Source organism: Henckelia pumila, chromosome 4 (assembly GCF_033568475.1).
Source record: "Henckelia pumila isolate YLH828 chromosome 4, ASM3356847v2, whole genome shotgun sequence".
In the NCBI taxonomy this organism is placed as follows: Eukaryota; Viridiplantae; Streptophyta; class Magnoliopsida; order Lamiales; family Gesneriaceae; genus Henckelia; species Henckelia pumila.
In genome coordinates, this window is record NC_133123.1 from 114,730,172 (window position 1) to 114,802,260 (window position 72,089).

At 36.9% G+C, this 72,089-nt stretch overlaps 2 protein-coding genes across 7 annotated transcripts; both read left to right on the forward strand.

Moving 5' to 3' along the window:
• Window positions 1-24,289: 24,289 nt before the first annotated feature.
• LOC140859831 (protein argonaute 16) lies at window positions 24,290-30,521 on the forward strand. 5 transcript variants are annotated; one of them, XM_073262403.1, is made up of 23 exons: window positions 24,290-24,421; window positions 24,839-25,029; window positions 25,113-25,318; window positions 25,400-25,612; window positions 25,692-25,828; window positions 25,914-26,011; window positions 26,096-26,193; window positions 26,269-26,440; window positions 26,526-26,642; window positions 26,720-26,827; window positions 26,908-26,970; window positions 27,100-27,213; window positions 27,292-27,457; window positions 27,556-27,668; window positions 27,751-27,888; window positions 27,969-28,099; window positions 28,200-28,265; window positions 28,893-28,956; window positions 29,222-29,333; window positions 29,418-29,491; window positions 29,915-30,009; window positions 30,099-30,130; window positions 30,234-30,521. In XM_073262403.1, the coding sequence occupies exons 2-23, from the start codon at window positions 24,859-24,861 to the stop codon at window positions 30,395-30,397; spliced, it is 2,652 nt and encodes an 883-aa protein (XP_073118504.1). In that variant the 5' UTR covers window positions 24,290-24,421; window positions 24,839-24,858; the 3' UTR covers window positions 30,398-30,521. The 5 variants fall into 5 exon arrangements, with proteins under 5 accessions (XP_073118504.1, XP_073118507.1, XP_073118506.1 ...); XM_073262406.1 differs by having other exon boundaries at window positions 24,302-24,421; window positions 24,847-25,029; XM_073262405.1 differs by having other exon boundaries at window positions 24,412-24,533.
• Window positions 30,522-46,769: 16,248 nt separating this feature from the next.
• LOC140863138 (zinc finger CCCH domain-containing protein 3-like) lies at window positions 46,770-53,240 on the forward strand. Of its 2 annotated transcripts, none has more exons than XM_073266323.1 (7): window positions 46,770-47,092; window positions 47,297-47,469; window positions 47,580-47,630; window positions 49,401-49,517; window positions 49,640-49,909; window positions 50,922-51,149; window positions 52,682-53,240. In XM_073266323.1, the coding sequence occupies exons 1-7, from the start codon at window positions 47,017-47,019 to the stop codon at window positions 53,045-53,047; spliced, it is 1,281 nt and encodes a 426-aa protein (XP_073122424.1). In that variant the 5' UTR covers window positions 46,770-47,016; the 3' UTR covers window positions 53,048-53,240. The 2 variants fall into 2 exon arrangements, with proteins under 2 accessions (XP_073122424.1, XP_073122423.1); XM_073266322.1 differs by having other exon boundaries at window positions 47,294-47,469; window positions 52,682-53,239.
• The last annotated feature ends 18,849 nt before the right edge of the window (window positions 53,241-72,089 follow it).

A 72,089-nucleotide genomic window follows, 5' to 3' on the forward strand; every position in this document is an offset into this window, starting at 1 on the left:
CTGAGAAACACTGATAGTAGAAAGAGATAAAGAACAAAGCTTTCGGCTCAAGGCATCTGCAACTGCATTCGACTTTCCCGGGTAATACTTGATTTCACAGTCAAAATCCTTCAACAGATCTAACCATCTTCTCTGTCTCATATTCAGCTCTACCTGTGAAAACAAATACTTAAGTCTCTTATGATCAGAAAAGATCTCGAAAGACTCATATACAAATAGTGACGCCAGATCTTCAAAGCAAAAACGATCGCAGCGAGTTCAAGATCATGAACCGGATAAAGAGTCTCGTGCGGCTTCAGCTGCCTCGATGCATACGCAATCACATACTTATGCTGCATAAGAACACATCCCAAGCCTCGGTTAGAAGCATCGCAATACACGGTAAAACCACCAGTACCTGAGGGAATAGAAAGAATCGGAGCACTGGTCAGTATCCTCTTCAGATCAACAAATCTAGCCTAACAATATGCAGTCCAGATAAAAGACGCATTTTTTTGAGTCAACTGGGTAATCGGCTTGGCAATAGATGAGAATCCCTCGATGAATCGGCGATAATAACCACCTAAACTCATAAAGCTTTGGATCTCAGGCACTGATGTCGGTCTAGGCCAATTCATAACCGCTTCAATATTGCTGGGATCGACAGAAATCCCATCTCCTGAAATAATGTGACCGAGAAAGACAACTCTATCCAACCAGAATTCACACTTAGATAGCTTGACAAACAACTGTTCAACCCGCAAAATCTGCAAGACGATCCTCAAATGCTCTGCATGGTCAGTACGGTTCTTTGAATAGATAATAATATCATCGATGAAGATAATAACAAACTCATCCAAATAACGTTGAAAGATACGGTTCATCAAACCCATAAAAACCACTGGAGGGTTAGTCAAACCGTACGACATGACTATAAACTCGAAATAACCATACCTCATTCTGAATGCAGTCTTAGGAACATCTTCCTCTCGTACTCTCAGCTGATGATAACCTGACCTCAGATCAATCTTCGAATAGACAGAAGAACCCTGCAGTTGATCAAAAATTTCATCTATTTGGGGTAAAGGATACTTGTTCTTTACCGTCGCTTGATTCAGTTGACGGTAATCAATACGGAGCCGCATAGAACCATCTTTCTTTCGAACAAAGAGAACAGGATCAGCCCAAGGCGACACACTAGGTCTGATGTATCCCTTGGCAATCAAATCATCAAGCTGTTCCTTCAATTTTCTCAATTCAATCGGTGCCATACGATACGGATCTTTGAAAATAGGTTGAGTACCTGACACTAAATCAATGCTGAATTCGATATCTCGAATAGGCGGCAATCCATGAATCTCTTCCGGAAACACATCAGCAAATTCTCTAACCACTGGTATATCAACCAATTCAGGGCTAGATTTCAGTATATCAAGTGCATAAACCAAAAATCTCTCTGCACCTCTCTGTAACAAACGAGTCATTGATAACACATAAATCAAAGGAATTCTAGATCGAGAACCCTTACCAAAGAATTTCCACCCATCTGTCATTTCAGGTCTGAATCTGACAACCTTCTGAAAACAATCGACGGTTGCCCTGTACTTGGTTAAAGAATCTATACCAACAATACAATCAAATTCTGACAGCCCAAGTACAATACAGTCGAATTATAACAAATTCTCCTCAAACTGAAGTTCATAATTCCTGACTAATCTGACGGAAATAATTCCTACACCCAAAGGTGAAGTAACAGCTACTATAGTAGGCAACAACTCAGTAGACAAAGCATGCATCAACACAAATTTTTCAGAGATAAAGGAATGAGAAGCACCTGTATCTATCAAAACATGAGCAGAATAACCGAAAATCGAACAGTTACCTGCTATAACATCGTCAGGTGCTGCCTAAGCCTGATATTCAGTCAAAGCAAAGACACGTGTCTGCTGTCTCGGAGGCTGGTTCGCAATCGGGTTACCTCCCTTTCTGTTCTGCTACTGAGGCTGGAAGGAGTGAACCGCAGAAGTTTGCCTCTCAAGCTGAGCTGTAGGTCTAGAAGAACTCCCACTCTGAACTTGATATTTACCTCGCTGAGGGCATACCTTAGCAAAGTGTCCTGGCTGCTGACAGATGTTGCAGTTCCCAAAGACTCCTACACACCGATCCGGGGAGTGTCTACCCCCACACTTGTTTCAGAAAAAAGATAAAGATCCAGAACTCTGTCTTGAACCAAACTGCTTGGAACCACTGGAACTAGAAGAACTGTTCCCCTGCTTCTTGAACTATTTCCCTTTGACTCTAAAGTGATCCTTTCTGTTACCCCCACTGCTTCCTCCTTCATACCTCTGTGGTTGCTTTTGATATTGTGGTGGCTGATTCTGATACTGAGACGGTTGGTTCTGAGTCTGTCTCTGCTGCTTAGGTACCATCTGATTTCCTCTCTGTCTCCACAAACCTGCTTCAGCTCCCTTTGCATGATTCATGGCATCCGCAAAGTTATCGGGCCTAGCTATGTTTACCAACGTGAAGATGTCGGGGTTCAAGCCGTTGATGAATTGATCGGCTTTTGCTTCTTCATTGTTGGCAATGTGTGGTGCAAACCTCAACAAACTGTCAAACTTGGCTACATACTCCTCGATGTTCAAGTTTCCTTGCCTCAGATTAGCAAACTCGGCTCTCTTATCCTTTCGGTACGAAATAGGAAAAAACCGCTTATAAAATTCAAATTTGAAAAGAGTCCAATTAACAATTGTACATCGATTCTCCATGGATCTCTTCGTCGTGATCCACCAGTTCTTAGCAACACCACAAAGCTGATGAATGACTAACCTAGTTCGGCGGTCGTCTGAATAATCAAGGGAATCGAACAAATGATCAATGTCGTCCAACCAGCTCTCACAGTCAACAGGATTCTCTGTACCCAGCAACAAAGGAGGGTTAAACGACTGAAACCTCTTCAGCAAGGTTTCCATAGGCGTCGCTTTGGCATCCATCTGATTAGTTTCAGTACTAGCTTGCTCATTTGGAGGAGTAACTGGCGGTGGGTTTCTGTTAATAACTCGACGAGGACCCATCTGATAATAAAAGGTTAGGACACGAGATATCTCAATTGCTACAATTCAGTGCCCTTGCAACCTCTCAGAATTTCGGATACCAGTCGATAACAAAAACAGTTATATCTCAAGTAGATCATGCTTTATAAATTAAATCACATAATCATGTAATTCAAATAATTCTCAATAATAAAGTATGTTCGCATGGAATTAAATAATCAACAAATAACTCAAACACATGCGAGGAGCCAATACACGCGAACTCGATCTACCCCGCTCACTCTAGTACAACCAATAACTTATCGCTCTGATACCACTTAATGTGAGACCTCAATTCAAAACAACTAATCTCGGATTAAATAATAAATAAGCAAACAAGATCCAAGATTAAAAACAATAAGAAAGAATTATATATATATTTTTAAAATGCCACGCGCTCGCGCTCGTTAAACATCTCGCGCGCGCGGGCTTCACCTCCAGCAACGGAGCTGAAGGCTCGCGCTCGCGCAAAATACAATCTCGCTCGCGCGCGGGCTACCATTCCAGAGCCCTTGGAATGCTTCTCGCACGCGGGGAGCCTGGGCAGAAATGCTCATGCATTTAAAAAGCTCCCGAGCTTGCTTTGACATGCATTCAAATCCATAAACAATACGAGGTGTGGAAATGCATGCAATATCAAATATCAATACCAAAAACGGCTTTCATAATACATGCAACGACAACATCCAATCCACAATATTCGAATAATAGAAACTACAAACATCAACAAGTTCGAGTTCTAACATGCTTCAAATTATAAACTAGATTGACATGCTGATTCGACTTCTAAATCGAGTCTCACTTCTATCTCTCACTTTTGATGCTAACCAGGTTTTCGCTGACTTGATCTTGCCCCACCTGTTGCCAAGTACACATACAAAACAAAGCAACAACCGGATAACTCAGATGAGAATGATATTCCCAGTAAAAGTAACATAACATGCAATAATAAGTAAAATAACACAACATGTTTTCAAGACAAAAACATATTCAATATCAATACGAATGAAATGCATGTCTTTAAAAATGGGATATCATCTCTGATAAACAAGGGATTGCTGCTATGCTTTTGGGATCCCGAGGATGAGACCACGTAACAACTCACCGACTCTCCCAATCGAGGTGGTGTCACGTATCTCATACCCTCATACCCCAAAACGTTTAAACAAAAAAGGCCGTTCTGCCCGACAAATCAAAGGTTTGGCTCAAGATGAATGCATAAGAAAACATAAAACATTAATCCATATAACAAAGCTCAACACAAAATACAGGTTCCACATTCTAGAACAGGTATTGATGCAAATATGTGATTTAAGGGAAACTCAATAACCAACTGTCTCGAGTATGCTATCCCACTAAACGATGACTTCTTGTACCTTTCGATACGATTAGCTTCGAATCTGGATAAACTACAATAAAAGGTTATATCAGAAACTAAACAACCTAACAACAATGGCTCAAGGTAATCTCTTTACCGTTCTTCGTCCAACTCTTAGACGATCGACAACTTCTAACTCTGGGCTCGACCACTCCAAACAAAGATGTTCAGAGACAATAGATGATCAAAAACGACGATCAAACTCAAAAGCCAAATTTCTACGATTCAAATGGTTCAAAATCTCAAAACTCAAACCGGCGGCATAACGGTGATAAACTGCTCAAACCGGAAATGCAGACAGCAGTACAGCAATGCAACTAACTCAAATCAATGCTAAAACAACAATAACAATCTGATTCCAACAAATCACAAAACTCACTTTTTCGAAATATGCTTCCAAAAATCATAATAAATTTGAACGACGCTCTAATTCAAAACCGACTGAGCATAAACGATAAGAACTCGTTCATTAACGACATAACCGAAACTCAATCGATTCTAACAACATTCGAAAATAGAAGTGCAACTGATCGGAGAAAAACTTACTATAGAACAAAGCTCTCGCTGCGGTGATCGCTAATCTGCCTTCAGAAATAAATTCCAACGGACGGATCGAGCTCGGACTGAAATCTGAAAGCTTGAAAAAGGAAATGGGCAACTTCAATTATTAAGAGGCGAGATGGGGAAGGTGATGAATGAGAAGACCAAGTCAATTCCCTTGTAAATATTAATAAAATTGATATTTGCGTTTTAGTTCATGAAAATTCCGAAAATTGCAAAATAGACCCTGATCAAAATCAAGTCGGCTCTTGAACTCTGCAAACCTTGATTATCTCAAATAAACTCAATTAAGATAAAATCGGGGTATTACACAAAATTTCTCAACACTCTATTGCTCACTCAACCCTTCGCTAAGTTGAAGCACATCTGATCTTCAAGAAATCGTTTCAAGGGTTACTCAAATCCAAGTTGCTGATTGAAGAGCACTGATCTCACACCAAGGTTTTGAGAATCTAAGCTTTCAAAAGCTTAGTCATACACATCATCATTTGAAGAAGTTTGATAAGAACTTTAGATATTATGAATGTAAATCTAGGAGTTCCATTTTAGACAGTGATAAATCCTATCTTGGAGTGGGTGTATTACAAGACGTTGCAATAACCAAAATCTTATAGTGTATCCTTCCTGTGAGGAAGAAAGGGTGACGTAGGAGATTGAGCTCCGAACACCCATAAACAATTCTGTGCACATCCATATTATTTCATTGCATCATATTTTCATTATTATCGCCTAGATTAGTGAGAGTCATTTCCGCACTATCATTTAGTAGCTCTTATTCATCTAAAAAGCTGAAAAAAATCGGTTAAGTAGACTAACATTTACTTAACCTCATCTCTTCAAAGCAAAAAATTTTTAGAGTGTGTATTCATCCCTCCACCCCTCTACACACACATTCGATCCCCAACAGTATTTTTAAAAAATTAGGAAAAAAACGCGTGTTATGTATCATCTCATGTTTTAGATGAGTCATTAAACTCCCCGATTGCCCAAGCCATAACCCTAATACTTTTCTCTCAATTGTCTCTTGACCCTTAAATTAAATAAATGTAAATACCATGTGGTTGAATCAGTATACAAAATATCATCCCAGTATTTAAATATGACTCCATTTCAAGGTGTTGATCGCTATCACATGTAAGAGTTTACTGGTCGAGGTCGTGCTTCAAGAAATCCTTAAGAAGATTTCAATCACATTCATTCTTCTTTATTAAATGTGATTGAAAGAAGTTTTGGATTTTTAAAGCGTCGTTTTGACTTCTTTAAAGAACAAATTAAAAAACAGAGAAAATTATTTTTTTGGTCCTTTATATTTGTAACTTTGCGATTTAGTCCACTATCTTTATTTTTTGAAAATTTTATTCTTTTATCCGATGTGGTGCTGATATGACACCAATGCAGTGCTGATGTGGAGCTGATGTGTATAGTGTCATGCCACGTAAGTATTTTCGAACAAAAATGACTGAAATTGCCAAAAATCAGAATATACAGGACTAAAACTGAAATATGAAAACATAGAGAACAGAAATTGCAAAGTGACAAACATACAAAACCAAAATAACAGTTTTTCCTAAAAAATATAGTTTAATGGACAAAATATACTTCGTTACTTCTTACTGTATTTTACATAATTTTATTAAAGAAGTCCAAATGGGGCCCTAATAATTTGTTAATCCTACTCAAAGGATTAGAACTTTGTATTCTATAGATGGTGAGCTTAGCAGGAGTCTAAGAAAATTAATATTTATAAAAAAAATAAAAATAAAATTTCTTTTATATTTTCGTCGCAAAAAAACCTATTACGTGACTCTCTTGCCCAAATTTGACATCATATCACCCTTTAAATTTCATTTATTTAAAAACCATTATTCAATTATATATTAATACAAAGAGATGAATATATATATATATATATATGAAAGAGTGGGTGCCCGGTGAGCCAACTTGTGGCTAAGGGCTTTGATGACTCTTTGTATAAACAATCTTTTGTTTAATATAATTTACACTTTTATTAATGGCAATGACTTTATCTTTCTTCATATTGTTATATTGTGATATACTATTGTTGTTTTGATAAAGACCTTGAATATACTATAGTGTATGTAAGATGTGGTAGAACATGGGGATGTCTATCATGAAAATCAAATTGTTATTGTTGTTTTAGCATTGATTTGAGTTATTTGCAATGCTGTACTGTTGTCTGCGTTTCCGGTTTGTTCAGTTTATAGCCATTATGCCGCCGGTTTGAGTTTTGGGATTTTTGAACCGTTTGAATTGTAGGACTTTGGCATTGAGTTTCTTCGTTGTTTTTTTTTATCAATTTTTGCCTCCGTATAGATTAGTTTGAAGTTTGTCGAGCCCAGAGTTAGCAGAAGTTGATCGTCGAAGAGTTGGACAAAGAGCGGTAAAGTGTTTACCTTCAGCGGTTGTTGTTGTTTAGGTTGTATAGTTTTTGATATAACCTTTTATTGTAGCTTATGCAGAGTTGGAGCTATTCGTATCAAAAGATACAAGCAGTCATCGTTTAGCGGGATAGTATACTCGAGACAGTTGGTTCTTGAGTTTCCCTTAAATCACATACTTGCATCAATTTTTGTTCTAGAATGTAGGACTTGTATTTTTTTGTTTGAGCTTTTGTTATATGGCTTAATGCTTTATGTTTTTCTTATGCATTCATCTTGAGCCAACCTTTGATTTCAGCGGGCAGAATGACCCTTTTTGTTTAGACGTTTTGGGGGCTATACAGCGAGTGGCCTGGGTGTAGAAGTTCACCTAGTTTCAGCTTACTCCCTATAGTTGCACCAAATTCTAGGGGAGTGGGATACGTGGCACCACCTCGATTGGGAGAGTCGGTGAGTTGTTGCGTGATCTCATCTTCGGGATCCCAAAAGCATAACAGTAATACCTTGTTTATCAGAGTTGATATCTCATTTTTAAAGACATACATTTCATTCGTTTTAACTTGAATTATATTGTCTTGGAAGCATGTTGTTGATATATTATTTTATTTGCTTGTTATGTTGCTTTTACTGGGAATTTTATTCTCACCGGAGTTATCCGGTTGTTGCTTTGTTTTGTATGTGTACTTGGCGACAGGTGGGGCAGGATCAAGTGAGAGGCAGCATGCTAGGGGTTGAGTTGATAGAAGTGAGGCATTGGTGTTTAGGAGTCGATTATGTATTCGAACTCGTTTGTATTTTGGGAGTTGTATAACTTGGAACGAAGCATGTTTAGAACTTCTATCGATCGAGACTTTATGTTGATCTTAGGTATATTATGAAAGCATTTTTTTGGTATTGATATTTGATATTGCATGTATTTCCACACCCCGTATTGTTTATGGATTTGAATGCATGTCGAAAGCGAGCTCGGGAGTTTTTTTAAATGCATGAGAATTTTTGCCCAGGCTTCCAGCGCTCGAGCGAAATTTTATCTCGCGCGAGCGCGAGAAGAATTCCTAGGGCTCTGGAATTGTAGCCCACGCGCGAGCGCTAGCCTTCAGCTCCGTTGCTGGAGGTGAAGCCCGCGCGCACGCGAGATGTTTATCTCGTGCGAGCGCGTGGCATTTAAAAAAAATATATATTGCTTTTAATCTTGGAACTTGTTTGCTTATCTATTGTTTAATTCGAGATTAGTTGTTTAGAATCGAGGTCTCACAGGGTGTGTTTGAAGTGATTTAATTGTTTTTATAGTTCCTAATCATGGTTTGTGATTTGATATAGGAAAATAAAAGAAATGGAGCAAAGGAATGGAAGAGAAGAGCCTCAAGAATGAATTACGGAGCAGCAATGGTAAAAAAATAATTTTTAATGCTAAAGAGAACTAAATCCGATCTTCACAGTTCAAAATGAAGTACAAGATTTTTTGAAGCTGCTGTCCAAATTTCAGCTCAATCCGACGGCTAGAACTCGAGATATAAATTTTCAAGAAAACTACGCGTTGGAAGGGAGGTATGCACGGACCCAGGAACGGACCTGACACGGGGTCCGTGCATGTCGCGAAATTTTAAATTTTTGGACAAAACTTCGCTCGCTCGATCGGTAAGTTTCAACCGATCGAGCGAGACGCGGATTTTGGGAATTATATTTTAATTAGAAAACTTTCTTGGGAAGGACTCTATACTTTAAATATCATCTAGAACCCGAATTTAATGAGTTTTGGGACGGCTGAAGAGTGAAGAATACATCTGATGGCTAGGTTTTATCTTCCTTGTTCTTAGATTTAATGTCTTCTTCAATTCTTGTAAGTTTTAATTCTTGGTAGAGGAAGACAAACTCTTTGAAGTTTATTTATCTCGTGAGATTTTGATTTTCATTGTTTGATTTTTATTTGAGTATCAATAGTTGTTTGGAATCGATTGATATGCTTGTATGTTTAATTATTGGATTGATCGCTCTTTGATTTTATCATACAATCTACTGCTAAATTAGAAATCAAACTCGTAATTGTTTGATCCATCTGATTTGTGAAGCAACTATGATTAATATTTTCCGCTTGTGAATTTGTTAATTCGTAGGAACAACAATTGACTAGATTAAATACAATCGCTTGTACTTATGTTGTCTAGATTCATCAGTCTCACTAGTTTGAATGCTACCATAGGTTTAAATCTTGATCGATTGTATCTTGTTTGATTTATTGGTAAGGGTTATTCTAGAACGCTTGTGTCTAATTAACTAAAATTAAGGTGAGATAAGAATTAAATTTCCAATAATTAATATTCAATGAGAATTAATTATTTTTAGGGAATCGATGATCGAGTGAATAACTTCAAGGGTGTAGTCGACCGATACCAAGGTTTGTTTTAATTGATTAATTCGTTATAATTTTAATTCTTGCATGCTAGTTGGTAAAATTTATTTTAAATTTCTTTAAATTTTTAGTAGTTAATTTTGAAATTCCCAAAATCCCATTTTATTTATTTTCAGTATTTTTAAGAACAAAATAAATTGCACCTTCCTCGTGAAAATGATCCCTACTCTCGCTACTACATATTTATTTGTTTGAGTTGAGTTGGGTTAATTTGGGTGCGATACGACTAAGCGTTACCATTGAGCAGTTCCTTGCTTCACAGCCCTCTGCCATGTCAGTTTCCTCTCATGTAGGTTTTTCACCATCTAGTCTTTCAAATGTATCTCCATCCTTGTGGGTTTTGGATTCTGATGCTTCCCATCATATGTCACCAAATTTGTCATATTTTTTCTATTTTTCTCCCAGATCATCTATGTCTATTGTGACTGTTGATGGTACTCCTATGCCATTATTAGATGTTGGTTCAATTGTTACGTCTTGTTTGTCTCTTATAGATTTTACTATATTCCTAGTCTTAATTTAAATCTTGTTTCTGTTAGTCAATTATGTGAGTCTGGATACTTAGTATTCTTTTCTTTATCCAATTGTTATGTTCAGGACCAGCGATCACAGAGGCTGATTGGGAGAGGCCGTAGGCAAGGACGACTCTATGTTTTGGATCAACTCAAAGTACCAGATGTTGCAGCTCGAGTGTGGATTTATCATATTTTCTTTGAGTCGTTCATCTTTTGGTTTTTATTTGTGGCATTCTCGTTTAGTCATGTTTCAGCGTCTCGTTTGCAGTTTTTATCCTCTACAGGAGTATTAAGACCTTTAAAAAGTTATGATATTTCTGATTGTAGTGGTTCTAAACTGGAAATATTTTATACTTTATCGTTCTATAAAAGTCTTTCCTTTTCTTCTGCTCCATTTGATCTTTATTCATTCTAATGTATGGGGACCTCTCTCATTTCTACAAAATGGGGGGTCAAGTTTATGTTTCATTTATGATGATTGCACTTGTTACTCTTGGGTTTATCTTATGAAACGTACGTCTAATTATCTTATTATTTTTAATAACTTTAGAGCTCTTGTGAAAACTCAACATTCTGGTGTCATAAAGTGATTTCGTTGTGATTTGAGGGGTGAATACACTTCGAATGATATTTCAAGTTTACTTGATTCTGATGGTACTATTCATCAAACCTCGTGTACAGATACACCTAAACAGAATGATGTGGTTGAAAGGAAACATAGACATCTTTTGAAACTACCTGTTCATTTTTATTGTCTGCTGGTGTTTCTGGTGCCTTTTGGGGGAATCAATCCTTACCGCTGCTCACGTGATTAATAAAATTCCAACCACACACAATTCAGGCTTGTTACCTTTTGAAAAATTATATGGGCATGCGCCTGACTATTCCTCTTTGTGTGTTTTTGGTTGTACTTGCTTCGTCCTTCGTCCACATGTTGAGCATAATAAATTATCCCCTTGGTCTGCTCTGTTTGTCTTTTTGGGTTATGGTGTTGGTCAAAAATGATATTGTTGCTTTGATCCCGTTAGTCAAAAATTATATCTCTCTTCATGTTGTTTTCTTGAGCATATTTTATTATTTTCTATTCCTGTTGGTTCGCATAATATGACAAAGTCAGATCTTTTTTTTATTGATCCCTTCAATGCCAACATTGAGGAAGCTTCACCCACAACCCCTACTGATAGATCAAACGAATCTGGTACTTTGGTTCCCGAGACACCTGCTACACCTGATCCTCCTTCTACCACTAAACAATCATTTCTTAAGATTGTGGATGATCCTTCTAGCCATCGTTAGTCTACTCGTGTTCCTACTAAGCTACCATATTTTGCTTACTCTTGTTATTCTCGTTCTTTTGCTTCATTTATTGCATCAGTTCATTGTCTTTCTGAGCCTGTATCCTATAGAGAAGTTTGTAACCTTCTTTGGCAGAATGCTATGGCTGAGGAACTAACTGCTTTGCATCAGACTCATACATGAGATTTGGTACCGCTTCCACTAGGAAAACACACCGTTGGTTTTTGTTGGGTCTATAAGATAAAAAATAAATATGATGGATCTATTGAACAATACAAAGCTCGTCTAGTTGTTAAAGGTTATTCTCAGGAGTATGACATGGATTACGAGCAAACATTTTCCCATGTTGCAAATATGACGATTGTTTGTACTCTGATTGTTCTTGCTTCTGTTTTTTTGATGGAGAATATCTCAGATGGATGTCAAGAATGCATTTCTAAATGGTGATCTAAATGAAAACGTTTATATGATACCTCCTCCTGGTGTTCCTCACCAACCTGGTGAAGTTTGCAGGCTTAGTAAAACACTTTATGGTCTCAAACAAGCACCCCGTTCTTGGTTTGAGAAATTCTCTACAATGATTAATTCGCTTGGTTTTCATCCTAGTAATCATGATTCAACACTGTTTGTCAAATGTAAGATTGCACGTAGTATTATATTATCGTTATATGTTGATGACATGATAATTACTGTTGATGATTATGATGGAATTGCCTCCTTGAAGTCTGAGTTGGCACGTTGTTTTGCTATGAAAGATTTGGATATACTACGCTAATTTCTGGGCATTGAGGTCGCTTATTCTTCAAAAAGTGACCTCTTATTCCAGTCAAAGTATATAGATGATCTGTTTGAGCGTGCACGTCTCACTGATAATAGAGTTGTTGATACTCTTATTGAGACTAATGCTTGGTATTCACCATCTGGTGGACCACTTTTGTTGGATTCTATTTGTACCGAACTATTGTTGGGAGCTTGGTTTATCTCACCATGACTCGTCCAGATATTGCACATGTTGTTCATGTGGTTAGTCAGTTTGTCACTACACCAACTACAGTTCATTGGGCTGTTGTTCTTCGTATTCTCAGGTATCTTCGAGGAACTCAATTTCAAAGTCTTTTATTTTCTTCTACTTCATCTTTGGAGTTGCGTGCATACTCTGATGCTGATTGGGCTAGTGATCCTATGGATCACACATCTACAACTGGCTTCTACGTTTTTCTTGGTGATTCCCTCATTTCTTGGAAGTGTAAGAAACAAAATGTTATTTCATGATCTTCCACAGAAGCTGAGTACCATGCCATGGCTGTTGGAAAATGGTGTTCAGATCAATCAGAATTGATACTCGGTGCAGCGGAAGTTTTAAAATTTTATATGGAACGATTCCATATCATGGGTATCAAAACTTTACGATTAAATTGTGCGTGTAAAAATTAAATAACAATTAAATTTTTACCTTGAATCTCGAAACGAGATAATGGACACCAACAGATAACTCTGCTCTTGTTGTATATCCCAGGAACTGATGGACGAACAATTCTTCAATCAGGTCCACGAACAGAAGTTTAATCCCTCTGATAGATTGCACTAGAAAATCTATCAGAAGTTTCTATGAAGAGAATTAACGAATTTGATCCGTTAAACCAGACTGCAAATTCGAAATTCACAGGCTGGATTTTCTGACAGAGAGAGGAGAGGGGCGGCGGCCACTAGAGAGAAAACCCTAGTGTTTTCGAAAATTATTCCTTCTGTTATTTAATTTCTGTACTGCAATAACTTATTTATAATGTGGGCTGCTAACAGCTTAGGGCCCATTAGTCATAAGTTCAAGCCTGACAAGCAAAGCCCGCATGTTCAGAAATTAATATAAAATTTATCGTGACTCAGATTGATAAACCAATTTCACCAATGTGCACAGAAACCATTTCTGCATCTTTTAAAGTCAAGATAAATTTTCTGAATCCGAATTCAGTGATTTCCAAAAATGTCCATCACTATGTCATTTTAGGAAATCTTACTCCCTCTATTATTAAATAAGAAGTCCCACTTCTTTATTCACTAAATTTAACTCTTTAAATTTAATTATCTCAACGGGGATTAAAAATCCATTACTTGTGTGACCCTCAATGGTTCAGGGATACAGCTAGCCGTGGGCTCACAACTCCTTGTGACTCGAAACAACAATTTTTGACTTGCCCATCGAATCATGGTAAGAGCGCCTAGCAACATCGCCCCATGATTCCCTAGGTATCACTGATAGTGCCTGTAAGAACCAATAGATTTTGGTTAGCGTACAGTACGGTCCCTTCATCCAAATATTCCGATCGAATCAACAACCATTGGTAAATCGAGAGTCGTTCGAGATTCGATAACTATGCAATACATCTTGAAGATCAAATAGTGACATCGCATGTGCTACTAAGAAACCATTTCTTAAAACACATCATGTACTCTGGCCAGAGATTCGTCACACTAATATCTCCTCAGATTGCATAGGATATCCACACTAGCAAGTATGTGGTGAATCCTTGACAACAAAGCATCGACTCCTATATGTGTCATAACTGTACCCAATCCCGACACCTGATGACCCCAATAGAGTCGGTAAACGAGTCAAAGTACAGTACTAGCATATAGAGTCTCAATGATGTTTCAAGTAGTAAGGACTAATGGTGTACAACCAAAACCGCAGACTTTATCCACTCGATAAGTGATAACCACTTGGAAAGTCCGGATAGGGTAGTTCGATCATTCATCGTATGAATATCCATTTGCATGCTTTGAACATCTCTATGTTTCATACCAATGAAACGTGGTACTCGGCATCGCAAATGCTAGTCTCAATCTCGAGCGATCCTTATCCTTATTAACGGACGGCTCAATCGACTAGGAACTGTTTAGAATATACAGTGACTATAAGATGTGTTTCATGATAGCCATCCCCATGTGCCACCACATCTTACATACACTATAGTATATTCAAGGTCTTCATCTAAACATCTTATAGTATGTCACAACATAATAATATGATAAAAGATAAAGTAAACACCATTATAAAAGTGTAAATTATATTAAACAAAAGATTGTTTATACATAGAGTCATAAAAGCCCTTAGCCACAAGTTGGCTCATCGGGCACCCACTCTTTCAATCTCTCACTTTCCTTAAAGCCAACTAGTCATACTACGCAGTCCCATTGCTTCGCGATGTTTGTCAAATAATGGTCCTGACAAGGGCTTAGTAAGTGGATCAGCGATATTGTCTGCAGAGGCCACTCTCTCGACAGTGATGTCTCCTCTTTCCACGATCTCCCGGATGATGTGGTATTTCCTCAGTACGTGTTTGGATCTTTGATGAGACCTTGGTTCCTTTGCCTGAGCAACGGCACCAGTGTTGTCACAGTACACCGGGACTGGACCAACAACTTCAGAAATAACGCCCAACTCTTGGACGAAATTCCTCATCCAAACGGCCTCTTTAGCAGCAGCTGATGCCGCAATGTATTCTGCCTCAGTGGTGGAATCCGCTGTGGTGTCCTGCTTGGAACTCTTCCAAGAGACAGCACCGCCATTGAGCATGAACACAAATCCAGAGGTTGACTTCGAGTCATCCACGTCACTTTGGAAGCTAGAGTCGGTATAGCCTTCCAATTTCAATTCTCTTCCTCCATATACCATGAACATATTCTTAGTCCTTCGTAAGTACTTAAGAATGTCCTTCACGGCTTTCCAATGCATTTGACCGGGATTGTCTTGATATCTGCTCGTGACACTCAGAGCAAATGCTACATCCGGTCTGGTAGATATCATCCCATAAATGATACTACCTATGGCTGACGCATATGGTACATGTGTCATTTTCTCTATCTCTTCATCAGTCTTGGGACACATGGACTTGGATAGAGAAACTTCATGACACATAGGTAGATGTCCTCTCTTGGACCCATCCATTGAAAACCTTTTCAATATGGTTTCGATGTAAGTTGATTGAGTGAGTCCTATCATTCTTTTAGATCTATCTCTATAGATCTGAATTCCTAGAATATAGGATGGCTCACCTAAATCCTTCATCGAGAATCTACCTGATAACCATATCTTTGTTGACTGCAACATCCCTACATCATTCCCAATGAGTAGGATGTCATCAACATAAAGTACTAAGAATGTCACAGCATCCTTAATTACTTTCTTGTACACGCATGGTTCCTCCGGGTTCTTGATGAAACCAAAATCCTTTATTGTTTCATCAAATTTCTGGTTCCAACTTCTTGATGCTTGTTTGAGACCATAGATTTATCTCTGAAGCTTGCATACCTTATGCTTGCTTCCCATGGATGTGTATCCCTCAGGCTGCGTCATATAGATTTCTTTCTTAATGTTTCCATTAAGAAATGCAGTCTTCACATCCATTTGCCATATCTCATAGTCATACCATGCTGCTATGGCAATTAGGATTCTTATGGACTTGAACATTGCGACTGGTGAAAAGGTTTCATCATAGTCAACTCCTTGTCTTTGAGTATAACCTTTTGCCACCAAGCGTGCCTTGTAGGTCAATACCTTTCCGTCAGGCCCAAGCTTTCTCTTGTAGATCCATTTGCACCCTATTGGAACAATTCCATCGGGAGGATCTACTAAAGACCAAACTTGGTTAGAATGCATCGAATCTATTTCCGATTGCATAGCTTCAAGCCATAAATTTGAATCCGCATCAGAAATTGCTTCCTTGAAGTTTCTTGGATCACATCCAATGTCGGGTTCACTTTGATCCCCTTCAAGAAGAAGACCATATCTTATAGGAGGCCTAGAAGTCCTTTCGGATCTCCTAGTAATAGGCGTGTCTTGTGATGATTCTTGCGGTGTAGGATCGCTATTTTGTATCTCGGGTTCTTCTCGAATTTCTTCGAGTTCCATCATCTTGCCTTTCTTATCCAATAAGAACTCCTTCTCCAAGAAGGTGGCATTCCTTGAAACAAACACTTTTGTTTCATTAGGATGATAGAAATAATATCTGATTGAATTCTTCGGATACCCCACAAAATAACATAAGGAGGATCGACTATCCAACTTATCTCCCACTGTCTGCTTCACGTAAGCAGGACATCCCCAAATCCTCACGTACGAATACATAGGAGCTTTGCCATTCCATAACTTGTATGGTGTTTTATTTACTGCTTTAGTGTGGACGTTGTTTAACAACAATACCGCCGTTTCAAGCGCGTAGTCCCAAAACGAAGGTGGGAGCTCAGTGAAGCTCATCATGGATCGAACCATGTCCAACAAAGTTCGATTGCGACGCTCCGAAACACCATTAAGCTGAGGTGTCATAGGAGGAGTCCACTGAGAGAGAATCCCATTCTCTTTTAGATAGTCCAAAAACTCGGTACTTAAGTATTCTCCACCTCGATCCGATCGAAGTGCCTTAATACTTTTACCTAGTTTGTTTTCTACTTCAGCCTTGAATTATTTGAACCTTTCAAATGCTTCAGACTTATATTTCATTAAATATAAATACCCATACCTAGAATGATCATCAGTAAAGGTAATGAAGTAGGTGTTGCCACATTTAGTACCAATCCTAAATGGACCGCAAACATCTGTATGGATCAAATTCAACAGATTTTGACTACGCTCAGGTTTCCCTTTGAAAGGAGATTTAGTCATTTTTCCCTTTAGGCAGGACTCACAAGTAGGTAAAGAGTTAATATCAGACATATCAAACATGCCCTCTCCCACTAGCTTGTTCATCCTCCTTGAGGAAATATGACCTAGCCTAGCATGCCAAAGGTATGTCGGGTTTTGACTATCGTCCTTTCTTTTATTTGTTGTTACCGGTTTATCAACATAATTAATTGGAACGTCTTTTAATTTTAAGTTATATAGATCGTTTTTAAATTGTCCACTTCAAATCAAACATTCATTCTTGTAAATATTGCAAATCTCATTCACAAAATTACAAGAAAACCCATCTCTATCAAGCATAGAAATAGAAATAATGTTTTAATGAAATCTTTGGCACAAATAAAAATATCTTTCTCATAATACAACTTAAAATTGGTTTGCAAAATTAAACAAATATTTCCCATAGCTATGGATTTAACTCTGGAACCATTCCCGAGCCTTGACTGGGTCTCACCCATCCTTAGCCTATTACTTCTTGTCATCATTTGCAACTCATTGCAAATGTGAGATCTACATCTGGTATCCAATACCCAAGAAGTAGTATTAAGAAAAACATTTATTTCAATGTAAAACATACCCTTTGCAGTTCTCAACTGCTCGAGGTATTCCTTGCAGTTACGTTTCCAATGACCGGGTTTCTTGCAGCAATGGCAAACTTGTTTAGACTTGTCGAATTTTGCATGTAACATTTGGCCTTGAGATCATCGTCCAACCATTTCTCTAGTTCGGCCAACCTTTCGGCAGTTACATCAGCCGAGGCTGTTTTCGGAGAAGCCTTTTCTAACACTTAGAAAATCTTTTCCGAACTCATGACAATCTTAACTTATGGAACCATCCTGTATAGATTGCGCCAGAAAATTTGCTTTGTTCGAGAATTGAAACATGTGGATTACGAATTTATTGTAATGAAATACTGAGATGAAACAGACAATAATCGATGATTTGTTTAATAATTCACTAAGACATAAAATATGGCGAATTTTATTTTATGAATCACACTTCCACTATTTTAACAATTTCACCACCCTCTAGTGAAAACGGGAAACTTTTTCCTTAGTGAGAACATGGAGTCCAATTGACAAATCATAGTCCCGAATAATATCAGCCAACCATAATTTTCAAAAGGTAGAGCCCAATTACTTCCAAAGTAACCCCCATGTATTTATCTCATGTCCAATAAGGGCCCAATAATATGACGCCGTTTATTGTGACATGTCAAGATGACCCATCAATATTAAGTTGTGATGGACGGTCGCCATGTGGATCCCCAATAATATGAGCCAATCCCATGGGAGTTCCACCCAACTTACAACATGTGTCGATCCAATGTACAGCTTTCCGACGAACGGGCCCCCCCAATAATATGAGCCGGACCGTATCCGCGGGTAGCATCTCATACATTGATCGTTGATGGAAGGTAGGAACATTTAAACAATATTTAAATTTCTTTTATTTATCTTGATATCAATTTTAAATCATATTTAAAATGAGGGATTTTAATTTTGAAAATTTGTCTCATCATTTAAAATTTGTATGCTTGCGAGATTCATACAATTTAGTCTTAAACATGCATACAACGATAATATCATATATTATATTTTAGGATGATCGATTCCATTACTAATCGACCCGTGGTTGCCAATCACGAGTCTAAGTCTAATCCTAGGTGATATGCAAGTATGCAATGCAATCCTATTACATTGTGCTTCCAATTTACATTTCTTCAGTCTTTATTGTCTGCTGGGCCCGCCTCCGTCTTCAAATCTTCATCTCCCACTAAGTATAATGTATTTACAATAAATAACTATGACAAGTAGGGGATACATTTTAAGGGGTGGGAACGGGCCATAAACCAGGCCCACTTTTATTACATATGATAATTCATATTGGGCCATAAACCAGGCCCATTAATAAATCCAACAACAATAAAAACAAATGTAAATTCCCTAACATACACCTACAAAATTGGTCATGGCAATCGATCATCCTTATCCAATAATATTTAATTCAAAATTAATTTATTGGATAACATGCAATGACAATTAAATTAAAAAGGATAAAATCATATTCCATATATAAAATCTTATTTTACATACAAAATCATATTTTATATTTTTATCAAATAAAATCATATTTTACATATAAAATCCAATTTTATACATAAAATCATATTTTACTCAATATTTCCATAAGATCATATCTTACAATCAATTGTACCAAAAATAATTAATTTCATAAAATCTGATTTAACGGATAAAATCTATAAATTTTCCAAAAATTCAAATTTATCCAAAAATCAATTTTAAAATTTTCGGACTCGAACAATTCGATCCGACGCCTCGTGGACCAATCAAAAACAATTTTCGATCGGACCAAAAATAGAATTTTAACATATTAAAATTTTAATTAAAAATAAAAAATTAATTTTCCCGGGCCGCCCGGGACGATCCCGGGCAGCCCGTCGCCGCCCCTTGGGCAGCGCCGATCGCTGCCCATGGGCAGCGATCCAATCGCTGCCCGTGTTTTGCCCGTCAAAAATTTAATTTTAAAAATTTGTTTTGTTTCAAAAAACCGAGGCTTAAAAATTTTGTACAATTGATTAATTTAATCGCTTGATCTGAGCAACCTGGCTCTGATACCACTGTTGGAAAACGGTGTTCAGATCAATCAGAATTGATACCCGGTGCAGCGGAAGTTTTAAAATTTTATATGGAACGATTCCATATCATGGGTATCAAAACTTTACGATTAAATTGTGCGTGTAAAAATTAAAAAACAATTAAATTTTTACCTTGAATCTCAAAACGAGATAATGGACACCAACAGATAACTCTGCTCTTGTTGTATATCCCAGGAACTGATGGACGAACAATTCTTCAATCAGGTCCACGAACAGAAGTTTAATCCCTCTGATAGATTGCACTAGAAAATCTATCAGAAGTTTCTACGAAGAGAATTAACGAATTTGATCCGTTAAACCAGACTGCAAATTCGAAATTCACAGGCTGGATTTTCTGACAGAGAGAGGAGAGGGGCGGCGGCCACTATAGAGAAAACCCTAGTGTTTTCGAAAATTATGCCTTCTGTTATTTAATTTCTGTACTGCAATAACTTATTTATAATGTGGGCTGCTAACAGCTTAGGGCCCATTAGTCATAAGTTCAAGCCTGACAAGCAAAGCCCGCATGTTCAGAAATTAATATAAAATTCATCGTGACTCAGATTGATAAACCAATTTCACCAATGTGCACAGAAACCATTTCTGCATCTTTTAAAGTCAAGATAAATTTTCTGAATCCGAATTCAGTGATTTCCAAAAATGTCCATCACTATGTCATTTTAGGAAATCTTACTCCCTCTATTCTTAAATAAGAAGTCCCACTTCTTTATTCACTAAATTTAACTCTTTAAATTTAATTATCTCAACGGAGATTAAAAATCCATTACTTGTGTGACCCTCAATGGTTCAGGGATACAGCTAGCCGTGGGCTCACAACTCCTTGTGACTCGGAACAACAATTTCCGACTTGCCCATCGAATCATGGTAAGAGCGCCTAGCAACATCGCCCCATGATTCCCTAGGTATCACTGATAGTGCCTGCAAGAACCAATAGATTTTGGTTAGCGTACAGTACGGTCCCTTCATCCAAATATCCCGATCGAATCAACAATCATTGGTAAATCGAGAGTCGTTCGAGATTCGATAACTATGAAATACATCTTGAAGATCAAATAGTGACATCGCATGTGCTACTAAGAAACCATTTCTTAAAACACATCATGTACTCTGGCCAGAGATTCGTCACACTAATATCTCCTCAGATTGCATAGGATATCCACACTAGCAAGTATGTGGTGAATCCTTGACAACAAAGCATCGACTCCTATATGTGTCATAACTGTACCCAATCCCGACACCTGATGACCCCAATAGAGTCGGTAAACGAGTTAAAGTACAGTACTAGCATATAGAGTCTCAATGATGTTTCAAATAGTAAGGACTAATGGTGTACAACCAAAACCGCGGACTTTATCCACTCGATAAGTGATAACCACTTGGAAAGTCCGGATAGGGTAGTTCGATCATTCATCGTATGAATATCCATTTGCATGCTTTGAACATCTCTATGTTCCATACCAATGAAACGTGGTACTCGGCATCGCAAATGCTAGTCTCAATCTCGAGCGATCCTTATCCTTATTAATGGACGACTCAATCGACTAGGAACTGTTTAGAATATACAGTGACTATAAGATGTGTTTCATGATAGCCATCCCCATGTGCCACCACATCTTACATACACTATAGTATATTCAAGGTCTTCATCTAAACATCTTATAGTATGTCACAACATAATAATATGATAAAAGATAAAGTAAACGCCATTATAAAAGTGTAAATTATATTAAACAAAAGATTGTTTATACATAGAGTCATAAAAGCCCTTAGCCACAAGTTGGCTCACCGGGCACCCACTCTTTCAATGGCCTCAACTGCTTGTGAGATAGTTTGGTTGCATTGGTTGCTTGCGGATATGGGTATCTCTCTTGATCAACCTACTCCGTTATATTGTGATAATCAGAGTGCTATTCAAATTGCGTGCAATTTAGCCTTTAATGAGCAGACAAAATATATTGAAATTTATTGTCACATTACTTGTCATCATCTTCAGCTTGGCACCATCACGTTGTCGTTCGTTACTTCTTCTCTACAGATTGCTAGATTGCTGATATGTTTACCAAGGCATGTTCCGTTTCACGCTTCCGTTTCTTGTCTGACAAACTCTCAATACTTCTAACTGAAGCATCGTGAGTTTGAGGAGATGTTAGATTATATTATTATTATTATTATTGTTATTATTAGAATTTTCTATCTTTTAGCTATTAAGGATCGATAGAATAGTCTTTTTCTTATTTTTGGAATTTAACCAAAAATCTTATTATGTTACTTTTCCTAAGGAGTGTTTTGTAGAGCTTCTAGGAAGAACTTATTAGATTTTAATTGTATGAAAGTGCTTTTGAGTATTTGTGAATAAAAACTTTAGTTTCAGCTTCTATAACTTTTAGCCAAAAGCTAGAAGCAAGAGTTTGATATTTTTTTTTCTGCTTCTGCTTTTTAGTTTAGAGTTTAAAATTACAAATTGACATTTATATTCTTAAAATATTTATCATATTACATAATTATATACCCTTGATTCATTTTGCTTAATTTTCACTTCTCATATGAGTTTTGAATAGTTTCTAATAAAATTTATAAATTTTCAATCATATTTAATTACCTACAAACATTTATTTTTTAAATAATATTTTACATTTTTTTATATAATTTGCATTTTCAGAATTTTTTATACATATTATTTGTATTCATACAAATTTTGTCATTTTTATATTTTTATTAATTTTACATATTTTTTCGAGCATTCATATTATAAAAAAATTAATTTTGATACAATATTAATAATAATGATATAAATACATTTTTGATGGTGTGAGTATCAAAATTTAATTTAAATAATTAAAAATAGATCAATTCTATATAATTTAAGGATGTGATTATCATTTAACTAAAAATTAAATTTGAAAGAAATTATTCTCCAAACACTCAAAATTTAGCTTGTATTAGCTTTAAACTTCTATTTTCAAACACCCATACTTTAACTTTTAGGGATACCAAAAATCAACTCAACTCGTCAACCCGACACGAGTCGACCTAAAAAATATTGGGTTAGGATTGGGGATTTTTGGGTTTGGGTCGAATTGGGTTGACCCGAAAGCTAACCCGAAAAAATTAATCGGGTTCAGATTGGGTCGGGTCAACTCGACCCGAAACTTTTTTTTTTATTTTTATATAAAATTAAGGAATATTTGCTACATTTTTATATGTTATATGTTTGAAAAAAATTTATTGTATATTGATATAATATATTTTCATCATTTAATATTTATTTTATACAAATTTGATTTTTAAATATAAATATTTTATTTTTTTCAATAATTATAATTTAAATTTTCTATAACTAAACTTTCAAATTTAAATTATATATAAGTTTAGATCTTGTTATTATGTGATTAAATTAAATATTACTATTATTGTGTGTTCTGAATTTTTATTTAATTATTTTGTAAAAAATTAAAAATAAATAAAAAATAAAATCGATTGGTTCGGGTTGATCGGATTAGTTGGATTAGCTGGGTTCGGGTTCGGGTCCGGGTTTGGGTTAGTCATTTTTGGATTGATTCGGGTTCGAGTTTGGAAATTTTTAAATAATATTTTGATCGACCCGACCCACCCAAATTGGAACTCCTTTTAACTTGTTGGGTGACAAAAATCAACCCAACTCGTCAACCTGACACGATTCGATCTGAAAAATATTGGGTTAGGGTTGGGAATTTTTGGGTTTGGGTCGAATCGGGTTGACCCGAAAGCTAACCCGAAAAAATTAATCATGTTGACCCGTGATGACCCGAAACTTTTTTTTTTTTATTATTATTATAAAGTTAATGAATATTTGCTACATTTTTGTATGTTGTATGTTTGAAAAAAATTTATTGTATATTGATATAATAAATTTTCGTTTTATTTTATACAAATTTGATTTTTAAAAATAATTTTTTTTATCTTTTTCAATAATTATAATTTAAATTTTCTACAACTAAACTTTCAAATTTAAATTATATATAAGTTTACATCTTTTTTGAAAGAAAGTTTACATTTTGTTATTATGTGATTAAATTAAATATTACTATTATTGTGTGTTTTGAATTTTTATTTAATTATTTTGTAAAAAAATTAAAAATAAATAAAAAAATAAAATCAAATTGATTCGGGTTGATCGGGTTAGACGAGTTAACTGAGTCTAGGTTCAAATTTTCGAGTTGATTCGGATTCAAATCGAGTTCAAGTTTGAAATTTTTAAATAATATTTTGGTTGACCCCACCCACCCCTTTTGACTTCTCACGACGCATTTCAAAATAATCCCTATAAAAATCGCTTTAAAATCTGCAACACACTCCCTCTGGTGCACTTTAATGACAAAGCAAACCTAGTTTTCTTTCAATTTCTACGTAACGTTGTTTATTACTGGGGAAACTGATTGCATTTTTCATCATAACGTTAGCCTCTTGATTTTCGTTTCTAGGCTAAGTTATTTGTGAATGTGAATGAATCTTCTGCTATATCGACGTTGTTTATTACTGGGGAACTGTTTGCATTTTTCATCATAACGTTAGCTTCTTGATTTTCGTTTCTGGGCTAAGTTATTTGTGAATTTGAATGAATCTTCTGCTATATCGAATGCTTTATTTAGAATGCTGTTATTTCTGAGGCACAAGTTATTTAGTTGCTTGATTCCGGTGGCCAAGCACTTGAGATTTTTCCTATTCCACAAAATTATACCGCATTGCTGCAATGTTCTCTAGTGAACATTGATTTACGATGTTATTTTAACTGGCTGAGAGTTGATACATGATCTGGTCTAGTTTATAAAGTGTTGGATGTTTTTTTATTTACTGTTTCACTTATTGTCCTAGGTTTTTAGTTCTATTGAGTAATGGAATCGCCTGCTTTACCACCAAATGCAAATTTACAACAAGCAGCACTACCTAAGAGGTCTGTAATTGATAGAACTGGATTCGGTACTTCCGGACGACCCATCTCTTTGCTCGCAAATCACTTCAAAGTCTCACTCAGATGTCCAAATGAAATATTTTATCAGTACAGTGTAAAATATATTACCCTGCTATTTTTCCCAAGTATAGTAATGAGCATACAAGTGAATCATTAGATGGTCCATTCTGAATGCAGGTTTCTATTAGTTCTGAGGATAATGGAGTGGTTGACAACAAAGGAATTGGGAGGAAGATCGCTGAAAAACTTTACCAAACATACTCTTCTGAATTTGCTGGAAAGACATTTGCTTATGATGGGGAAAAATGTCTGTACACAGTGGGGCCGTTGCCGCAGAACACGTTGGAACTTACAGTGATTCTCGAGGAATCTATTGCCAAGCAGTAACGTCCATCATTGACCTTTATTTACTTGTTTTTGTGCTGCTTTTTTCCTGGTAAATGCTGACTGAGTCCGTTGCGTAGTCCTAGGAGCCCTTCTGATTATGGAGATGGAAGTGGCTCTGGGAAAAGATCAAAGCACTCTCTGCAGTCGAAGGCTTTTAAAGTAGAGATAAGTTATGTTGCAAAAATACCCTTGAAGTCCATCTCTCTTGCCCTTCAAGGCGCCGAAGCAGAAAATGTGCAAGATGGTCTGAGGGTCCTGGATGTCATATTGAGACAGAAAGCAGCTAATAAGTATACCAAGAATACCTTTTTGATAGCATATAAGCATTTTTTCTATCATCTTGTACATAACAAATGGATATTGGCGCAGAGGCTGCCTTTTAGTTCGGCAATCGTTCTTTCATGATGACACACGGACGTTCAGTGATGTTGGAGGAGGTGTAGCTGCCGTGAAAGGGTTCTATTCTAGCTTTCGTCCTACTCATGGTGGTTTATCTCTAAATATGGGTATTACTCATCTTGTTCTCTTCCTATGTTTTCCTTTTCTTATGGTTTGCTTCATGTATAAAACCGCAAAAGTTTGTTCTGTTAGATGTATCCTCAACAATGATCTTGAAACCGGGACCTGTTGTGGATTTCCTACTTGCTAACCAGAATTTGAAGGATCGTCGCAATATTGACTGGGACAAAGTAAATGGTTCTTAACTGTTTGCAGTTGCTTTCTTTGACCATTATTTCAGTTATGTTTGTCATGATTGTGAGTCTGGAGCACAGGCCAAGAGGATGCTCAAGAATCTGAGGGTTAAGGCCAGACATAACAACAGGGAGTTCAAAATTATAGGTTTGAGTGAGAAACCATGCAATCAGCAGTTGTGAGTAAATACGTATCTTGCAGTTTTTGCCTTCATTCCTTCCTGTAAGACGTCTAATGGTGGTTATCTTTTCAGTTTTTCATTGAAAGTGAAAAATGGTGGTAATGCTAGAGATGATGGTGAGATTTTGGAGATCACTGTTTTTGACTACTTTGTGAAACACCGTGGTCAAGAACTAACATTTTCAGCATACATGCCATGCCTTGATGTTGGAAAACCAAAACGACCAAACTATTTGCCTTTGGAGGTATATAATTTTTTGGTAGTTGTCTTATGAACTCTACTGCAACTTTCTTTCTAAAATTTCTTTATGTATCTTTCTTCAATTAAAGCTATGTTCTCTAGTCTCTCTTCAAAGATACAAGAAGGCGTTGTCAGGAATGCAGAGAGCATCCTTAGTTGAACAATCAAGGCAGAAACCTCCAGAGAGAATTCGAGTTGTCACTGATGTAAATTATCTACCCAGTGAACTCTTTTCCCTTCCATCTCTTATGTTGTGGTTTCACTTCTTGATTGAATCTTGTAGGCTGTGAGAAACTATCAGTATGACGATGATCCACTCCTAATTTCTTGCGGCATTTCAATTGAAAAGCAGCTTACTCAAGTTGATGGACGGGTCCTTGACGTGCCAAAGGTACTTCTAGCCTGTTCACAATTGATACTTGTGTGTTGTTGCATCACATCTTAACAATGATTCTGATGTTCTACTTCCAGTTAAAGGTTGGAAATGGTGAAGATTTCTTTCCCCGCAATGGACGGTGGAACTTTAATAACAAGGTATCTCTTTGTTTTGATATTGTATATTGTTCTACTATCCTTCTTTGATTTATCTTAGATTTATTTGTAAAATGGATATGGGGGCTATCTTTGTAAGTTACCAGTTGCTTTGCTTTTGATCTTGAACAGAAAGTTTTGAATCCCTGCCGGATTGAGTGTTGGTCCCTTGTTAATTTCTCTGCTCGTTGTGATACTAGTCATCTTTCTCGGGAGCTTATCAACTGTGGAAGGAACAAGGGCATTGTATGCAATCTAATATTCTTGTTTCTTTAGGTCTTCCTAATGAATAGCTATTTGAATGTCTTTCATTCTCTTGTCCAGCATATTGAACGTCCATATACAATAATTGAGGAAGATCCACAATGTAGCAGAGCTAGCCCTTTCATACGCGTAGAAAGGATGTTTGAACAGATTATGGCTAAACTACCTGGTCCTCCTGAGTTTCTGCTTTGCATCTTACCAGAACGGAAAAACTCTGCCATATATGGTAGTTTATCTGCTGTTATCCTTTTCCTTATCACAAAAGTTTCAACTTAAAAATCTTGTGTTTTGGTGTGTTCTTGTGAAATTTTTATTAACACCCAGGACCATGGAAGAAAAAATGTTTGACTAACTTGGGCATTGTTACCCAATGCACGTGTCCTTCCAAGATCAATGACCAATACCTGACTAACTTACTTCTCAAGATCAATTCCAAGGTAACATGGGTAAAACTTCTGTTGCTTTTCTTTGTCAGATCACTATTTCTGTTATATTGACCTCTTTGTCTTGTGATTATAGCTAGGGGGGACCAATTCTCTGTTAGCCCTTGAACATTCACGTAGTTTGCCACTCATTAATGATAAGCCAACTTTGATTATTGGAATGGATGTTTCACACGGTTCTCCTGGTCAATCAGATATTCCATCCATAGCTGCTGTAAGCTGCTGCCTGTAGAACTTTTTGCATTTTAAATTATGCGTGATGCCATCGATGCTTCTCTAACTTATAATGATCAGGTTGTTGGATCCCGTAGTTGGCCACTGATATCCAGATATAGAGCAGCAGTGCGAACTCAATCACCAAAGGTGGAGATGATTGAATCTTTATATAAGCCACTTGAAAATGGGGAAGATGACGGCATTATAAGGTGCTGCGTCTTTTCAATTTATTGTTCAGTGTGAAGTAGAGATACACAATTTATAGTTCTACAAGAATCTGAGGAAAGCTTATCTAGTATTATGCTTCAGGGAACTGCTCTTGGATTTCTATCAAACCAGTAACAAGCGGAAACCAAGTCAGATCATTGTTTTCAGGTAGACTCCTGTCCAGCTGTAGAATCTCTATTTTTGTACATCGTATATTTTTCTCTCTATGCGGACATGACATTAACATGTGTATTGTTTGCCTCATTCCCTATGGTTTTAGGTTTGGATGGGATCATCCTCCTGTCGTTTAGGCAGTGGAGCTGCTTTCTTTCTTTATCATTATTTATCTGGAAAATAAGTCAGCATTTAGCTAAGTGACTGTTGGATCCATAACTATAACAACTTCCTGTAATGTGCGGCATGTGAGATGAGTGAGATCTTAGTAGCTGTACTATGCACTGACAGAAAAATGCTTAGGGTGACACACAGCTAGCTTTGTGATTTTCATTATAGCTATTTTTTTTTAATTCCTTTCGTGCTTCAATGTTGTTTATTTCTAATTTGTCAGATGTGACATTTTTTCCACCAAATCAGTTATATGCATGAAGCCTCAGAATCTGGTCTGATCTGTCATTTTTCTAACAAATAATTAAGTGCCATAGTTGAATAAAAATGGATAAGCAGTGATGTTCTGGTTTCTTTAATGAATTTGCAACGAGCATTTGCATAACAAATCTCAACACACCCTTTATGCATTCTGTTTGTCCTGCTTTTCAATGGTCCCACTTTTCTCAGGGATGGTGTAAGTGAGTCACAATTTTCTCAGGTGCTGAACATCGAACTGGATCAAATAGTCAAGGTACCCTATCTGTTTGCAGTTTTCAGAGTAAATATGACGGCATTTGATGACATATTGCATTTTTAATGTTAGTCCTTGCAAAGTTTTGATTTTATTATGGAAACATACCTCTTGATAACTTGCAGTTATTGGGTTACAGAAAAGTTTACTGGTCGTTTTATTTGTAAAATTCTTAGTACCGAAGAGCTCATGGTATAATGGTGTAATTTTAACCCCTTCTATCTAGAGTGTTCAGTCCTCGAGCTTGAAATTTTTGATTTTCCAGGCTTACCAGCATCTTGGTGAGGTTGACGTTCCAAAATTCACTGTTGTAGTGGCTCAGAAGAGACACCATACACAGCTATTTCAAGCTTCGGCTCCTGAAAACGTTCCCCCTGGTCTATTTCTTGACACAGTTGTGTTCTAATTCTCGTTTTATGTCAACTATCTACCATAATAACATGCATTCTGTCTGGCTGCAGGTACCGTTGTGGACACTAAAGTTGTACATCCAAGAAATTATGATTTCTATTTGTGTGCTCAAGCAGGGATGATTGTAAATTTTCCCATCCTTTCCTCTTTGGTTTATGCAATTAATTTAGTTACACAGATGCAGTCATTGAGCAGATCTGTCTTACAATTATGTTATGTGATAAATGTGTAAGATACGGCTAATTTCTGTAAAACTAGTTAAATTATGGACTTGTTATGTTTATGCTGTGCTGCATCATTATATATTCGCAATTAGTACTTAATGATTATGTGTTAAACCTCACATTCAACTCAAGGTATACTCCAAACCACATTATGAAATATTGCACGCCTAGTAATGTTATTCACATATAATGGTAAGCATGCATTATCATATGAAATCCTAACCATATTTGAGGATTGAACAATGCATTTGCAGATCACTTAGTGCTTACTAGTTCAAGTTGCATTCCACAAAATTATTTCGTGACGACAATTTATATTGCAGGGAACTTCTCGGCCAGCCCATTATCATGTCTTACTTAATGAGATTGGTTTCTCTCCTGATGATCTGCAAAATCTTGTCCATTCACTGTCATATGTGTATGCATTAAAGCTTCTTTCAGTGTATTCTCATTATTTTCTTTATGATAGCTTCGGTTAGAATGGTTATATTTTCCTCCTTCCTGCAGATACCAAAGGAGTACTACTGCCGTTTCCATAGGTAAATTTCAACTTTTGTAAACTTTTATTCAATTTTACTTTTCAATGAGATATATCGTTACACAAAACCTCCTTCACCTATTGTGTCGTGCTTAAAATTGCAGTTGCACCAATATGTTATGCACATCTTGCAGCCCAACAAATAGGGCAGTTCTTGAAGTTTGAAGATTCATCTGAAACTTCGTCTGGACAGAAAAGTATGTCAACGGCGGTACCCCAACTGCCCAGGCTGCACAGTAATGTTGCTGGATCCATGTTCTTTTGCTGAAACTGATGAGAATATTCTAACTTTATTTATAGTTGCTTACTTGATTAGAATAGTTGTAAATGATCCTGTGCTACTGCTAATTTGGTCCAAGGGGTGACTCAAATATTCCCGAAGCTGGTTTTTGTTCAGCTGGTTTTTGTTCTATTTCAATTAAAATTCTTATTTTAGTTTTACTCACTGACTTGGGGCAATACGCGAACGTTAACAGTATATTTCTTCAAACAGTCATAGAATCACATATTAAGTGCAAGTAGCAAAAGTCCTTGTAGACATTTCCCTCCACGTAGGTTTTAAAAGTTTCTGTGTGGAAATATGCGTATAAAACAATTATATAAAAGTAATTTTTTTAAAAAACATGGTTAGAGGTTTTAAAAATTGTTTTAAAAATAAATGTGTTTGTACAACTATACTGTAAAAATGTTTTTATAGTTAAAAATAAATAAGAAAGTGTTTGAATAACTATTTTGTAAAAGAGTAGCTCTCACAATACTTTTTAATGTGAAAAATAATATTTTTTTATAAGTGACCTAAATAGGAGATTCGTCTCCAAAAATTGATTCGTGAGATCACCTACGACTTTATGTTAAATTTAATTTATTGTAAAAAGAAACAAAAAAAAAAAATCTATTCAGTAATGTTAAGAAATAAATGTGAAAATATGAAAATTTTGTAAGGCAGAATATTTTGGTAAATAATAAATTTTAATACTAGCTCTTTAATAAATTACAAAAAATGCCCTTATTGAGATCATGCTTGTGTATTGTGAAATGTAAATGAATGTAAAGAGTAAATAAAATTATTGGGAATGAGAGTTTCTAGAAATTTTTTTTTTATTTCTCAAAATAACATAATCATTTTTGAAAATTTAGAATCAACGTGAGATTTGACTTCTAAATTTGGATTAAATTAAGCAGAAGTATTAACAAAATTCACAAAACTCCTATAAAATAATTTTACAAGTCAATTTGTGAAATAAATATCCGATCTGACATGAATTATGACAAATATTAGTTTATAAAATGAAGAATCACTTTGGTACGTCTAATATCGTGCAAATTTACATCGAATTATGAGATTCTATCATTATGCCGTGGGACATGTATTCAACGTATCACAAAATTTTGAAAAATAGAATTTTTATATTGAATTTTTTTTTGTAACGTAAGAATTAAGTACAAATATTGAATTATATGTAATCATTCAGTTTTTAGATGTTACAAATTCTCTCCTAAATACATTACTTTATCCTTTTTGGGTCCAATCGTTTAGAATTGGAACCAGCCAAAATGATTGTATGATAATGTAGTGATCCGCTCCCAGATCACCTACTTAACCATAATAGCATGCAATTAAATCTTAAAGTACGAAGATGAATTAAAACAACGGGAAATAAACTTTATCTAAAACCCAATGTGAGACATAGTTTTACAACTCCATCGAAAACAGTACTGAAATACTCTCAACCTGAGGCTGAAAACAACCATGATTCAAAGACAGCTGCAAACTCAAATACCGCTCCCTTCGGATCCGTCCAACCTAAGTTCTGCCCCGTGGAATATGGTGTCCAAGACAAAACCGAGGATATGAGCGATAACAACACTCAGTACGAAAGTATGAGTATACACATGCTATAAATGCTAATGCAAATATACGGGTACCGAAAACTTATCATGGTATAACTCTGCTCAGTCAAGTGGCGCTATGGTATGTAGCATTCTGGGTCGTCGCATCAGGAGATGGCTCACAAACAAGAAATAACTTGTGGATATCGGTAACCTGATCCCACACTGACGGGTCCAACTATCCACTCAAGAACACGGGGATAAGCGACCCCACTACGGATATATCAAGGTACATGCTCAACATGATCAGTGTTCTAAAAGCGTCACCTAGATCCGCCTAGGAGTCTCCTAGGCGCTAGGCGGTTGTCCACCACCTCGCTTTCTTTCTAGACTATGCCTCGAGGCGTTGTCCGCCTAATCTTTCGCCTAGGCGGCGCCCAAGCAGCCTAGGATGGCAGAAATCCGCCTAGGCGGTTACTATTTTTTTATGAAAAAATTAAAAATAAAAAAGATACGCGAAGCGAGAAATAAACACAAAAAAAAAATTTGCAGAAAAAAAGTCTAGCAAAAAGTTAAATCTCATATTACATATGCAGACTTGATATCTATTAATATTTATGTTGTTGTTAATTGTTGTTGTTGTTAGTATTATTATTAAAATTTTATAAGAGTTTCATACAAAAATTGAAAAATATAAGACATAAAAATTATATTTTATAGTAAAACTCATGAATATTTCAAGTTATTTATTATTTAGGTTTTTTTTATAAAAAAAACCGCCCAGGTCCTGCCTAGGCGGCTAGACGCTAGGCGGTGGGTACCAGGAATCATAAAACTTTGTATTTAAGCCTGAGGTACAAGGTTCGATTCCTGGGGAGGACAAAAACTCCCCACCAGGGGGGAGAAGACCATGAGTGCAAGAATGGCTGGGCCAGCCCAGTCCATTACAAAAAAAAAGGGTGCCCTTTTTTGTAACGATCCACGTCCTTCCACCACATCCTTCCCCAGCCTATATCATGGGCTCAGAGCGCATGGTTCGACGGGCATCGCACTCATGACCTCCCCACTCCTGGCAGTGGGTTTTTGCCCTCCCCAGGGATTGAACCTTGCACCTTCAGGCTTAAGTACATGTTCTTATCATCCCTCTCCAGGCTTATGTACAAGTTCTTATCATCCCTGGTACCAATTGATCTAGCTAGCTCAATGGTACCAGAGATCAGAAGACTTTGTACTTAAGCCTGGAGGTGCAAGGTTCGATTCCTAGGGAGGGCAAAAACCCATTGCCAGGAGTGGGGAGGTCATGAGTGCGATGTCCGTCGAACCATACGGTCCGAGCCCATGCTATATTCTGGGGAGGGATGCAGTGGAAGGACGTGGGTCGTTATAAAAAAGGGCGCTCCTTTTTTGTAATGGACTTGGCTGGCCCAGCCATTCTTGCACTCATGGTCTTCTCCCTCCTGGGGAACAAGGTTCGACGGGCATCGCACTCATGACCTCCCCACTCCTGGCAGTGGGTTTTTGCCCTTCCCAGAAATCGAACATTGTACCTCCAGGCTTAAGTACAAAGTTTTATGATTCCTGGTACCAGGAATCATAAAACTTTGTACTTAAGCCTAGAGGTACAAGGTTCGATTCCTGGGGAGGGCAAAAACCCACTGCCAGGAGTGGGGAGGTCATGAGTGCAATACCCGTCGAACCATGCGGTCCGAGCCCATGCTATAGGCTGGGGAGGGATGCGGTGGAAGGACGTGGGTCGTTACACATATGCAACATAATAATCATGACAAAATATATGTGCATAAACATGTCATATAAACATGAAAATATAGAACATGCATACTCAACCAGGATATATCGAATAGTACGTCTGTGCCTCTCTAGTCAAGCAACCTAGCAACTCGGGTTCTCAAATCCAACCCTATAAGCAAGTAATTATCACATCATTCATTGCGTACTAAAGCTTTAACTAGACTAATATTTACTCCCAAAATCTATTTATAGTCTAGATTTATACCTACGTCCGTCATCAGCCCACTGATGGCGATAACTCCAAAATTTAGGTGCAGCTCTGCTACGATCCCGGTAGCATTTTGTCACCGCCTGTCCCTCGAAACAATGCCTAAAACCCTTAGAAAACAGGATGAAATGGGAGGAGAATTTGGAAATGAGAAATTGCAAATGGCAGCCTCGACCCTTATTTACAGGCAACGATCGTAATTGTTGGAACACGGTCGTTCTTCGGATCGAAAAAGAAAGTGATACCCATTGCAACGAAAGTTTTAAAATTTTATATGGAACAATTCCATATCATGGGTATCAAATTCCTACGATTAAAATTGATAACATAAAATTTAAACAATGTAAATTTTACCTTAAAATCTCGAAGCGAGATTATGGACACCAATAGATTAATTTGCTCTTGTTGTATATCTCAGGAACTGATGAACGAACATTTCTTCAATCAGGTCCACGAACGGAGATTTAATCCCTCTGATAGACTACACTAGAAAGTCTATCAGAAGTTTCTACGAAGAGAAATTAACAGATTTGATCTGTTAAACCAGACTGCAATTTCGAAAATTACAGGCTGGATTTTCGATGACAGAGAGGGAGAGGGGCGGCGGCCACCTAGAGAGAGAACCCTAGGGTTTTTGAAAATTTTTATGCCTTATTGTGTCAATTTCTGTACTGCAATAACTTATTTATAATGTGGGCTGCTAACAGCTTAGGACCCATTAGTCATAAGTTCAAGCCTGACAAGGAAAGCCCGCATGTTCAAAAAATAATATAAAATTTATCGTGACTCAGATTGATAAAACAATTTCACCAATGTGCACAGAAACCATTTCTGCATCTTTTAAAGTCAAGACAAATTTTCTGAATCCGAATTCAGTGGTTTCCAAAAATGTCCATCAATATGTCATTTTAGAAAATCTTACTCCCTCTACTTTTAAATAAGAAGTCCTACTTCTTTATCCACTAAATTTAACTCTTTAAATTTAATTATCTCAACGGGGATTAGAAATCCATTACTTGTGTGACCCTCCATGGTTCAGGGATACAGCTAGCCGTGGGCTCACAACTCCTTGTGACTCGAAACAACAATTTTCGACTTGCCCATCGAATCATGGTAAGAGCGTCTAGCAACATCGCCCCATGATTCCCTAGGTATCACTGATAGTGCCTGAAAGAGTGGGTGCCCGGTGAGCCAACTTGTGGCTAAGAGCTTTTATGACTCTATGTATAAACAATCTTTTTGTTTAATATAATTTACACTTTTATAATGGCGTTTACTTTATCTTTTATCATATTATTATGTTGTGACATACTATAAGATGTTTAGATGAAGACCTTGAATATACTATAGTGTATGTAAGATGTGGTGGCACATGGGGATGGCTATCATGAAACACATCTTATAGTCACTGTATATTCTAAACAGTTCCTAGTCGATTGAGTCGTCCGTTAATAAGGATAAGGATCGCTCGAGATTGAGACTAGCATTTGCGATGCCGAGTACCACGTTTCATTGGTATGGAACATAGAGATGTTCAAAGCATGCAAATGGATATTCATACGATGAATGATCGAACTACCCTATCCGGACTTTCCAAGTGGTTATCACTTATCGAGTGGATAAAGTCCGCGGTTTTGGTTGTACACCATTAGTCCTTACTGCTTGAAACATCATTGAGACTCTATATGCTAGTACTGTACTTTGACTCGTTTACCGACTCTATTGGGGTCATCAGGTGTTGGGATTGGGTACAGTTACGACACATATAGGAGTCGATGCTTTGTTGTCAAGGATTCACCACATACTTGATAGTGTGGATATCCTATGCAATCTGAGGAGATATTAGTATGACGAATCTCTGGCCAGAGTACATGATGTGTTTTAAGAAATGGTTTCTTAGTAGCACATGCGATGTCACTATTTGATCTTCAAGATGCATTGCATAGTTATCGAATCTAGAACGACTCTCGATTTACCAATGGTTGTTGATTCGATCGGGATATATGGATGAAGGGACCGTACTGTATGCTAACCAAAATCTATTGGTTCTTGCAGGCACTATCAGTGATATCTAGGGAATCATGGGGCGATGTTGCTAGGCGCTCTTACCATGATTCGATGGGCAAGTCGGAAATTGTTGTTCCGAGTCACAAGGAGTTGTGAGCCCACGGCTAGCTGTATCCCTGAACCATTGAGGGTCACACAAGTAATGGATTTTTAATCCCCGTTGAGATAGTTAAATTTAAAGAGTTAAATTTAATGAACAAAGAAGTAGGACTTCTTATATCAGAGTAGAAGAGTAAGATTTCCTAAAATGACATAGGGATGGACATTTTTGGAAATCACTGAATTCGGATTCAAAAAAATTTATCTTGACTTTAAAAGGTGCAGAAATGGTTTCTGTGCACATTGGTGAAATCGGTTTATCAATCTGAGTCACGATGAATTTTATATTAATTTCTAAACATGCGGGGATTGCTTGTCAGGCTGGAACTTATGACTAATGGGCCCTAAGCTGTTAGCAGCCCACATTATAAATAAGTTATTGCAGTACAGAAATTACATAACAGAGGCTCATAATTTCGAACACTAGGGTTTTTGAGACCTATAGTGGCCGCCCCCCCTCTGTGTTTTCTCTCTGAAATCCAGCCTGTGAATTTTGAATTTGCAGTCTGGTTTAACGGATCAAATTCGTTAATTCTCTTCGTAGAAACTTTTGATAGATTTTCTAGTGCAATCTATCAGAGGGATTAAACTTCTGTTCGTGGACCTGATTGAAGAATTGTTCGTCCATCAGTTCCTGGAATATACAACAAGAGCAGAGTTATCTGTTGGTGTCCATAATCTCGTTTCGAGATTCAAGGTAAAAATTTAATTGTTATTTAATTTTTACACGCACAATTTAATCGTAAAGTTTTGATACTCATGATATGGAATCGTTCCATATAAAATTTTAAAACTTCCGTTGCACCGGGTATCAATTCTTAATTGATCTGAACACCGTTTTCCAACAGTGCCTGCAAGAACCAGTAGATTTTGGTTAGCGTACAGTATGGTCCCTTCATCCATATATCCCGATCGAATCAACAACCATTGGTACAACGAAAGTCGTTCGAGATTCGATAACTATGCAATGCATCTTGAAGATCAAATAGTGACATCGCATGTGCTACTAGGAAACCAAGTAACCTAAAACACATCATGTACTCTGGCCAGAGATTCGTCACACTAATATCTCCTCAGATTGCATAGGATATCCACACTCGCAAGTGTGCGGTGAATCCTTGACAACAAAGCATCGACTCCTATATGTGTCGTAACTGTACCCAATCCCGACACCTGATGAGCCTAATAGAGTCGGTAAACGAGTCAAAGCACAGTACTAGCATATAGAGTCTCAATGATGTTTCAAGTAATAAGGACTAATGGTGTACAATCAAAACCACGGACTATATCCACTCGATAAGTGATAACCACTTGAAAAGTCCGAATAGGGTAGTTCGATCATTCATCATATGAATATCCATTTGCATGCTTCGAACATCTCTATGTTCCATACCAATGAAACATGGTACTCGGCATCGCAAATGCTAGTCTCAATCTCGAGCGATCCTTATCCTTATTTGTGGACGGCTCAATTGACTAGGAACTGTTTAGAATATACAGTGAACATAAGATGTGTTTCATGACAGTGATCTCTCTATATTCACTATCTCATCTTACTTTAGTATATTCAAGGTCTTTATTAAAATAGCAATAACATATCATTATATAATAATAAGATAAAGTGAACGCCATTTAAAAAACGTATATTATATTAAACAAAGATTGTTTACAAAAAGAGACTCTCAAAGCCCTTAGCCACAAGTTGGCTAACGGGGCATCAACTCTTTTAATCTCCCACTTGCCCTAAAGCCAACTAGTCATACTACGTAGTCCCATTGCTTCGCGATGTTTGTCAAATAATAGTCCTGGCAAGGGCTTAGTAAGTGGATCAGCGATATTGTCTCCAGAGGCCACTCTCTCGACAGTGATGTCTCCTCTTTCCACGATCTCCCGGATGATGTGGTATTTCCTCAGTACGTGTTTGGATCTTTGATGAGACCTTGGTTCCTTTGCCTGAGCAACGACACCCGTGTTGTCACAGTACACCGGAACTAGACCAACAGCTTCAGGAATAACGCCCAACTCTTGGACGAAATTCCTCATCCAAACGGCCTCTTTAGCAACAGCTGATGCCGCAATGTATTCTGCCTTAGTGGTGGAATCCGTTGTGGTGTCCTGCTTGGAACTCTTCCAAGAGACAGCACCGCCATTGAGCATGAACACAAATCCAGAGGTTGACTTCGAGTCATCCACATCACTTTGGAAGCTAGAGTCGGTATAGCCTTCCAATTTCAGATCTCTTCCTCCATAAACCATGAATGCATTCTTAGTTCTTCTCAAGTACTTAAGAATATCCTTCACGGCTTTTCAATGCATTTGATCGGGATTGGCTTGATATCTGCTCGTGACACTCAGAGCAAATGCCATATCCGGTCTGGTAGATATCATCCCATACATGATACTCCCTATGGCTGACGCATATGGTATGTGTGTCATTTTCTCTATCTCTTCATCAGTCTTGGGACACATAGACTTGGATAGAGAGACTCCATGACATATAGGTAGATGTCCTCTCTTGGACTCATCCATTGAAAACCTTTTCAATATAGTGTCGATGTAGGTAGCTTGAGTAAGTCCTATCATTCTCTTAGATCTATCTCTATAGATCTGTATCCCTAGAATATAGGACGCCTCACCCAAATCATTCATCGAGAATCTACCTGACAACCATATCTTTGTTGACTGCAACATCCCTACATCATTCCCAATGAGTAAGATGTCATTAACATAAAGTGCTAAGAATGTCACAGCATCCTTAACTTCTTTTTTGTACACACACGGTTCCTTCGGGTTCTTGATGAAACCAAAGTCCTTTATTGTTTCATCAAATTTCTGGTTCCAACTTCTTGATGCCTGTTTGAGACCATAGATCGATCTCTGAAGCTTACATACCTTATGCTCACTTCCCATGGATGTGAATCCCTCGGGCTGCATCATATAGATTTCTTCCTTAATGTTTCCATTAATAAATGCAGTCTTCACATCCATTTGCCATATCTCGTAGTCATACCAAGCTGCTATGGCAATAAGGATTCTTATGGACTTGAACATTGCGACTGGTGAAAAGGTTTCATCATAGTCAACTCCTTGTCTTTGAGTATAACCTTTTGCAACCAATCGTGCCTTGTAGGTCAGTACCTTACCATCAGGCCCAAGCTTTCTCTTTTAGATCCATTTACACCCGATTGGAACTATTCCATCGGGAGGATCTACTAAAGACCAAACTTGGTTTGCATGCATCGAGTCTATTTCCGACTGCATAGCTTCAAGCCATAACTTCGAATCAGCATCAGAAATTTCTTCCTTGAAGTTTCTCGGATCACATCCAATGTCGGGTTCACTTTGATCCCCTTCAAGAAGAAGATCATATCAAATAGGAGGCCTAGAAGTCCTCTCGGATCTTCTAGTAATAGGCGTGTCTTGTGATGATTCTTGAGGTATAGGATCGTTATTTTGTATCTCGGGTTCTTCTCGAATTTCTTCGAGTTCCATCATCTTGTCTTTCTTATCCAATAAGAACTCTTTCTCCAAGAAGTTGGCATTCCTTGAAACAAACACTTTTGTTTCAGTAGGATGATAGAAATAATATCCGATTGAATTCTTCGGATACCCTACAAAATAACATAAGGTGGATCGACTATCCTACTTATCTCCCACTGTCTGCTTCACGTAAGCAGGACATCCCCAAATCCTCAAGTACGAATACTTAGGAGCTTTGCCATTCCATAACTCGTATGGTGTTTTGTCCACTGCTTTAGTGTGGACGTTGTTCAACAACAATACCGCCGTTTCAATAGCATAGCCCCAAAATTAAGGTGGGAGCTCAGCGAAGCTCATCATAGATCGAACCATGTCCAACAAGGTTCGATTGCGACGCTCCAAAACACCATTCAGCTGAGGTGTCATAGGAGGAGTCCACTGAGAGAGAATCCCATTCTCTTTTAGATAATCCAAGAACTCGGTACTTAAGTATTCTCCACCTCGATCTGATCGAAGTGCTTTAATACTCTTACCTAGTTTATTTTCTACTTCAGCCTTGAATTCATTGAACTTTTCAAATGATTCAGACTTATATTTCATCAAATATAAGTACCCATACCTAGAATAATCATCAGTAAAGGTAATGAAGTAGGTGTGACCAAATTTTGTACCAATACTAAATGGTCCGCAAACATCTGTATGGATCAAATCCAATAGATTTTGACTACGCTCAGGTTTTCCTTTGAAAGGAGATTTAGTCATTTTTCCTTTCAGGCAGGACTCACAAGTAGGTAGAGAGTTAATATCAGACATATCAAACATGCCTTCTCCCACTAGCTTGTTCATCCTCCTTGAGGAAACATGACCTAGCCTAGCATGCCAAAGGTTTGCCGGGTTTTGATTATCAATTTTTCTTTTATTTGTTGTTACCGGTTTATCAACATAATTAATTGGAACGTCTTTTAATTTTAAGTTATATAGATCATTTTCAAGTTGTCCACATCCAATTAAACATTCATTCTTGTAAATATTGCAAATCACATTCACAAAATTGCAAGAAAAACCATCTCTATCAAGCATAGAAATAGAAATAATGTTTTTAACCAAATCTGGCACATATAAAACATCTCTAAAAAATAACTTAAAATCATTCTGCAAAATTAAACAAATGTCTCCCATAGCTTTGGCTTCAACTCGAGAACCATTTCCGAGCCTCAGCTGGGTCTCACCCATCCTAAGCTTGCGACTTCTTGTCATCACCTGCAAATCATTGCAAATGTGAGATCCACATCCGGTATCCAATACCCAAGAAGTAGTATTAAGTGAAACATTTATTTCAATATAAAACATACCCTTCGCAGTTCGCAACTGCTCGAGATATTCCTTGCAGTTACGTTTTCAATGACCGAGTTTCTTGCAGTGATGGCAAACATCCTTGGATTTTTCCACGTTTGAAGCCTTTGTCTTGTTTTTCTTCTCGGGTCCGATTTTCTTGGATGGGGCAGAACGTTTCTTACCCTTTGTACTTGGCCCTTTCTTAGCAGAAGAAGAGGAGCCCATCAAGAGAATCGGTTTATCCTTCTTTAAAGTGGCTTCATAAGTTACAAGCATATTGACCATCTCTTCAAGGGAGGCCTCTATCTTATTCATATTGAAATTCACCACAAAACCGTCAAACGATGAAGGAAGAGAGAGAAGTAATAAGTCCACATTGAGTTCATGCTCCAATACCAATTCAAGCATTACCAACTTCTGAATGAGCCAAATCATGCGTACCCCATGATCACGGACCGAAGTCCCTTCATGCATGCGACACGTCATTAACTCTTTTACAGTAGCGAACCTTTCAGCTCTCTATTGAGCCCCAAAAAGTTCCTTGAGTTGTACGTGAATGTCAGCAGCATTCACGGTATCCTCAAATCGCCTCTGGAGTTCATCAGACATCGAAGCTTGCATATAACATTTGGCCTTGATATCATGGTCCCACCATTTATCAAGTTTGGCCAACTCTTCCGGACTTATATCAGCTGGTGCTTCCTTCAGAGGAGATTTTTCTAACACGTAGAACATCTTCTCCGAGGTCAAGACAATCTTCAACTTACGGAACCATTCCGCATAGTTTGCGCCAGTCAGTTTGTTTTGTTCGAGAATAAAGAATAGTGGATTGCGCGAATTCATCTTAATGAAATACTGAAAAGAAACAGTCAATAATCAGTGATTGTTTAATTAATTTACTAAGACATAAAATAAGGCGAGTTTAATTTTATGAATTACACTCCCACTATTTTAACGATTCCACCACCCTCTAGTGAAAACGAGAGAATTATTTTCTTTAGTGGGAACATGGAGCCCAATTGACAAAACATGGTCCCGAATAATATCAGCCAACCATGCTCTTCAAAAGGTAGAGCCCAATTGTTTTCAAAACAATCCCCATGTTATTTACCTCATGTCCAGTAAGGGCCCAATAATATGACGCCGTTTATTGTGACATGTCAAGATGACCCATCAATATTAAGTTGTGATGGACGGTCGTCATGTGGATCCCCAATAATATGAGCCAATCCCATGGGAGTTCCACCCAACTTACAACATGTGTCGATCCAATGTACAGCTTTCCGAAGAACGAGCCCCCCCAATAATATGAGCCGGACCATGCCCGCGGGTAGCATCTCATACATTGATCGTTGATGAAAGGTAGGAACAATTAAACAATATTTAAATTCCCTTTTGTTAATCTTGATATCAATTTTAAATAAAATTTAAAATGAGGGATTTTAATTTTGAAAAGGTTTGTCTCATCATTCAAAATTTTGTATGCTTGCGGGATCCATACAATTTAGTCTAAACATGCATACAACAATAATATCATATATTATATTTTAGGATGATCGATTCCATTACTAATCGACCCGTGGTTGCCAATCACGAGTCTAAGTCCAATCCTAGGTGATATGCAAGAATGCAATGCAATCCTATTACATTGTGCTTCCAATTTACATTTTTTCAGTCTTTATCATTGCTTGTTGAGCCCACCTCCATCTTCAAAATCTCTCACTATTTCTAGTGAATTTACAATAAATTACTATGACAAATAAAGGGATACATTATAGGGGTGGGAACAGGCCATAAACCAGACCCACTTTTATTACAAATGATAAAATCAAATTGGGCCATAAACCAGGCACATTAATAAAACCCAACAATCAATAATAAAGCCAAATGTAAACAACCTAACATACACCTATAACATTGGTCATGGCAATCGATCATCCTTATCCAATATTTAATTCAAAATTAATTCATTGGATAACATGCAATGGCAATAAATTTAAATAGATAAAATCATATTTCTTACATAAAATCTTATTTTATATATAAAATCATATTTTACCTAATTTATTCATAAAATCATATTTTATATATAAAATATTATTTCATATATAAAATCATATTTTATTATCAATTGTACCAAAATAATTAATTTAAAGATTTAATTTATTGGATTAAATTTATAAATTTCCAAAATTCAAAATTTATCCAAAAATTAATTTTCTTAAAATTTTGGGCTCAAACAATTTTGACCCATTGCCTCATGGACTAATCCAAACAATTTTCAATTGGTCTAAAAATTATAATTTCTAAAATTATAAAATAAAAAAAAATTTAAATATAATTTTGGGGCTGCCCGGGACAATCCCGAGCAGCCCGCCCTGCCCTTCTAGGCTGGGCCATAGCCCAGCCCAGCTTTCGGCCCAGCCGAGCGCTGGGCTAGGGCAACAGTTGCCCTAGCCCAGCTGCTGGGCCATTGGGCCGCCACCTGCAGCCCAGTTGCGCACTGGGCAAGGGCAACATTTGCCCTGGCCCAGCCGCCAGGCTGCTGGGCCGCCTTACGCGGCCCAGCTGGGTGATGGGCTAGGGCAACGGTTGCCCTAGCCCATCACGCTGGGCTGCCGAGTGCAGCCTGCGCGCCGGGCGGCGGCTGCCCGCTGCTCGAAAATTTTTTTTAATCGTATGATCCGAGAGCAACCTGGCTCTGATACCACTGTTGGAACACGGTCGTTCTTCGGATCGAAAAAGAAAGTGATACCCGTTGCAGCGGAAGTTTTAAAATTTTATATGGAACAATTCCATATCATGGGTATCAAATTCTTACGATTAAAATTGATAACATAAAATTTAAACAATGTAAATTTTACCTTAAAATCTCGAAGCGAGATTATGGACACCAACAGATTAATCTGCTGTTGTTGTATATCCCAGGAACTGATGATTGAAGAAACTTGTTGTATATCCCAGGAACTGATGAACGAACGTTTCTTCAATCATGTCCACGAACGGAGATTTAATCCCTCTGATAGACTGCACTAAAAAGTCTATCAAAAGTTTCTACGAAGAGAAATTAACAGATTTGATCTGTTAAACCAGACTGCAATTTCGAAAATTACAGGCTGGATTTTCGATGACAGAGAGGGAGAGGGGCGGCGGCCACCTAGAGAGAGAACCCTAGGGTTTTCGAAAATTTTTATGCCTTATTGTGTCAATTTTTGTACTGCAATAACTTATTTATAATGTGGGCTGCTAACAGCTTAGGACCCATTAGTCATAAGTTCAAGCCTGACAAGCAAAGCCCGCATGTTCAGAAATTAATATAAAATTTATCGTGACTCAGATTGATAAACCAATTTCACCAATGTGCACAGAAACCATTTCTGCATCTTTTAAAGTCAAGACAAATTTTCTGAATCCGAATTCAGTGGTTTCCAAAAATGTCCATCAATATGTCATTTTAGAAAATCTTACTCCCTCTACTTTTAAATAAGAAGTCCTACTTCTTTATCCACTAAATTTAACTCTTTAAATTTAATTATCTCAACGGGGATTAGAAATTCATTACTTGTATGACCCTCAATGGTTCAGGGATACAGCTAGCCGTGGGCTCACAACTCATTATGACTCGTAACAACAATTTCCGACTTTCCCATCGAATCATGGTAAGAGCGTCTAGCAACATCGCCCCATGATTCCCTAGGTATCACTGATAGTGCCTGCAAGAACCAGTAGATTTTGGTTAGCGTACAGTACGGTCCCTTCATCCATATATCCCGATCGAATCAACAACCATTGGTACAACGAGAGTCGTTCGAGATTCGATAACTATGCAATGCATCTTGAAGATCAAATAGTGACATCGTATGTGCTACTAGGAAACCAAGTAACCTAAAACACATCATGTACTCTGGTCAGAGATTCATCACACTAATATTTCCTCAGATTGCATAGGATATCCACACTCGCAAGTGTGCGGTGAATCCTTGACAACAAAGCATCGAATCCTATATGTGTCGTAACTGTACCCAATCCCGACACCTGATGACCCTAATAGAGTCGGTAAATTAGTCAAAGCACAGTACTAGCATATAGAGTCTCAATGATGTTTCAAGTAATAAGGACTAATGGTGTACAACCAAAACCGCGGACTATATCCACTCGATAAGTGATAACCACTTGAAAAGTCCGAATAGGGTAGTTCGATCATTCATCATATGAATATCCATTTGCATGCTTCAAACATCTCTATGTTCCATACCAATGAAACATGGTACTCGGCATCACAAATGCTAGTCTCAATCTCGAGCGATCCTTATCCTTATTTGTGGACGGCTCAATTGACTAGGAACTGTTTAGAATATACAGTGAACATAAGATGTGTTTCATGACAGTGATCTCACTATATTCACTATCTCATCTTACTTTAGTATATTCAAGGTCTTTATCAAAATAGCAATAGTATATCATTATATAATAATAAGATAAAGTGAACGCCATTTAAAGAACATATATTATATTAAACAAAGATTGTTTACAAAAAGAGACTCTCAAAGCCCTTAGCCACAAGTTGGCTAACGGGGCATCAACTCTTTCAGTAACTTCCGATCTTGGTTTGCAGCTTTCGATCTGAGTTCAGAAAGTCCGATCGTGACTTCGGAACTTTCGAACTCTATCCACCGAATATGTGTTTTGTGATTGGACAACTCTATGTGCTTGCAGAGTTCTGACCTTTCGAATTGGGGGTTCGGAGCTTCCGAACTCCTTCGAGTCCAATCACCAATCAGAAAACCCATAATTTCTAATCCAAAGGAGATCGGATCTTTCGATCTGTATTTCGAAACTTCTGAACTGTTCGGTGCATCCGAACTTCTACATTGTCTTCCGAACCAGTTCGGAGTTTTCGATCTGCTCTTTGGAGCTTCTGAACTGCCCAGACACCGAGGCTCCTAGACCATTTTTGATCATTTTGAATCCGATTTTCAACTCATTAAACTCAAATGAGGATTTTTTAATCATGTTTTGATCAATTAAAAATGTTTATATAATTGATTATTCTAAACAGGAATCGGGATACTACAGATAAAATCATTAAAATATCACATTGTAATTTATAAATATTAAACATTAGGTCTCAAGACGATCTCTCAATACTATCCATATTTAAAATAAAAAAAATAATTTTTAAGTTACTGAAATAAAACATCTATCACACAAAATCGACCATAATACCGTTCCACATAAGTTTTTATGAACTTGATTAAACAAACTAACATTATTGTAATAACTAAATTTAACAACATTTAATTTATAGGAATATGTCATAATATAGTATACTGTAACTAAAAATATCACATTTTCAATTCAAAACGTTGTGTTATTTAATAATAATAATAATAATAATAATTATTATTATATCATTTTCTTTTTGTGCACATGTACATTAATAACCATAAAGGTCGGTGCTTTGGGTCCCACTGTCTTATGCTTATGGGCCCCACGAAATTTGATCCAACGGCTCATACGTCCCTGCTTGTAGACCACGCTATTTCTATCGCGCGCTTTAACGGCGCCGATTTTTCGCGTACTAATAAAATAAAGACAAAAATCTATATTCTCGTCTGCTGTATTAATTACCCAACGAAAGGACTAAAACGCCCACTCGCACCAGGTTAAGAAGGAAACGAGAAGGGCAAAACAGTCTTTACTCATCATTTGCCTGTAATATTAAATTTTATGAACGACTTTAAATATTCTTACTGGAGTACAAGAACTTCTAAAAAATATTATTCTTATTATTATAATCAAAATCAAAATAATAAAATAAAATAAAATATTTAAATTTGACGTATTTTTTGGTACAAGTTTCTTAGATTTTTTCCAAATTACTGTTATTAAAATTTTTGGTAATTAAGTTTGGCGTGATTCTGGATTTCCGCCATTGATCGGAGCTTTTTCTCGACTTTCATCGATCGTATATTCGTCCGCACACGCATAATCTTCAGAATTTAATCGTGCGTAGTGGAAATCGTATTTATTGCAGTGTGTACAAACATCGGGAATCGATGCCGGGGAATTCGAGAATGCGTAGGAATTGTGTGGTGTCCGATTCCTACAATCCAGCTCGCGGACAAGTCGAAGGTATTTCTTGAATTTTGCTGTGGAGAAAACATTTTTTTTGGGTGTTTGATTTTGTTTATACGCTGCTTTTGTAATATTTATCCTCCCGCTGATGATCATTTTCGTCTGCTCATGATCGAGAAGGTAGTTTGTTTGTTAAAAAGCATTTAAATTTGTTTTTTTTTTGCTGTTTTTTTACGGATTATGCTGTGTCTATTGCAGCAGATATGATGGGCAGGTTGAAGTTGGGGAACAGTGATGATAATGGTGGAGTGGGTGATGAAGCGGGTGCATATCCGGACCGGCCTGGTGAACCGGATTGCATATACTATCTGAGAACCGGGACTTGCGGATATGGGAGCAATTGTCGTTTCAATCATCCCTCCAAGGGAGGACATGTAAATATCAATCTCAAAATAATATATTTTTTTTACTGTGCTTACAGTGTTTTAGCTACTTAATGAAGTATGAAATAATACCCGGTTTCTTTGTTGTTGATGGTGGCTAGGATTGTGGTGCTACTGAACTGCCAGAAAGAGTTGGGCAGCCTGATTGCGGGGTAAATTTGTATTGTTCTTGTTTTGTGGTTTGCAATTTTGCTGTTAAGTTTTGGGTTACTTTTCTTCATCGTTCACTACATTTAAAGTTTCCTACAAATTCTTACAGTTAGTGTTCTGTGTGAGAAAGATATCTCATCAAGAGCCTAATGTCTTCTTATCTTACATAATGTGTTTAACGAAGCTCTTGACTAATCACTTTTCCTTTCCATTCTTATGGTTCTGCGAACTGGTCACTTTTTGGATTCATTTCCCGTTAAGTAAATCTTACTCGATATGTCCGAATATTTCTTTATCCTTTTCTTTTTATCAAACAAAGATGTAGTTTCCTAGTTTCTCGGGGCTGTTAGGGGCATGTTTATGATAGCATCAATGTTATTCTGAACTAGGCTTTTTATTTCTTGCCCTAGTTTGGCGTGATTTGAATAGGAAGGTTTACTGCCATGTGAAAATTGATTGTAATTTAGCTTGCTATAGTCAGCAAGTCTTAAGTTATACGGGCGTTAGAAGGATGATTTTTTTCCCCAATATAGTAAGTCTTGGATTTTCTCACTTTGCGGATATGCTTTTTGCGGGAAATTATCACTTAATTAACTATAATCGATTTGCACACACTTGACATTTGCATAACAGCAATGTTACATAAAAGATTTTTACTGTTTTACAAAATTTACCTACAAAAACATGGTGGGAAAAAAAATTTGTGTTAAAATTGAAAAGTTTATAGTTGAATGCTAATTGTTGATGATAAAATTTGAATAGTTATAACTTTTGAGCATACAACTTATATAAATTAAAAATCGAGGTAGATGTTATTGGAGTTTACGTTTGAAGTCTCTAATCTAGTTTTATGAGTTGCTCTCGCTTAATGAATAGCACAAGATGGAATTATTTTTTAAATTACCATTCATATATATATTTTTGATGGGTGTGGTGGTTTTGGCTTTGGGAACACATATTTGGAGACCCAATTGAGAACTTATAGGCTTCTTCTTCTCAATATTGGGAGGGAGAATTTGGGGCCACCTAAGTCAATTAATTGTATTTTGGACTTTCATAAGACAATGCTTGAGGCAACCGAGTTCTCTCTTCTTTTATTTTGTAATGGAACAAATTGCTCGAGCCTGTAATGTATTCAGAACCTTTAAAATTGTTTTTGATTAATGAAAGCTACTAGTTTTGGGCACATTCTACATTGAACTTGTTGAATGGATGGCTGCTAGTTGCCTTTCTCAGAAGATACAATAAACTTATTTCTCTCCGTATCAAAGATATTTACAATACAGATCTCAATGACGTTCAGGAACTATAATTTCGGAAGTGGATGTTTTAGTTATATGATTGTCTCCTGGGGATTAAGCTGTTGGCTTTTCAACTAATCCTTAATATTTTTACTGGCTGTGATTCGTTATGATCTTCAACTCATAGCAGTTCAAAATAATGACTGCTTTGTGTGTGTGTGTGTTATTTGTTTCTAGCTCATCTACGAGTATTTATCATTGTTTACTTGAATTATTTTTCCCGTGAGTTCAGTTTGTTTGAATGACGACAGTAGGTGTATATTTGAAAGTTGTGATTCGCCTTTTGGGATAAATTAAGTAAAGGATAAACTGTATTTTGTGGACAAACCCATGATTAGTTGTTTTTTCTCCTGTTTTTGTCCGTCTCAAATGAGGAACTTTTCATAAGTCTTGCAAAGTAAGCATAGATCTGCATGATTCTTGAGTTGCTATCATTGCAGGCTCCTATAATTGGTTCTTATTGTCTTGCAGTACTATCTAAAGACAGGTTGGTGCAAATATGGGTCAACTTGTAAGTACCATCACCCAAAGGACAGGTTGGTTGACTCATCAGCCGTCCCGAATATATTGGGTCTGCCAATGCGTGAGGTACTTATTCTCTTTGGTCTACTTGTACATCTAAATTCAGATTGCTTTTGGAAGCTCAATAATCTAAATGGAATATGATACGGAAATGCTTATAGAGGTAGTGGTTCCGTGTAAGTATACAGGATGCAAAGCCATGCCTTTATTATATGCGGACTGGATTATGTAAGTATGGATATGCTTGCAAGTTCCATCATCCTCAACCCATGCCAACTTCAAACGTCTTGCCTGTGGTAGGACCTGCAGTTGTGTCTTCATCTGGTGTACCATCTGTTGGTGAACTTCCAACAGCATCCTTATCAAAGGCTACTTATTTCCCCAGTTCTTCCATGCAACTTCCACAAAGCTATATGTCATTATTTCTATCTCCATCACAAGGCTGGAGCACGTATGTGGTATGTTCTATTAAATGGAAAATTATCAGTTTGCGTATATTTTTGTAAAATTAAATGCAACATCCTCTGTCTCAAGCATGTTAGTTTGGCTGAAAAAAATGCACTTTGCTTGGAAGGAAAGGTGATGAAAACATGTTGCCATCAAATCCTATGGGAGGCCATTGCAACAATTCTAAAGTTCATGTATTCCTCCTGGAGTTCTTAACTATAACCTATATACTAGTCTCATGTAGATTTTGAGAATGTTTCAATCTCGGATTTATTACGAGATTGGGCTTTTGCCTATTGTTGATAGGGGTAGGATCATGACACCTTCTTTGTCGATGGCGGATCACTTGTCTGCATATTGTACTCTATAATTTTATCGTAATTAATATAATATTGTTTCTTATAAAAAAAAAAAATATATATATATAGAGGAATTTTCAGCTGCCCAACCATGTTTCCCCACTTCGTCCGCGTTGGGTTTTAGTGCTGAAAAAAAAACCAAAAACCACTAAAACCCACTACCGGGTTTTAGTGATCGCGGACGAAGTGGGGAAACATGGTTGGGTAGCTGAAAATTCCTCTATATATATATATATATATGCTATAAATTAAAAAGAGTGGTTTTTGAGTAGTTACATTACATTTGTGGATCTAAACTCTGGTAATGTCTTATATCTGTAATGTTATTTTGAACACTATTTGATAAATTTGGGCAACTCAGAAAATTTCAAAATGGATAACGATTTTGTTGAACTGAAAGCATTTAAATTTTCAAGTAGAATGCAACAAATTGACGTTTTTCTACGTGTTACATCAAAAGAAAATTATGCTTGTGGAACAGCTGTATGATTTCTTGGTCACGCAGCTAGTATTTTCATAAGCACTCTCTTTCTCGATGCATTCTAGTCACTGTGCTAATGATGGCATTTAGTTGTCCGGGTTAATGAACTTTCTGTAGAAATTTGAATTTGACGTTTACGTTCATAATTTGCAATTCTTACTTGGTCTCTGACTGAACAACTAGGGAAGTTTCAGTCCTCTGTCTATGACCACTGTCCAGGCTGCACCAGCTCCCAATGGGAAGCAATCAGCATCCTATCATCCGGAAAGGCCGGATCAACCTGAATGCCCATATTTCATGAATTATGGGAGCTGCAAATACGGACAGGACTGCAAGTATCACCACCCAAGAGAAAAGATCTCGCAATTGGCATCAAGTTCCCTTGGTCCACTTGGCCTTCCTTTAAGACCTGTAAGTTGCTTCGTGTCTTTATCTTCGTGTTGGCATGTATCTTTCGATATGAATAGTTGACCAGACTAAATGAATAAAAAGAAGAAACATAACTTCTTTGTGTTGAAATATGTTAGTGCATACCATAATAATATACTGTTGGGTGGAAATGGTAATGGGTCTTACTAATTAGATGCTTTCAGCAGTTATCCAATTTGACAATGTTAATTTGTGAAGCCTATTCCTCTAGAATTGTACTTCAATATCGATATCATATGAGGTAATGCATTATGTTTTGATGCTCAACTCTTCAGACATGATTGTATTTGATGCTTGATTCAATAGTCCCTTGTGAAACTATATTCTGTGAAATTTTGGAATCTTAAAATGAGCTCATTGTGTAATCATTGACCATTTTGTGCTTGTTTACTCTTTAACTGTGCCCATTTCCATCTCATTTCAATTTACATGAATTACAGCTTCGCTGGCTAATCCAGCGTAAAAGCATCCATGCCTCTCGGTTTTATAACTTTGATAGAAAACGTGAGTTATCCTCTATAATGTCACTATTTGATCCATGATAAAAAAATGCTTCATAATTTTTCATAAGTCATAGCCCCACTAAATTCTGAGTTAACATGAAATAACCCAGTTCAGTTTAAGTACTGAGATGAACTGATAAATTTCTGTTTTTAGTTGAGGTAACAATGTAAAGGATTCTTGATGTAAGGAAATTAGGAACTTTTACCCTGTATTGCCAAAAATTTTATATGTGGGAGGTGGTCATGTGAGCCATGGCTCTAACCATATTGATGAAATCCATAAAAAATAGAGTTGTACTATTTGAATTTTTTTTCCCCATAGGTAAAATAGTTCATTTTATCGTGGTTTAAAATGAATCGGTCAAGGCTTCCTTGTATGGGTATGAGATTTGTGGTGACTGTCGACATTTTGAATGTAATAGCAGTATATTTTTCTTGTCAGAGCATTCGGTTGGCTTGCTTTGTTGAAAGTTTAAAGGCTATGATAGAGAGCTTGCATGAATGATAACATACAAATTCCAATGTAACCATGGGTTATTAGTAGCTGTCATTTGCAAGGTAAAGAAAACCTCGTCGGTTGAGTCGCAAAGGTACAAAGTCAAATCTGGCCTGAGTTCTGTGGATCATATCAGAGAGTTACATGTTCTTGTGTCCTTGAGAATATGAGGATGAATTGATCTAATAGAACATGGCTAAAAACTATGGAATGAGCCAAAATCATGATGCCATGTTCTAAAAATACACAAGACATATTAGAGTCGGTATGATGCGCAATCCTTGAGTAGTGTGGGAGTGGTATGTTGTGATGTTGTAGTGATCATTCCACAAAGTGGGAACAAACAATAAATGTGTTTACTCAGAAAAACGCTGTGAGATGACCAAAAGCAGCGTTTTCAACAGTTTAAGAGCAAGGCAATATGATTCTTGCTACATGACAATGTTCTGAAAATTTCATGTTTGATTTTGATGTCTTCACAGTTTGTGTTTTACCATTATTTTGTTTTCTCGCAGGGACATCCTGTATGTTCGTATTACAGCCTTTATGGACTCTGCAAGTATGGTCCTACGTGTAAATTTGATCATCCTTTGGATGCTTACTCATACGCCTACAGTTTGAGCATCCCTTCTCTGGCAGCTCCTTATTCACCTCACCTACTGTATCAAAGAGCATCACCGCAGGTTCCGTCATTTGAAATATCTCCCTCCAAAACATCAACTATAAGTGACGGGATCAAGAAAGGTGCAACTGGGAGCGATGATAATTGGAACTCTAGTACAAAAGGCCGCAAAGGTTCACCTGATCAGTCTAATTCTCTCCCGAATTCTTACAAAACACCCTATGAGCTCATCCACTACGAATCTAGCGAATCTCTCTGACTGTTGTAAACACGACTAGAATCACTACCACCATCCGTCATTATGCCTATCATTCTCTGGCTTTGTGAAATCGACGTTCATTTTTTGACATGGTCTTTTTGTTCTGTGTTTTTGATACTGTTCCAAGCTATTTGACCAATCATGACAATTGATTAATGGAGACCTATCTGTTTCATTCTTCATCTTAGTAAATTTATATCGATAATATTATGATAGATTATCTGCTTTATTGTAAATGTTAGGACAGGTACGCACGTCATTCTATTTTTATTACAAAGATGAATTGAAATGAATCTGAATATTCATTGAATGAGAAAATGGAAAAGTGTGTTATCGGGAGTACACTTTAGCTATTTATATACAATTAGTCAATTAGTAAAATGCACGCGTTTGCACATAAGATCACTTATTTTATACGTGTTTCGCACGTAAGATCATTTATTTTATGATCAATTTGTTATATAATTGAATTAATTAAAGATGATATTGAATTTAATGTTTTATATTGATTTTTATTTTATATCAATTTATTTCAATATTTTTGGTGTCATGCCAATTTACGTCACTACTATTTTTTTTTTCATTTTTTAAATTATAATTTATTTTTAAATTTAAATAATTTTAGATAATTTTAATAGTAGTTAATTTCAGTGCCATACATTAATTATTATGTCATCACATTCAAATGCATCGATCTATTTCTTATTTTCATATCACTTACATGTGGTTATGTAGATATATTAAGAATAAATATCAAAAAAATATAGTGTTCAATAAAATTTTTCTCTGTTATTTCATTTATTATATTTTAAAAGATAAAAATATTTATATTAATTAATAGTTATATCTAATCATCTTAAATAAACAAATTCTTAATCATTATTATATATACATGATAATTTCACTATGTATTATTAATTAATAATTTTAATTATTATTTTAATATTTGTTTTAAATTTATCATTTTAATTAAAATGTTATTTTATTTTTTTTACCAACTAAAAATTAAACATTACAATTATAATAAAGATACTTTTATAATAACTTTTTAATTATAAAAATTTCATTAATAGGCTGTATGATTTATTATATTCTTTTTATTTACTTTATGAATAGTTTGATTATTGACATATTAATCAACCCTATCACTATGTGAAAAAATTAACATGTAAACATATGAGAAAATATTTTAACAAAATATTTTTATACAAAAATATAAAATATAATAAAATAATCTCCTTGCCATAATAATTTACACATTCAAAGTATTATTTGTAAATGAATTATTTTTGCTCAACTTTTTTACTAAGTATTACTTAATGATAATTGATAGTTTTATTTTCAATCATTTGAATTTTTTTATACCGAGTAGATAAATTATGTTTATCTAACAATTTTATTTAAATCTATTAAAAGTAATGTTTGTTTATAATTTGCTACAGTTTTATTAATCTATTGATTTTTATATCAATTCATATGTGTGTGTGTCTATATATATATATATATATAAATTTTCAGCTGCCCAACCAATGATGCCCAACTCATCCCCGACAACTAAAATCCGGTAGTGGGTTTTAGTGATACGAATTTTTTTTTTAAAAAAACAACTAAAACTCGGTAGTGAGTTTTAGTGGTCGGGGACGAGTTGGGCAGAAATGGTTGGACTGCTGAAAATTACTCTATATATATATATATAATATGCATAACATTTCATTTATTAAAGTGATCATATAAATGCATGATATTTTATTTTTATATTAGAATGTGATAAGTGCATTTTGTATGCATTATTTTGTGATAGGTTTATGTCTATTTTGTGTGCATTCATATTATTTTTATGTGTTTTAGTGCATGTGTATGTATTCCACTCCTCGGGTTGATTTTGTAGGAAAATTGATTTTTGAAGTGTGAATTACGGAGCAGCTTTGTTCGAAAAATCAAATTTAATTTTAGAGAGATCCAAATCCAATCTTCAACATTCAGATTAAATTCAAGATGTTTTGAAGCTGCTGTCCAAATTTCAGCTCGATCCGATTGCTAGATCTTGAGATATGAATTTTTCAAAATCGTCGCTTGCTGCAGAATTTTGTACTGCGCGCGCTCGAGAATCAAGCTCGCGCGCGCGCGTGTCGGAGTTTCAGATCTCTGTTTTTTATTGCTGCGCGCACGCGAGACCTATGCCGCGCGCGCGCGTGTTCCGGGGTCAGTTTTGTTCCGAAAAGTCCTATTTTGTGAAGGAAATTAATTGGTACAAGTTCCGGACCATATATATAGAAGATATAACATATTTTTGAGGGTTCGGAAGTTCTAGAAGGCAGACAACACAGAGGAGGTTGCTACAAGGCTTGAGAGAGAAGATTTCTTCTTTTTTTTTTCTTCTTCTTATTTTTATTTTTGAATTATTAAGTAGTTTATTTTCAACCAAGATGGGGTAATTGGGCCGAACAAATTCATGTAGAAAACTTGGATGTTTGTTTGCGATATTTCAGACTTGATTTTATTTTATTGATTGTCAGATTTATATTTGTCTTGTGAATAGTATGATCAACTGTTTGCTTGCATGTTAATCGATTTCAAGTCGACAGAGGAGGTATTGATTTTGATCACTTTGATAATCAACATATTGTAAAACCGACTAGAAATAGAATTCGGTTTCAATGTGCGGTTTAGGTGTAAACTGAATTTTCATAAATATTTAATGCATTCAAATTTGATTAGAATTACGAAAGATTAGTTCATCAATATTTGAATAGGTTTGATTGTTCTAGAAATAGTCCTTTGAACAAATTAGAAAAATTCTCGTGATTTAAGATTAAATCTGAGTCCTGAATCGATTACATGTTACATGATTTGTTCGGTACCTACGTGTGTCTTGGTTGTCTTTGTTTTAATTATTTTTATCTTCAGTTATTTTAATTCTTATTTTTAAGCAGTTTTTATTTTATTTTCTTATTTTATTTAAATCAAACTGCTTTTTATTATTTTGTCTAGATTAAGTAAAATAATTAATTCTTGAGAATTGACAACAGTCCCTGTGAGATCGATACTTGGACTCTCTGTCCACTTTACTATTACTTGACCTGATACGCTTGCTAGTAGATTTATATCACACCGATTTAGCCGGTCAGAATGTATCTTTCGTAAAAGAATATAAACAATTATTGGGTTATAAGCTACCCAAAAATAATTTAGAAGACCAATATTTTTTTTTGAAATAATTTAACCATTGTTTAAACAACCAAACTAATACAATAATCATGAAAAAAATAATATAAGTATAGAATATATTATCAAACAAATAGAACTTTGAAATAAATCATCATAATAAATAATTGAAATAAATATTGAAATTTTGATTAATTTTCTAGTTACTTAAAATATTTTGAAAATATTATATAATTTTTACTATAATCATTTATTTATGTTGTAAATTTTTTATTAATATACTATTTGAATTGTACTCATGATAATTTATTTTTATATTAGAGTGTATCTTTCCTAAAAAAATATTAACAATTATTGGTTTATAATAAGCTATACAATAATAAATTGACATGACCAATGTTTTTCTTTGAAAAAATGTAACTATTTTTTAAAAAACCAAACTAATGTCATAATCATAAAAAAAATAATATAAGTATAGAATTATTAAACACAATCATAATATTGAATATTTTATGTATGATAATATTTTAGACAATTTGACACAATCAATAGTAAAAAATGGAAGTTATAGAATTAAATAATTTCTATTAAGATGGAAGTTAAATGTGGGATATTATTACACCCAATCAATTATTACATCCAATCAATTGTCTTGTGTATTTTCTCATTTTTGTCCCTATTGTTTTTGTAATTTTACTTATATAACCCTCATTAAAATTTCATTCATATGGAACAAAAAGGTAAACATGTATATACACAATATAAAAACTTTGCCCCCCTATATTCATACTTTTATAGTAGGTAAAGATTGATACAACTTCTTTGATTTAATTAATTACCACTAAACTAACTTTGTAACTGAAGTTATCATTATTAGTATTTGTTTTTAATCTAATACCCCCTCAAGATGAACTATATATATGTTTTTGAGGGACATCTTGAACATCAACTGGGACAACGTCGAATGTGGAAGCGGCTTTGTGAACATGTCTCCGAGTTGTAGATTCTATTGAATGGGTAAGAGTTTGATTACACCATCTTTGATTTTGCCACGAATGAAATGATAGTACATTTCGACGTGCTTGGCGCGCTCATGAAAAATTGGATTGGTGGTAAGATGAATGGCAGCTTGGTTGTCACAAAGTATGCTAGCTGGTGTGGGTGAATCAACATGTAAATCCTTGAGCAGTTGCAATAGCCACAAAATTTCCCTTGTGGTGCTAGCCAGGGCTCAGTATTCTACTGTAGTGGAGGAACTGGAACTGGAACTGGAACTGGGAACTTGTTTCTTGGTTTTCCACGATATCAAGGCTTCTCCAAGGAACACACAAAAACCAGTAACGAATTTCCTTGTATTTTCACATGCTGCCCAATCTGCATCTGAAAATGAACATAAATGTAAGAAGAATTAGTGGAAAAAAAATATGCATTGTCCAGGACTGGACTTGAGGTATTTGAGTAGATGATGTGCAGCTTTTAAATGAGAGGTGCGAGGCTTAGATACATATTGACTGCGTTTATGAAAGTTAAACATAATGTCTTGCCTGGAAAGTGTCAAATATAAGAGCATGCCTCTGAGTCAATGATATTCAATAGTGTAAGAAGATCACTATCTGTAGAGACCCGCGCCGTGATCACCTACTAATCAGAACTTAAGCATGCAATTAATCAATAAAATAACCTTAAATCAGAGTAACTGCGGAATTAAAGTAAATCAAATACCAGGTAAGCAAAACCTAGTGGTCAACCCCGCTATCCAGCCTTGGTCACCACTTAACCTCCCTGTCTCCGGGAGAACTACCTGCATCTGCCCCATGGAATAGGGCATCCAGCCAACAAAAAATAACCGGAAGTGAGCCTAACATGCTCGGTATGAGAGTATAAGTATACACTATTATATGCGCATGAATGCAAATGAACTGGGTATCAAGACACGAGGTCAAGAATATCTGATAGAGAATAACTTGGGCCTTGGTATGTATCACACTGAGCTATCGCTACAGGAGGTGACAGACATACCCAGATGCCCTGATGGTGAACTAACACAAGTCCACATGTCCAACCAAATATCAATGACCTGACACGAGCTCATGTGTCCAACTAATATTGGTTACCTGACACGAGCCTATGTGTCCAACCATCTACTGACAAGGTAAATATCCCAATACCGGATATTACAAGGATACAGGCTCAATATGCTCATGTATGAAACATACAGTCGTGACATGCTGTATATAAAGACATATAAAACATGCAATCACATAATTCATGCAAACACATAATACATGCATAATCAATCTGGATATCTCGAATAATACTTCCATACCTTTCTAAGGCAGATCCTAGAAGCTCCAATCTAGGTCCAAGCCTACCATGCAACACTACGACAAAAATAACCATGCATTACCTAGCATGCCAAACATCACCTACTAGGCTCTAAAAACCTTAATTAAACTATAGCCTACTCCCTATTTACTATAGGGAACCAAAGCCATACCTTCGTCCGTCGTCAGCCCGCTGATGACACATGCCCCAGATCCTGGGCATAGCCTAGCTACGACCCCTAGACGCCTCGCCAGAGCTCCGCCGCCTGGCTGCTATTGCGGACACTGTCCGCTATAAAAATACTATTTTCTACTCCAACTCTTAAAGAAAGAGTCCCGAAGCCCTTAAAATAGAGCCATTACCGGGAGAGGAGAGGAAATTGATATTCCAAAATGAGAGCCTCGGACCCTTTTTTATAGGCCTGGGTTCGGACGGTCCGAACTGGGTTCGAAGGCTCCGAACCGGGCATGATTCCCACGTGTAGAGTGCATTTTTGACACCTCAATCTGGCGGGAGTTCGGAGGGTCCGAACTGCCACTTGTCCGAGCCACTTTTGACACATTTTTTGTACTGAGTTCGGAGGGCCCGAACTCGGGTTCGGAGGGCCCGAACTGTTTTGGTCATTCCAAAGTCATTTTTGGACCCCCGGGACCTACCCTACCATTTTCGGACGTTCCGGATCTGATTTTCCACTTATTTTCACCAAATAAGGACTCCATAAACATGTTTTGAAACTTTTAAAATTATATGTAATTTTCTAACATGTTTAAAATCACTTAATCTTCTGGAACCGGGCTAGTACATTCTCCCCCTACTTAAGATATTTCATCCTCGAACAATCTTAAGTATTGAATGCAGTAAAATACTGAATAAACATCTTTTATTCAAACTGATTCATTTTACAAGTTACAATCTGGAAATACAACAATTCAAAATAGCTCTGGATAATCTGTACGCATACGACTCTCAAGTTCCCAAGTGGTATCCTCAGTGCCTCGACGCTGCCACTGAACTAGAACAAGAGGAATGGTTCTGTTACGTAACATCTTATCCTTATGACCTATGACACGCAAAGGTCTCTCTACATATGTCAAATCCGTATCCAACTGTAACTCAGACGACTGTAAGATATAAGAATCATCTACCACATACCGTCGCAACAGTGAAACATGAAACACGTCGTGGATACTAGAAAAATACGGCGGTAAAGCCAACCTGTAAGCCAAATCTCCAACACTTTCCAGAATCTCGAATGGACCGATGTACCTAGGAGATAGCTTTCCCTTGAGACCGAATCTCAAAATTCTGCGAAATGGGGAGACTTTTATGAACACTTTCTCTCCCACTTCGATCTGCAAAGGTCTGCGCTTAACATTCGCATAGCTAGGCTGTCGATCCTGTGCAACCTTAATTCTTTTCTTGATCTGCCCAACAATATCAGCAGTTTGTTGAACTAACTCTGGTCCCTCTATCTGTCGCTCCCCCACTTCTTCCCAGAACAGTGGAGTACGACATCGTCGCCCGTACAACGCCTCAAACGGAGTCATCCCAATACTGCGATGGTAACTGTTGTTGTACGCGAACTCAATCAATGACAACTGATCTTGCCATGCTGGACCAAAATCAAAAAAACATGCTCGCAACATGTCTTCAAAATTACGAATCGTGCGCTCTGACTGCCCGTCAGTCTCTGGGTGATATGATGTACTCAAGCTAAGAGTAGTACCCATAGCGCGCTGAAGACACCCCCAAAACTTGGAAGTAAAACTGGAATCTCGATCGCTGACTATGCTCACAGGCACTCCGTGCCATCGAACAATATCCTGGATGTACAATCGTGCCATCCTATCAAAACTGAAGTCTTGGTTATAAGGAATGAAATGTGCCGACTTGGTGAGTCAGTCCCCCACAACCCAGATAACATCACAATTCCTCGAGCTTACCGGTAAATGGGTCACGGTGTCCATCATGATCAACTCCCATTTCCACTCAGGAATGGATTAACTGTGAAGCAATCCTCCAGGTTTTTGGTGTTTTTCCTTGACTTACTGATACACCAAACATATAAAAGCATACTAATACACATTTTTCTTCATTCCTTTCCACTAGAAAGAACCTCGAACGCAAATCTTTGTACACCAAAAGGATTCTCATACTTTATGACTAACACTTGTCATAACACCTGTGACAACATCGTTGTCCACAATTCTTAATTTCCTGAACCTCTTGGGTTCTCTTCTTGGAAAATATCAATACAATTATTCTGTTGATTCACAAATCGGTTATACAATCTCTAGTGCCAATACATATTGATATCTATATCATATCTTCAGATAACACCTGAAAATGAGAATATTGCTTATCGTGTCATGGATAATCATTTCTTGTTGAATCCTGACTTGCACTACTGGATGAACAAAACTGTTTCATCCCTCTTAGGAAAAGTCCTAAAATCAAAACAATCTAGCTAACCCCTGATTCGATCTCATCAAATCAGACTTATTAATGACCTAACGCATCCAATAGACATCCCGAAAAATTGGTGACAACAATCTCGCTGGATCTGATAACCTTAGATTTCAGCTGCTATCCTTTTTCCATGTCTAAACACTTGATGCTATCCTGTTAGTATCCATTAAAATTCAAACGTTTGCTAGATCAATTTCTGACACTGAAGTCCCAAAATTAATACGATTCATTCCCGAGAACTGAATATCTGAGTACTGTATTCATCTTATCAGTCTACCAAAAAGTGAACAATTCCAATCATTCTTAATACAAAAGAATATTTAGCTCCCCCATCACGGGGTTATAACATCTGTATCTACCTCAGACAAATAGTTTCAAATAGTCACTGGACACCAAACTTGAACCAGTTTAACTGACCATTTCAAAACATGCATGAACACTTAAGTCCTCACCTTTCTGTTGGAAAACGGTGTTCAGATCAATCAGAATTGATACCCGGTGCAGCGGAAGTTTTAAAATTTTATATGGAATGATTCCATATCATGGGTATCAAAACTTTACGATTAAATTGTGCGTGTAAAAATTAAATAACAATTAAATTTTTACCTTGAATCTCGAAACGAGATTATGGACACCAACAGATAACTCTGCTCTTGTTGTATATCCCAGGAACTGATGGACGAACAATTCTTCAATCAGGTCCACGAACAGAAGTTTAATTCCTCTGATAGATTGCACTAGAAAATCTATCAGAAGTTTCTACGAAGAGAATTAACGAATTTGATCCGTTAAACCAAACTGCAAATTCGAAATTCACAGGCTGGAATTTTTGACAGAGAGAGGAGAGGGGCGGCGGCCACTAGAGAGAAAACCCTAGTGTTTTTCGAAAATTATGCCTCTGTTGTGTAATTTCTGTACTGCAATAACTTATTTATAATGTGGGCTGCTAACAGCTTAGGACCCATTAGTCATAAGTTCAAGCCTGACAAGCAAAGCCAGAAATTAATATAAAATTCATCGTGACTCAGATTGATAAACCAATTTCACCAATGTGCACAGAAACCATTTCTGCATCTTTTAAAGTCAAGATAAATTTTCTGAATCCGAATTCAGTGATTTTCAAAAATGCCCATCCCTATGTCATTTTAGGAAATCTTACTCTTCTACTCTGATATAAGAAGTCCCACTTCTTTATTCACTAAATTTAACTCTTTAAATTTAATTATCTCAACGGGAATTAAAAATCCATTACTTGTGTGACCCTCAATGGTTCAGGGATATAGCTAGCCGTGAGCTCACAACTCCTTGTGACTCGGAACAACAATTTCCGACTTGCCCATCGAATCATGGTAAGAGCGCCTAGCAACATCGCCCCATGATTCCCTAGGTATCACTGATAGTGCCTGCAAGAACCAATAGATTTTGGTTAGCGTACAGTACGGTCCCTTCATCCAAATATCCCGATCGAATCAACAACCATTGGTAAATCGAGAGTCGTTCGAGATTCGATAACTATGCAATGCATCTTGAAGATCAAATAGTGACATCGCATGTGCTACTAAGAAACCATTTCTTAAAACACATAATGTACTCTGGCCAGAGATTCGTCACACTAATATCTCCTCAGATTGCATAGGATATCCACACTAGCAAGTATGTGGTGAATCCTTGACAACAAAGCATCGACTCCTATATGTGTCGTAACTGTACCCAATCCCGACACCTGATGATCCCAATAGAGTTGGTAAACGAGTCAAAGTACAGTACTAGCATATAGAGTCTCAATGATGTTTCAAGTAGTAAGGACTAATGGTGTACAACCAAAACCGCGGACTTTATCCACTCGATAAGTGATAACCACTTGAAAAGTCCGGATAGGGTAGTTCGATCATTCATCGTATGAATATCCATTTGCATGCTTTGAACATCTCTATGTTCCATACCAATGAAACGTGGTACTCGGCATCGCAAATGCTAGTCTCAATCTCGAGCGATCCTTATCCTTATTAACGGACGGCTCAATCGACTAGGAACTGTTTAGAATATACAGTGACTATAAGATGTGTTTCATGATAGCCATCCCCATGTGCCACCATATCTTACATACACTATAGTATATTCAAGGTTTTCATCTAAACATCTTATAGTATGTCACAACATAATAATATGATAAAAGATAAAGTAAATGCCATTATAAAAGTGTAAATTATATTAAACAAAAGATTGTTTATGCATAGAGTCATAAAAGCCCTTAGCCACAAGTTGGCTCACCGGGCACCCACTCTTTCAATCTCCCACTTTCCCTAAAGCCAACTAGTCATACTACGCAGTCCCATTGCTTCGCGATGTTTGTCAAATAATGGTCTCGGCAAGGGCTTAGTAAGTGGATCAGCGATATTGTCTGCAGAGGCCACTCTCTCGACAGTGATGTCTCCTCTTTTCACGATCTCCCGGATGATGTGGTATTTCCTCAGTACGTGTTTGGATCTTTGATGAGACCTTGGTTCCTTTGCCTGAGCAACGGCACCCGTGTTGTCACAGTACACCGGGACTGGACCAACAACTTCAGGAATGACGCCCAACTCTTGGACAAAATTCCTCATCCAAACGGTCTCTTTAGCAGCAGCTGATGCCGCAATGTATTCTGCCTCAGTGGTGGAATCCGCTGTGGTGCCCTGCTTGGAACTCTTCCAAGAGACAACACCGCCATTGAGCATGAACACAAATCCAGAGGTTGACTTCGAGTCATCCACGTCACTTTGGAAGCTAGAGTCGGTATAGCCTTCCAATTTCAGTTCTCTTCTCCATATACCATGAACATATTCTTAGTCCTTCGTAAGTACTTAAGAATGTCCTTCACGGCTTTCCAATGCATTTGACCGGGATTGGCTTGATATCTGCTCGTGACACTCAGAGCAAATGCTACATCCGGTCTGGTAGATATCATCCCATACATGATACTACCTATGGCTGACGCATATGGTACATGTGTCATTTTCTCTATCTCTTCATCAGTCTTGGGACACATGGACTTAGATAGAGAAACTCCATGACACATAGGTAGATGTCCTCTCTTGGACCCATCCATTGAAAACCTTTTCAATATAGTATCGATGTAGGTTGCTTGAGTGAGTCCTATCATTCTCTTAGATCTATCTCTATAGATCTGTATCCCTAGAATATAGGATGCCTCACCCAAATCCTTCATCGAGAATCTACCTGATAACCATATCTTTGTTGACTGCAACATCCCTACGTCATTCCTAATGAGTAGGATGTCATCAACATAAAGTACTAAGAATGTCACAGCATCCTTAACTACTTTTTTGTACACGCACGGTTCCTCCGGGTTCTTGATGAAACCAAAATCCTTTATTGTTTCATCAAATTTCTGGTTCCAACTTCTTGATGCTTGTTTGAGACCATAGATTGATCTCTGAAGCTTGCATACCTTATGCTCGCTTCCCATGGATGTGTATCCCTCAGGCTGCGTCATATAGATCTCTTCCTTAATGTTTCCATTAAGAAATGCAGTCTTCACATCCATTTGCCATATCTCATAGTCATACCAAGCAGCTATGGCAATAAGGATTCTTATGGACTTGAACATTGCAACTGGTGAAAAGGTTTCATCATAGTCAACTCCTTGTCTTTGAGTATAACCTTTCACCACCAATCGTGCCTTGTAGGTCAATACCTTACCATCAGGCCCAAGCTTTCTCTTGTAGATCCATTTACACCCTATTGGAACAATTCCATCGGGAGGATCTACTAAAGACCAAACTTGGTTTGTATGCATCGAATCTATTTCCGACTGCATAGCTTCAAGCCATAAATTTGAATCCGCATCAGAAATTGCTTCCTTGAAGTTTCTTGGATCACATCCAACGTCGGGTTCATCTTGATCCCCTTCAAGAAGAAGACCATATCGAATAGGAGGTCTAGAAGTCCTCTCGGATCTTCTAGGTATAGGCGTGTCCTCTGAAGATTCTTGAGGTATGGGATCATTATTTTGTATTTCGGGTTCTTCTCGAATTTCTTCGAGTTCCATCATCTCGCCTTTCTTATCCAATAAGAACTCCTTCTCCAAGAAGGTGGCATTCCTTGAAACAAACACTTTTGTTTCAGTAGGATGATAGAAATAATATCCGATTGAATTCTTCGGATACCCTACAAAATAACATATGGTGGATCGACTATCCAACTTATCTCCCACTGTCTGCTTCACGTAAGCTGGACATCCCCAAATCCTCAAGTACGAATACTTAGGAGTTTTGCCATTCCATAACTCGTATGGTGTTTTATCCACTGCTTTGGTGTGGACGTTGTTCAACAACAAAACCGCCGTTTCAAGCGCGTAGCCCCAAAACGATGGTGGGAGCTCAGTGAAGCTCATCATGGATCGAACCATGTCCAACAAGGTTCTATTACGACGCTCCGAAACACCATTCAGCTGTGGTGTCATAGGAGGAGTCCACTGAGAGAGAATCCCATTCTCTTTTAGATAGTCCAAAAACTCGGTACTCAAGTATTCTCCACCTCGATCCGATCGAAGTGCTTTAATACTTTTACCTAGTTTGTTTTCTACTTCAGCCTTGAATTCTTTGAACTTTTCAAATGCTTTAGACTTATATTTCATTAAATATAAATACCCATACCTTGAATAATCATCAGTAAAGGTAATGAAGTAGGTGTGGCCAAATTGAGTACCAATTCTAAATGGACCACAAACATCTGTATGGATCAAATCCAACAGATTTTGACTACGCTCAGGTTTCCCCTTGAATGGAGATTTAGTCATTTTTCCTTTCAGGCAGGATTCACAAGTAGGTAGAGAGTTAATATCAGACATATCAAACATGCCCTCTCCCACTAGCTTGTTCATCCTCCTTGAGAAAATATGACCTAGCCTAGCATGCCAAAGATTTGCCGGGTTTTGACTATCGTTTTTCCTTTTATTTGTTGTTACCGATTTATCGACATAATTTATTGGAACGTCTTTTAATTTTAAGTTATATAGATCGTTTTCAAGTTGTCCATTTCCAATAAAACATTCATTCTTGTAAATATTTCAAATCCCATTCACAAAATTGCAAGAAAAACCATCTCTATCAAGCATAGAAATAGAAATAATGTTTTTAATCAAGTCTGGAACAAATAAAACATCTCTCAAAAGTAACTTAAAATCGTTCTGCAAAATTAAATAAACATCTCCCACAGCTTTGGCTTCAACTCTAGAACCATTTCCGAGCCTCAGCTGGGTCTCACCCATTCTAAGCTTGCGACTTCTTGTCATCACCTGCAAATCATTGCAAATGTGAGATCCACATCCGGTATCCAATACCCAAGAAGTAGTATTAAGTGAAACATTTATTTCAATATAGAACATACCCTTCGCAGTTCGCAACTGCTCTAGATATTCCTTGCAGTTACGTTTCCAATGACCGGGTTTCTTGTAGTGATGACAAACATCCTTGGACTTTTTCATGTTTGAAGTCTTTGTCTTGTTCTTCTTCTCGGGTCCGGTTTTCTTGGATGGGGCAGAACGTTTCTTACCCTTTGTACTTGGCCCCTTCTTAGCAGAAGAAGAGTAGCCCACCAAGAGAACCGGTTTATCCTTATTTAAAGTGGCTTCATAAGTTACAAGCATATTGACCATCTCTTCAAGGGAGGCCTCTATCTTGTTCATATTGAAATTAACCACAAAACCGTCAAACGATGAAGGAAGAGAGAGAAGTAATAAGTCCACATTGAGTTCATGCTCCAATACCAAATCAAGCGTTACCAACTTCTGTATGAGCCAAATCACGCGTACCCCATGATCACGGACCGAAGTCCCTTCACGCATGCGACACGTCATTAACTCTTTTACAGTAGCGAACCTTTCAGCTCTCGATTGAGCCCCAAAAAGTTCCTTGAGTTGTACGTGAATGTCAGCAGCATTCACGGTATCCTCAAATCGCCTTTGGAGTTCATCAGACATCGAAGCTTGCATATAGCATTTGACCTTGATATCATGGTCCCACCATTTATCAAGTTTGGCCAACTCTTCTGGACTTATATCAGCTGGTGCTTCCTTCGGAGGAGATTTTTCTAACACGTAGAGCATCTTCTCCGAGGTCAAGACAATCTTCAACTTACGGAACCATTCCGTATAGTTTGCGCCAGTCAGTTTATTTTGTTCGAGAATAGAGAATAGTGGATTGCGCGAATTCATCTTAATGAAATACTGAAAAGAAACAGACAATAATCAGTGATTGTTTAATTAATTTACTAAGACATAAAATAGGCGAAATTTATTTTATGAATCTCACTCCCACTATTTTAACGATTTCACTACCCTCTAGTGAAAACGAGAAACATTTTCTTTAGTGGGAACATGGAGTCCAATTGACAAACTATAGTCCCGAATAATATCAGCCAACCATAATTTTCAAAAGGTAGAGCCCAATTGCTTCCAAAGCAACCTCCACGTTTTTACCTCATATCCAATAAGGGCCCAATAATATGATGCCGTTTATTGTGACACGTCAAGATAACCCATCAATATTAAGTTGTGATGGACGGTCGCCATGTGGATCCCCAATAATATGAGCAAATCCCATGGGAGTTCCACCCAACATACAACATGTGTCGATCCAATGTACAGCTTTTCGACGAACGGGCCCCCCCCAATAATATGAGCCGGACCGTATCCGCGGGTAGCATCTCATACATTGATCGTTGATGGAAGGTAGGAACATTTAAACAATATTTAAATTCCCTTTATTTATCTTGATATCAATTTTAAATAATATTTAAAATGAGGAATTTTAATTTTGAAAATTTGTCTCATCATTTAAAATTTGTATGCTTGCGGGATTCATACAATTTAGTCTTAAACATGCATACAACGATAATATCATATATTATATTTTAGGATGATCGATTCCATTACTAATCGATCCGTGGTTGCCAATCACGAGTCTAAGTCCAATCCTAGGTGATATGCAAGTATGCAATGCAATCCTATTACATTGTGCTTCCAATTTACATTTCTTCAGTCTTTATTGTCTGCTGGGTCCACCTCCGTCTTCAAATCTTCATCTCCCACTAATTATAATGTATTTACAATAAATAATTATGACAAGTAGGGGATACATTTTAAGGGGTGGGAACGGGCCATAAACCAGGCCCACTTTTATTACATATGACAATTCATATTGGGCCATAAACCAGACCCATTAATAAATCCAACAACAATAAAAACAAATTTAAATTCCCTAACATACACCTACAAAATTGGTCATGGCAATCGATCATCCTTATCCAATAATATTTAATTCAAAATTAATTTATTGGATAACATGCAATGACAATTAAATTAAAAAGGATAAAATCATATTCCATATATAAAATCTTATTTTACATACAAAATCATATTTTATCTTTTTATCAAATAAAATCATATTTTACATATAAAATCCAATTTTATACATAAAATCATATTTTACTCAATATTTCCATAAGATCATATCTTATCATCAATTGTACCAAAAATAATTAATTTCATAAAATCTGATTTAACGGATAAAATCTATAAATTTTCCAAAAATTCAAATTTATCCAAAAATCAATTTTAAAATTTTCGGACTCGAACAATTCGATCCGACGCCTCGTGGACCAATAAAAAACAATTTTCGATCGGACCAAAAATAGAATTTTAACATATTAAAATTTTAATTAAAAATAAAAAATTAATTTTCCCGGGCCGCCCGGGACGATCCTGGGCAGCCCGCGTCCAAAAAGGGGCTCGGGCCGGGCAGCCCGTCGCTGCCCCTTGGGCAGCGACGATCACTACCCTGGGCAGCGACAATCGCTGTCCGTGTTTTGCCCGTCAAAAATTTAATTTTAAAAATTTGTTTTGTTTCAAAAACCGAGGATTAAAAATTTTTGTACAATCGATTAATTTAATCGCTTGATCTGAGCAACCTGGCTCTGATACCACTGTTGGAAAACGGTGTTCAGATCAATCAGAATTGATACCCGGTGCAGCGGAAGTTTTAAAATTTTATATGGAACGATTCCATATCATGGGTATCAAAACTTTACGATTAAATTGTGCGTGTAAAAATTAAATAACAATTAAATTTTTACCTTGAATCTCGAAACGAGATTATGGACACCAACAGATAACTCTGCTCTTGTTGTATATCCCAGGAACTGATGGACGAACAATTCTTCAATCAGGTCCACGAACAGAAGTTTAATCCCTCTGATAGATTGCACTAGAAAATCTATCTGAAGTTTCTACGAAGAGAATTAACGAATTTGATCCGTTAAACCAGACTGCAAATTCGAAATTCACAGGCTGGAATTTTCGACAGAGAGAGGAGAGGGGCGGCGGCCACTAGAGAGAAAACCCTAGTTTTTTTCGAAAATTATGCCTCTGTTGTGTAATTTCTGTACTGCAATAACTTATTTATAATGTGGGCTGCTAACAGCTTAGGGCCCATTAGTCATAAGTTCAAGCCTGACAAGCAAAGCCCGCATGTTCAGAAATTAATATAAAATTCATCGTGACTCAGATTGATAAACCAATTTCACCAATGTGCACAGAAACCATTTCTGCATCTTTTAAAGTCAAGATAAATTTTCTGAATTCGAATTCAGTGATTTCCAAAAATGCCCATCCCTATGTCATTTTAGGAAATCTTACTCTTCTACTCTGATATAAGAAGTACCACTTCTTTATTCACTAAATTTAACTCTTTAAATTTAATTATCTCAACGGGGATTAAAAATCCATTACTTGTGTGACCCTCAATGGTTCAGGGATACAGCTAGCCGTGGGCTCACAACTCCTTGTGACTCGGAACAACAATTTCCGACTTGCCCATCGAATCATGGTAAGAGCGCCTAGCAACATCGCCCCATTATTCCCTAGGTATCACTGATAGTGCCTGCAAGAACCAATAGATTTTGGTTAGTGTACAGTACGGTCCCTTCATCCAAATATCCCGATCGAATCAACAACCATTGGTAAATCGAGAGTCGTTCGAGATTCGATAACTATGCAATGCATCTTGAAGATCAAATAGTGACATCGCATGTGCTACTAAGAAACCATTTCTTAAAACACATCATGTACTCTGGCCAGAGATTCGTCACACTAATATCTCCTCAGATTGCATAGGATATCCACACTAGCAAGTATGTGGTGAATCCTTGACAACAAAGCATCGACTCCTATATGTGTCGTAACTGTACCCAATCCCGACACCTGATGACCCCAATAGAGTCGGTAAACGAGTCAAAGTACAGTACTAGCATATAGAGTCTCAATGATGTTTCAAGTAGTAAGGACTAATGATGTACAACCAAAACCGCGGACTTTATCCACTCGATAAGTGATAACCACTTGGAAAGTCCGGATAGGGTAGTTCGATCATTCATCGTATGAATATCCATTTGCATGCTTTGAACATCTCTATGTTCCATACCAATGAAACGTGGTACTCGGCATCGCAAATGCTAGTCCCAATCTCGAGCGATCCTTATCCTTATTAACGGACGGCTCAATCGACTAGGAACTGTTTAGAATATACAGTGACTATAAGATGTGTTTCATGATAGCCATCCCCATGTGCCACCACATCTTACATACACTATAGTATTCAAGGTCTTCATCTAAACATCTTATAGTATGTCACAACATAATAATATGATAAAAGATAAAGTAAATGCCATTATAAAAGTGTAAATTATATTAAACAGAAGATTGTTTATACATAGAGTCATAAAAGCCCTTAGCCACAAGTTGGCTCACCGGGCACCCACTCTTTCACTTTCCACTATCCAAATAAATTCTTATATTGTCGTATCATGCTGTAACTTAGCAGGCTCATGAAATCTGTCATTAGAATCGAGTATCTTTTCAAGGTTATGAATCTGACACCAAAATATACTTTAACATAACTGTTGAAATGATCATAGTTCACGTCTTCTAGTATAAGTCATCCCAATTTCCTAATAAAACTCATCTTTGCTTGATATCCCATCAATAAAATTCCAATTCTTACAGGGAAACTTTACCTTAAGTAAAATCATCACTTAGAATTTCATGTTCATCTCGTAATCAAGATCCTGATCACTAATTATACTTCTGATAGAATCAGACAATACTGGTAAAACCTCCTACTTCTTCCCTAGTATCACATGCGAGAACTACCCGTCCAGAATATTCACTTTTCAAAGAATCCTTTCCAAGACTATTTTGTCAACGGAAAACAAAGTCTGTATATTTGATGAAGTCAGACGATAACTCAAATTCCTTGGAACTAATCCAGTACCAAGTATAATTCCATAAGACTCAAATATATCCTAAATATTCTCCTAATAGTTATACCCATTGCTATGACTGTACATACAATGAGACTGATGTAAGTCTTCCTATAATGCCAAACTGGAACAAAAGAATCCTTCCAGAGTACACTGACATAAGGTCGTACTTACTATACCATCTCGGAACCCGAGAGTCAAGAGAATCCTGGCATAAATTATCCCTGAGTCTCTGATGATACGCATTATCCCTATCTGGACCAAAATCACTGGTCAAGGAAAATTATCTACAGAAGCACAACTCAAATCCCGAGTCTTAAAACATCTGATAATTAAATCCTGTTGAATATCAATTCAACTAATCTCTTGGATTAAATCCCAAAATCACAAATCAAGATCAAAACTTATCTACTAAGAACAATTACTTGTCAAGGAAAATCTATTCCAAGATTGTTCTGACAACGAGACATATGTATCTCTAACAAACGATAACCAAATCTTGATACCACACCTGGTATCTGTCCTATCCAAAGTCATACCCTGTTGTGACTGTGCCAAATTTCCAGACTGAGTAGCCTTCCCTATATAGTCTATGGAGTACAAAGGCCTCCAAAACAACCTCTGAAGTAAGAAAATTTCCAGAGTAATACCGACTAAGGGTCGCTCTTTCTCACATCTACTACGGGTCACAATCCACAACTCTTGGTATTTCTTAGCCTGTCATCCTGATGAAAATCCATCATCACTAGGTAATCAATCTAAA

Bases quoted from the DNA above. Each gene is read 5' to 3' on its own strand.
- LOC140863138 (XM_073266322.1), top strand. From the start codon at position 47,017: ATGCCGGGGAATTCGAGAATGCGTAGGAATTGTGTGGTGTCCGATTCC. The intron at 47,470-47,579 runs GTAAATATCAAT...GATGGTGGCTAG, and splicing joins ATCCCTCCAAGGGAGGACAT to GATTGTGGTGCTACTGAACT. The intron at 49,910-50,921 runs GTATGTTCTATT...CTGAACAACTAG, and splicing joins AAGGCTGGAGCACGTATGTG to GGAAGTTTCAGTCCTCTGTC.
- LOC140859831 (XM_073262403.1), top strand. From the start codon at position 24,859: ATGGAATCGCCTGCTTTACCACCAAATGCAAATTTACAACAAGCAGCA. The intron at 27,669-27,750 runs GTAACATGGGTA...TTGTGATTATAG, and splicing joins TTCTCAAGATCAATTCCAAG to CTAGGGGGGACCAATTCTCT. The intron at 29,334-29,417 runs GTCTATTTCTTG...GTCTGGCTGCAG, and splicing joins TCCTGAAAACGTTCCCCCTG to GTACCGTTGTGGACACTAAA.